At 38.0% G+C, this 72089-nt stretch overlaps 3 protein-coding genes and 2 long non-coding RNA genes across 5 annotated transcripts in view; 2 read left to right on the top strand and 3 right to left on the bottom strand.

The window, feature by feature from the left end:
* LOC133738464 (uncharacterized) overlaps nt 1-7947 on the bottom strand; it is a 10203-nt gene extending 2256 nt beyond the window's left edge. The window contains exon 1 of the long non-coding RNA XR_009860134.1: nt 7696-7947. This is a non-coding gene — a long non-coding RNA (uncharacterized LOC133738464). The remainder of the gene's footprint in view (nt 1-7695) is intronic.
* A 4900-nt stretch (nt 7948-12847) lies between these two features.
* LOC133724858 (uncharacterized) lies at nt 12848-13569 on the bottom strand. The gene is made up of 3 exons (XR_009854081.1): nt 13490-13569; nt 13349-13401; nt 12848-12907 (listed from the first exon to the last, which is right to left on the bottom strand). It is a non-coding gene; the product is annotated as an uncharacterized LOC133724858 (long non-coding RNA).
* Nucleotides 13570-30837: 17268 nt separating this feature from the next.
* LOC133725050 (uncharacterized) lies at nt 30838-38353 on the bottom strand. Its single transcript, XM_062152070.1, has 10 exons — nt 37917-38353; nt 37767-37832; nt 37494-37674; nt 37146-37342; nt 36690-36740; nt 36520-36611; nt 35644-35765; nt 31600-31694; nt 31296-31400; nt 30838-31098 (listed from the first exon to the last, which is right to left on the bottom strand). Exons 1-10 carry the CDS (start codon nt 38238-38240, stop codon nt 30961-30963), a joined length of 1371 nt encoding a protein of 456 aa, XP_062008054.1. The 5' UTR covers nt 38241-38353; the 3' UTR covers nt 30838-30960.
* Nucleotides 38354-47734: 9381 nt separating this feature from the next.
* Nucleotides 47735-57548, top strand: LOC133725049 (uncharacterized). The gene is made up of 16 exons (XM_062152069.1): nt 47735-47918; nt 48951-49251; nt 49334-49462; nt 49598-49805; nt 50308-50454; nt 51038-51112; nt 51491-51562; nt 52996-53067; nt 53655-53726; nt 53868-53939; nt 54421-54492; nt 55146-55217; nt 55495-55638; nt 55734-55805; nt 56473-56619; nt 56958-57548. Exons 2-16 carry the CDS (start codon nt 49054-49056, stop codon nt 57140-57142), a joined length of 1737 nt encoding a protein of 578 aa, XP_062008053.1. The 5' UTR covers nt 47735-47918; nt 48951-49053; the 3' UTR covers nt 57143-57548.
* A 10594-nt stretch (nt 57549-68142) lies between these two features.
* On the top strand, nt 68143-71839 carry LOC133738448 (putative disease resistance protein RGA3). The gene is made up of 2 exons (XM_062165999.1): nt 68143-71157; nt 71248-71839. Exons 1-2 carry the CDS (start codon nt 68207-68209, stop codon nt 71570-71572), a joined length of 3276 nt encoding a protein of 1091 aa, XP_062021983.1. The 5' UTR covers nt 68143-68206; the 3' UTR covers nt 71573-71839.
* Nucleotides 71840-72089: the final 250 nt, after the last annotated feature.

Below are 72089 nucleotides of genomic sequence, written 5' to 3'. Positions count from 1 at the left end.
TTGAAAAGCCTTGGGTACGGCTCCTACCATCTTTAATAAATTGCACGTAAATCAAATTAGCATCTAGAGCATTGAATTAGGGTTAGGAATCATCCCTAACTACCAATCCCATATTTATATCATTTCTTACTTTGCTTTCTTCATTTAATTTAGTTGTTAGTTAAAGTTTCTATTTAAATTCTTGCACATTAGTTGTTAGAAATGCAAATTACATTTTCGGTGACATTTCCTACTTCATTGTAAATAGTCATCACTAGGTCTTAGTTTTGATTAGGCTTCGGTGCAAACCAAAGCCGAGCATTGCTAAGGCTTGGTGCCTTAGAGTAGCATTTTTATTTATTTATTTATTTTTTTCTTCTTTTTCTTTTGTTTGCTAAGTGTCTTTATTTCCGATTACCCAAGGATTGTGGGTTAGCCACTAATCCCCGTGGTACGATAACTTTGGGCATAATATTTCCCTATCTTGACAATGATACGTACGCTTGCGTAAATGTGTATCCAAGTCATTGGCGCCGTTGCCGGGGATTAGGGTTTAATAGCCTTAATCCCTTGGTAAATCGGTTCTAGGTCACTTTGGCATATTTTTGTTTCTTTGTTATTAAAAAAAAAAAAAATTGTTATTTTTATTAGTTGTTATGTTTTGTGTGCTTAGATTTCTATTTTTTTTTTAATTGTTGGTTAATAATCTCACTCTTGGGAATCCATAGGTACTTATTTTTATTATCACTTTGAGCTATGGATGGGATGATCGTAGGGGATATGAGCAACAAAGTTATAATGGTGAAGGTTATCAAGAGCGGAATACCTATGCCGAGAGTCCTATGCCTTGTTACAACCAATCTTGTGCCTTGTGTAATTCTCCGTGGCACTCACCTTTGGAATGCTCTTTGAGATTTGAGTACCCGGATTTTATGCGAGAATATGAGTACAAGATGGGTATGTATCAAGAGACATTTGTACCCAAGGCATATCCACAAGAACAAGCTTTTGAGCCTAGGAAGCCATCACTTGAAGAACAACTTGCTCAATTGGAAGCCTCCAATGCTCAATTGCAAGCCTCCCAAGCTCAATGTCTTGCCTCCCAAGCTCGGTTTCATGCTAAATTGGAAGCCTTCAATGCTCAATTGCAAGCTTCTCAAGAAATGACTTCACATTCCAATGAGCAACTTGAGCCTAGTTTTGCACAAGAGCCACTATTCACCATTTGTCATGAGCAAGATTCTTTCTTTGATCAAGTGGAGCCTAATTCAAGAGAAGAAGTATATTTTGAGAATCATGAGCAAGAGTTGCCTCTTCAAGATCGAGAGGGTGATGTTCATATACAAGAAAGTGTGCTTGGTTATGGAAATTTTGAAGCAAGTGGGTTGAGAGACTACACTTCGGAGGAACCGGTGCAAGTTTGGAAATCTAATCTTCACAATGAAGAAGAGAATTATGAAGATGATTCCAAAGAAGAGGATAGCTTGTTTAGTGAGGAAGAGGCGGAGCTTGAAGAGCTAGACCATATTCCCTTAATTGTTGAGGCCGATATTCCCAAGGAGGAAGAGAGTCCTTCAATACCTTGTGATGATGAAGAAATTGAAGAGGCAAGGACTTTCTCTCCTCCCACATCCAAGGAGATTCATCATGTGCTTCCCAAGGTAGAGAGTAGAACATTGAGCACTTATGTTCTTAATGAGAAGATTGAGATTAAGGTATGTTTACCTCTCAATCCACCATTAAGTGGTCAATGTTTCTACAATGAGGTGATGGATTGGAAAGGAAGTGGAGCACTTGCACTCAACCTTTCCCATCACTCTCAAGAGTTTCTACCACCTATTGTTCCTAAGAGCCTTATTTCTACATCACTTGAGAAGGAGAATGCAAGGTTGGCTTCTAGAAGAAAAATAGAGAAGAGGAGGAAGATTAAGAAGCTACACTTTTGGTCACCCATTGGAATCTTCATGGATAGCTCTTGGTCTTGCCTCTATGACATGTCAAGGAGTCCCTTAGCCCCTAACAATAGGGTGGTCGCACATGAGAAGTATCCACCTTAACAAAGTTCACGTTTTATGGATCGGCAATGAAGTCCTTAAACAAAGCGCTCGCTAGGGAGGCAACCCTAGCACATCATCGGTATTATTTCTTCTTTAGTAGTTTGTTTTCGTAGTGAATAAAGCGTTTTGGTCATTTTGGGGAGGAATGGAGGTGTCCGGAGTTTGAAATGTGAAGGAGAATTAATTTGGTAGTGAGCAGTTTCTGTCCAGAAAATTCAGTTTACTTTGGGTGACTATAGCTTCCAGTATGCATGATATTTTGAGCTGAAATTTTCTGGGCCTATTTTCCTATATGTCTACTATTCTGTGCCAAAATTTCAGCCTCTTTGAGTCTCTGTAACTTCAGTTATTTGGTGGTCAATGTGTGAAGGTCAAAACAGAGAGAGCTACAGTAGAGTGACTTTGGGAAGCTACACATTCTACATCCCAAGCAATTTGGATCTAAAATTTTTCAGAGATGTGTCTTCACATGTCCTATATATACAGGAGAAACAGTTTTTGATTTAAACCTTCCTAGCTTCAGATATAGTGTTCCAAGTGACAGAGGTCAGAAACAGGGCACAGCAGAAACTGCAGAACACAACAGTGAGTTTGGAGGCCAACGATTTTTGACTCAGAATTTATTTTTCATTGAAATTTTAGTATAAGATATCTCGATGAGTTTACTTTCATTTTCAGTTGGTCTCACTCTCTTTGCACCTCTGGAGCCCAACTTATTGCAGTTTTGGTGACTGAGGGTCAGCAGCAGATTTCATTACAAGCTGGCAACTTTGACCATCTTTATTTTCCATCTCAGTTGGAGATAGGTGGCTCACTTTATATGGATAGAAAGCTCTCTGAGTCTACTTTCCAATTCAAGGGTCTCACTTACTTATCACTTTCTGATTTTGAGATATGGGCATTAAAAGACAGAAAGGTCATTGCTGGAATTTCGCTGCACTCACTAGTTTTTGTTCACTTGGGTGGTTGGACTTCTTGCACTCCTTCTTCAATGGAGGCCATTATAGGGCAGTTTTGGGTGTATTGGAGGTGGCAAAGCCTATGATCTTAATGGAGGACCTTTGTTCTTATTCTTTGATGGGCTATTTGTGACGCATTGCTCTTTGGACACTACATATTTCTCAATGGAGTCGATCTTTCATGAGCACCTAGAGCTAGCTTGGAGCATACTTTAAGGAAGTCAAGGCCTTGTGCCTTGAGGTTGGTGTCTCATATTTGTCTTCTCCGAAGGTCGTGAGCAATGGAAGTGTCTACAAAGGGGGTTTTTCGTAACTTTTCTCCGCATTTAGATTTTCATTTTCATAGTTAATTTTTATGTCTTCGCCCGAACTTCACTCTCATGCCTAAATCCAACACGGATTTTAGCTTTCGAGCTCACTTTACAACATTGAGGACAATGTTGGTTTTAAGTGTGGGGGTGAGGAATCGGGCGCCCTAAAAAAAAAATTAATTAGATAGCTTTTTGTAACTAGAATTTTAGTGGTTAATGCCTTTTCCAACCCCAATGACGAGACATGGACTTAACTTGTTATGATTGTGGATAGATTAAGCATGATCTAGGACTTTGAATTTGTTTTGTGATTGAGTGTATATGTGATCTATGCTTGATTATATGTGTGCACATAGCCTATGTTAGGTTCGTTCATCATAGTTAGAGAAGCATATAGATTATTCGATTAATTTGCATGCCTTGTTTGTGAGCTTTTGAGCCTAATATCCATAGTGTATGCATTGTTCATTCACTTTTTCTTCATGTGTTGACAATTTCATGACATTGCGTATCTAGAACTTGCTTGAGACCTCTCGAGGCTACTTTTAGCTTACGACTGGATAGAAAGGATTGAGGCAATTAGCTTAATACCATCATGGCCAAAGAAGCATGTGCCCAAAAATATTTACCACTAGATTGCCACTTTGAGCCTATTTATATTTTTAGCCTTTTTGTTCATTACCACCACAAATTCCTACCTAGCCTATACACTTTTATCCTACCCTTCCATGGTAGTTGGTGAAGCGATTCGAGAGAATGACTTTATGTTTGAGTGCTTCAAAAGAAAGAAAAAGTCAAAAGTGTGAGGTTACAAAAGAATAAGTGTGGGGGTGAGTGATTTGTATAGAAAAGAAAGTTCTCAAAAAAAAAAAAAAAAAGTTGTTTGAAAAGAAAAAAAAAAAAAAAAAGGTGAAAAAAAAAGAAAAAAAGAAAAAAAAAAGTCAAATAGAAGAAAAAAAAATAGAAAGAAAGTAAAGTATTGTATATAGTGTAGTGTGGGTTGTACATTGGGTTTAGAGTAAGTGAGTTAGCATTCGAAAGCAAAAGTCTTATATCTCTACAAGAGAGATTTGCTTCACCGATTTCTATGGACTTTGTATTTCCTTATCCTTCATTTCTTATAGCCACTTGCCCTTAGCCCCATTACAACCATATAAAAGACATCTTGATCTTGAATGTTGTGGGTTACCCAGCGGAGATGAGATCGAAGAGCAAGCACACGGCGGCGCGTGTTGTGGAATTGCTTTTGAGTGAAACACATATAGCCCCTAAACACTTGAGCGGTAATATGTAGTGAACCTATGTGAGTTTAGCGGGTTATATCGGGTCTTCTATGTGCCTATTTGATTGTGGTGGATTGATTTGACACATGGTAAACACATGCATATACTTGAGCATTTTTCACATGTGCTTCTTAATTGCCTCACAAATTCAAAAATCTTATGTTGTGCTTACATCTACTTCATGGTCATGTACATAATTAGTTCTCCGAGGGTTATGGTTGGAAAGGCTAATACCGCGCTTTCTTTATGTTTGAGCATTTATGTTTGTGAGTTATTAGACTTTCGGATTATATTTCAGTTAGTTTGCTTGAGGACAAGCAAAGTTTAAGTGTGGGGGTGTGATTACACGTATTTATAAGCGTGTAATTATATCTAAAACACTAAAATAAGTTAGTTCTCAAGTCAATTATTATGTAATTAATCTACTTTTATTATTTTGTAGAAAATAAGCGGAATTGCGGAAACCGAGGAAAAATGGTGCGAAATTGTGTAAATTGAAGTATTCCGACAAATAGGCTAAATTGTCGACACGGTCAACCATGATCAATGCAAGCTAGGGAGTATGATGATGTGTGTGAAAGTCCTAAGATCACTAAGGGAGAAAATATATATATATATTTATTTAATCAAACATTTATTTAATTAAACTGTTTGATTAAATATAGGAAGCACGAGGCAGCTTTGCAGCCTTTCTAAATTCTAATTATGCTTCCAATTATGCTTCTTGTTAGGTTGCACGTGTCGCAAACCAAGAAAGTCATCCACCCATTGATTGACACGTGCCTACCTCATCTCTTCCTTTATCAAACAGACCAGCCACTTCAATTATTAACCGATTCTCACCTCTCGCTTGAGTATATATAGAATATAGCCCACGACCTATTCTCCTCTAGGGAGAGACCTACAGCAGCCGCACCAAAACAGAGGCAGCCCTCTCTTTCCCTTCCTTCTCCCTCTTTTCTTCACCTCACCAAAATTCCTTCTCCTCACCAAGATCTACACTTCCTCACTAAAATCCACCTCACCAAAATTCCATCTTCTCATCAATTTCACAAGATTCAAAGGGGAAGCACTTCAAGCATAAGGGTTTAATCACCACTTGGGTAAAAGGGAGAATTATAATTCCAAGGCTTTTTATGTTTGCTTTTTAGCATTTGTAACTTGTCTTGGTTGTTCTCCCTCTTCTATACATTTTCCTCTTTTATTTATATGAAATTGATGGAATTGATGATGTATATATTTATGGATAGTGAGTAATTTCTTTATTGGGAGTTAGGGTTGTGTGCCCTAATTCAAATTTGATGTAATGGATGCTTAATTTAATTTATATATGGAATTTGTTAATTATTGGATGTTTGTGTTTTGTTATAATTGATTAGAATGCATGCTTAGGAATTGTCAACTCTTGGGTGTGTGTTTTAATATTTCTAGATTAAAATTTAGGGAATGACATCCTTAGATTTTAGAGCTAGAACCCCGATTTAATATTCGTGGGAAATACAAGCATGGTTCACTACATGATTAGCTTGATTGCAATTATGGTGAGCTTGGTTGCCTAATTCCTCGAACTCTAGGCCTCTTGATGTGAATTAGTGACCCTTGAACCGACTCTAATTCATGTCAAGTGAGTTCCTACGACCCTTGAACCGGAGTAGGATTACCATGAAAGGGAATATCAGCCCTTGAGCCTTGAAAAGCCTTGGGTACGGCTTCTACCATCTTTAATAAATTGCACGTAAATCAAATTAGCATCTAGAGCATTGAATTAGGGTTAGGAATCATCCCTAACTACCAATCCCATATTTATATCATTTCTTACTTTGCTTTCTTCATTTAATTTAGTTGTTAGTTAAAGTTTCTATTTAAATTCTTGCACTTTAGTTGTTAGAAATGCAAATTACATTTTCGGTGACATTTCCTACTTCATTGTAAATAGTCATCACTAGGTCTTAGTTTTGATTAGGCTTCGGTGCAAACCAAAGCCGAGCATTGCTAAGGCTTGGTGCCTTAGAGTAGCATTTTTATTTATTTTTTTTTTCTTCTTTTTCTTTTGTTTGCTAAGTGTCTTTATTTCCGATTACCCAAGGATTGTGGGTTAGCCACTAATCCCCGTGGTACGATAACTTTGGGCATAATATTTCCCTATCTTGACAATGATACGTACGCTTGCGTAAATGTGTATCCAAGTCAAAACCCAAACCTCATACTTAGATGATGGGAAACCTCACAATGACAAGACTAATTTCAGGAAGAACATAATGAAAACAGTTTAACATCAAGAGAAGCATAATATCAATAAAACAGAACTTCCGGTAGAAGTCTCTCAGAGCACAAAATTGAGTCCGTAAACCACTTAAACGTAGAACTCACGAATCAAATACATTGCAGGTTATCAGCACAATGATTAGATTCCAAACATATGACCAAAATATTAAAGAAAGATTAATCATGCATAATATATAACAAAATCCAATAATCTGAAACAACACAAGTGCAAAGGGAAGATCTGCATTCATCAACAAGCACTCAGGAATAAGAATCATATTTCCACATCAGATAGATCACAGTAAGCCGGAGAAAAGCAAAAACCAGAAGAAGAAAGAAGCGAGGAATTCAAAAAGGATTCCATTAGAAAAGAAATAAAAAGGTAAAACGTACTTTGGACCTTCTTCTAAAACTGAAATCGAAACATAAAGGCAGAAACACATTAACTCAAACATAAGCAAATCCTAAAGGATTAAAGAACATTTAAAAGCCAGGTAACAACCAACCCATCTCAGCTGTACACTTACCATCTCACGGAAACCGTTTCCTCAACTACTAGAACAATGAGAACCAGCTTCCAAGTACAAAATCATTTCCAAGCCAGGTAATAACCCAAACCAAAAGAATTTCAAAGTAAAACTGGAAAAAGATATAACAAAGCAAACTTCCAAGTACAAAGTCACTTACAGTAGCAAGGAAATCCAACAGTAAGATGGGAAACTAACTCAATTATTTGAAGGGTAACCTCACATTTGGAACAACATGCTATTGATCAAGAATGAACAACAAGAACATAAAATCAAGAAAAGAAACACAAATTCAGAAAATAGAAGTCACTCACCAAAAAGAAACCAATCCAAAACCAAGTTCTTGCCTATTAACTTCAAACAAACTCTCCTCTCTCCTCTCTCCTCTCTCTGACTCTCTCGTTTCTGATCTCTCCCTTAGAAAGCACCCATCCAGAAATAAAAACGTATTCTTCTTCCCTCTTCCTATTTCTTCTTCTTTTCTTTCTTTCTCCTATTCTCTCTGTCTAAGCAGGCACGGAACCAGGGGTGGGCTGAGGTATGCTGCAGCACACCTCAACCATTTAGAGAAAAAAAAAATGATTATATATATATATATGCTGCAACAAGCCAACAACTCTTTTTTTTTTTCTCCCCTTTTCTCCTCGTCTGTTGTCCCCTCCTCACCTTTTCTCCCCTTCTCTCCTCTTTTCTGTCTTTTCTCCCCTCTTATGTGACTCCCCTCCTCACCTTTTCTCCCATTTTGTCCTCCTTTCTGTCTGTTCTCCCCTTTTTCTCCTCTTTTTTGTCGTCCTCTCCTCACCTCTCTCTGCACATCAGCGTCAGTCTCTCACCTCTCTCTACCAAGTTACTCACTCCTCTCCTCAGCACTCTGCTCTCATTCTCTCCACTTTATTGAGGTATGAATTGATGAAATTAGAATGCGATTTAGGTCAGAATTTGGGTATTTCTAGTTTTGTTGATGTAAGGGATCATTAATATTGTTGACTCATCTTCTAAGCATGTTTCTGAGTTAAAATCTATTCAAGAAGTTGAAGTTGTGGAACAAATTGCTGTTGGGGAACTTGAAACTGGAAAGTGAGCTAACCAGACATGCAATTTGCAAAGAGCTGGAGCTACTCAGTGGAGTTCAAGGTATTATTCTATCAAGAACTTGATGAAATTGTACAACTCAACTAATTCAGTCTTGAAAAACATGATAGATAGTGGACTCAATGGAAAAAATACGTGGAGAGGTTTGGGTGCTTCTAAAGCTCTTAGATCATTTGACAAGTGTTATGCAATTGAGATATACCATCAAAACGAATTAGAATCTGCCAAATTTTTAAGCATAATTTAGCACACCTCAAATTTAATTCCTGGTTCCGTGCCTGTCTGTCATCTGTTTTTCCCGTCTCCTCCTCTCTTTCTTTCTGTCTTTTAAAGTGCAAACCCTCAAAACCCAAACTTTGTCTCTCCCTCCCTCTCCTCTCCTCTCTCTGTAATTTTCTTCTCAACATCTCTCTATTTCCCTTTCTTAATTCTCTCCCTCTATCTTCTTTTCCATTTCATTCTGTTCCTCTCTTCATCCCCTTGCTCTCTTCTTCCTTTTCTTTCTTTTCTTCTCTTCTCCTTTTTCTTTCTCGTCCTTTGTTCTCCTCTTTCTCTTTCTTTTCTCTCACCCACCGTCAACCACCCAAAACCAAAACCTTCTTTTCTCTTAACAAAAATTAAACAGAAACAAAAATAACAATAAATAAAGAATATATATATATATATATATATATATATATATATATATATATATATAACTAACAGAAAGGTTTAACTAAAGAAAAAAATTACAAAAGTAAGAAAGGAATAAGAAATTAAAAGAAAAACAACTAACTCAAAGTCAAAAACACAAATAAGCTTCAAAGTCGGGTGCAAGATATCACAATTTCACAAGGCTACACAGAATATAACTAGACCACAAGCAAGCAAAAAAAAAAAAAAAAAAAATTTTCTTGAGCAATAAAAACCTCTGAAACATTATTTCTAGAGCAGAAATATGCCAGAGCAGTATAGAACTCTCCTATGTACTAATTAAGGTACAAGCTGCACAATTCTGTGGATGGCTCTAGCCATAACAATTACAGCTATAGCAAAACCAGGATTGGTCAAGTTACAACTTAAATTCAACTATGTTAGATATATGAAATATCAGATAACTTGCCAAGATTTTCAGATAATATCAGATAACTTGCCAAGATTTTCAGATTTTTATAATGTTCATGTAGATTAATCATAACTAAATGCTACCATTGCAATAAGCACACAACTCAACAGTTTGAAGAGCAAATTCCAAATACAACAACATTTATAAGTTCAAGATACCAAGAGAGCCCCTAGTACATTGATATTGCACCAATCAGTTTTATAGTAACAGTAAGCACTAGGCAATATACAAAATAACTAATGAATTAGGGGTAAATTTTCAAAACCCTTTGTACTTCATATAGACATAAATATGACAAGACAGGAATCACAATCACCTTCATGTAAACGTAATCATTGGCCTTGATGAATTCATGGTCAGGCTTCCGCATTGTGAAACTCACAAAGAAAATTAGTTTGACTTGAAAGCAAGAAATAATGAAAGAAAATTGAAATAAAGACAAGAGGAAAAGACCTTCCTGTTAATTCTGCAACTGTCCTCTCCAGTTTTTGATAGAACACCTTCAGCAACAAGCCTGTCTATAATTTCTACTGTCCAGCCAAAGAGAATCCAGATTTATAAACCTCTAAATAAGTAAAAATCCCTGAACTTTAACACAATTTGCAATAACCACAACTAAACCCACATGTCTAGATAACAAAAATCCTATCTTTGATCGAGATATGCAGGAATTCAGAATTGTACACCATAATCATAATCAAATTCAAAGACCCAGATAAGAAAAAGCTTACAAATTCAAACAGCCACAACTACAGCTACATGCCTAAATAAGAAAGATCCAAACTTTGAACAAGAAAAGTAACAATTCAAAATTCTAAACAATAACCACAAATCAAATATTCAGGGCAATTGAAAATAAAAATAGATAGTAAGCTAACAAGGATATATAATCATATCTCTTTAGACATGGTTAGAAACAATACCCAGTTGAGCAAACTTCTTGTAAATGAACCTCTCGATTCAATGTCTGAGGGATCAAATCAAATCGACTCAAATTGAGAGGGAATATAACCAATTGAAAGTTAGGGTGTTCGTCGAAGTAGCTATTCTTAATGGAGAATGGCCAAAATTTAAGCAAACGTTGAACTAGTGACGACCCATTTATGGACGGGCAAGCTGCTGGAGAAACGGGTGCCGCCGGAGCAAGAGTTGTCGGTGAGAAGGTCGGTGCTGTCGGTGCTTTAAATCCCCAAATTGAATTCCAAATAAAGCCCTAAAACCCAAAACTAATCCAATTGAAACCCTAAATCAAATAATAGTGAATCGAATGGCTTAGCAACAATAGTGAAACAATAGGTTTGGTTGCTTTAGAGAGACCGATGAAATCGACACTTTGAATACCAACACGAGCGAATGAGTGAGAGGAAGAGGTTTCTCTGTGTTTGTTCAAAAAGTGATTGACATGGGGATGAATTTGTTTTGCGATTGTCGAAGAAAACTAGGGTTGACGAAGTCTGGGTTGAGTTTAGATGAGAAGAGAGCAAAGAGAGAAGACTGGGAGCAGTCAAAGAAAGCATAGCACAAAGAGAGACGGAGTGTTTTTCAAGTTTTTGGTTATAGTCTCAGTTTTGGACAGAGCTGCTGAGTGTGGGAACACGAAGTGTTTTGCAGTTTATGTCAAGAAAGACTAAAAAGAAAAGTCAAACTCACATTATTCAGACAACACAATTCTGTTGTCTGAATATCACCCCATTGACTTCTGAGCTAGGATTTGGGACCTTTGAGAGGGAAAGCACTTGATATAGTTGGAGGGAATTCCAAAATTTTTGCTATGGATAGATATGAAATATTTTCATCTTTTACAACGACATATAAGTGTTGTCAAGTATGGTTTCTTTGTGTATTCAGACAACACATTTAATTTATCTGTCGTCTGAGCATACTTTCTTTGTGTATTCAGACAACACATTTAATTTATCTGTCGTCTAAAAAACTCAGACGACAGAAAATCAGCCTTCTGTCGTCTGATGCGTGTCGTCTGATAGCTTTTTTGGCATAGTGTTTGACAGGACCCGCCCCGGATTTCACCCTGAAATCCGAGGTGGCCCTGTGGGGCCCACCTTAGAGATAACTCTACCGAGAATTGGCCGAGTCACCCCTAAAGTGAACTACCCAAAACTATTAACTCACAATATATCAGAGCCAAACGAAGAAGTGTGGAAGCTATTCGTCAATTATGCCTCGAACCACGTACGCCCGACCTCAACTAATAACTCCTGCAAACTGGGCATTAGAAACCGAAAGGCCCAGGGGAAAGTAGACGAAAAACGTTAGCGTGAGTGGACAAAAATAAACAATTTAAAAGAAAAAGGATTTCATACTTTCCCACATTTATTTCAATAAAAACCGATGCATGCAACAATTAGAAAAACACATTTAGCTTTAAATCCAAGAATTCCAAAACGATAAATCGACTAGCCTCGCTAGTCACGACATTCGAAAACTATATCGTAAAACCGAAATCTCGTTTCTCAAAAAGATAAGACCAGCCCCGCTGGCTACAGTGAAAATCGGACTAGCCCCGCTAGTTAAGCAACGATAAAATATGGGGAAGAAGTTTCACCATACGAAAGAAGGGAGCCTCCCAGGCTCGGGTCGGAGTGTCCCACACTCTGGAGCATCCCATGCTCTGCTCTTACTCACCCACAAACACATAGTAAGCAGGGAGGAGCACTAATAGGCTAGCTAGCAATAAATATGACGACCCAGGTATGGTGGGTAAAAACTATTCAAAACCAATAAATCCATAAGGCTTCCCCATGTCCCACGAATAAAGAAAAACGCGGGTACGATTCCCAACCGTACCCAGAAATTCTCGTAAAACGTCGTATAAATCAACAGCGTGTCCCACACGCTAAGAAAATAATTAGATCATCAACAAGGCATTCCCAATGCCAAAACCGAAAGTCGATAGATAAATAAGAAATAACTGCATCGAAATCCCATTTCGAAAAGCTTTCCAGAAATCTCAAAACAACGAATAGAAATATAATTAATTCCGGAAATCACCTCGGAAAAATAATTCGTCGAAATTCAACATCAATTATAAATTCGAATCCGAGCATAACAAATTAATAACCAAAATTCACAACCGGTATAAATCATAATTACTTCATGAAAATCATTATTGAAAGCAAATCCACGAGATAAATCGAAATCAAATTCCAAAATCAATTCATATGCTCGGAAAATAATATGTTAATTAAATAAAGCATACTTTAATAAATAAATGCATGCATCACTTATTTGAAAACAAAAGTCCACTCACTGTACTAATGGGCGACCACGCAAACGAGTTCCTTCATCTAGCCGTAGCTCGCAACATTGCCCTGTACACAATTATATTTCCGTAAACGGCAATCCGATAAAATAAATACGAACCTAAACGAAACCCGAAAATCCCTATCTCCATTACTTCTCAAATTCCACCCAAAACTCTTCCACAACACCAATTCCTCAATTTACGTATTCCACAATGAAAACGAGGGAAATCCGACGGCCGGATTTCCCACAATTCCATCACAAACAATTCCAAACTCCTCCAAAATTCACCAAACTTCACATACAAGCACTACAACATATATACAATTTAATGGGCTAAAAACTGAAATTAAAACACTGCCCTATATGCCTCCACGCGCCACCAACAGTGGCAGCGCGTGGGTCCCACGCACCGGCGGCCACCACCTCCGATGGCCACCAAATTTTGGCAACACCACCTACACAACAAACCCAACCTCTTTCTCAACTACAACAAGTTCCAATTTTACCTTGAAGGGCTCCAATTTGGCCGGTGAAAAATTTCCAGAAAACTCCAAGAACCCTAGAAATTGCAAATCGTTAATTCGACCTCTACACTGCAAATTGAAATGAAAGACCTTAGGGGAAATGATCTATGTCAAAAATCGAACCTTCGACGCCAATTTGGTGGCCGGAGACGGCCGGAATCGCCGGAAATCGACTGAAATCCCGATCTGCTACAGTAACCTTCACAGCTCCAAATCGAGCTCTTCCGGCCAAATCGCTGCAAAACATCACCACAGACGTGACAAGGGTGAAGAGGCGAGCCAGCTGATGCCCGGATTCCATCGTGGGGTGGCCGGAGGAGGAAGAATCGGGCCGAAGAGGAAGAAAAGGTCAGGGGAGAAGAGAGAGAAAAGGCCGGTAGGTTTCCAAAAATGGAAACTTACCACAGTAACATGGCTATTTATAGAAACTTACCACATGAACAGTAACTTTAGTATTTCGCTTATAACTTTTGCATACGAGCTCCGATTTTTACGTACCACATATCCACGCGCTTGGTTTAACGTCCCCTACAACTTTCATGAAGAACATTTTCTCAAATTTTGACCCGAATAAAAAGTCAACTTTTAGGGCCACTAAAAGTACGGAAACGAAAGTAAAAGTGAAAATAGTTGTCGTTTACCGTCCAAATGACTAGTAAACCGGTGGATTCAGGTTCGGGACGTTACAATCTCCACTCCTGATAAAATTTCGCCCTTGAAATTCACACGGACAAATAGTAACTACACACGTCCCCAAATGTCACTTACATAGCCGATCACGTCCTGTAACACATCTTTCGAAACTCGTCGTCAGAACCGATATCTCACAGCTTAACCCATTACCACCAATAATAGCACCAAAATAGTAAGACCACTCAATTCCTCCAAAGCAATCCCCTACACGTATTAAACTCAAACAACAACCAGTTTTTTTTTTAGGACGACAAAACACCATTCACCAGGTCTTCCTTAAATGGTATCCATGATAGAGAACAAATTGCACTCGTCCAATATCTTGTATCAAACCACACAACACACGGATCTGAAAGTGGTCCCACCACGTAACGATCCAATTTCTCGAATTTATCACCACTTGAATACTTCACCTTTATCAGTGACCAGAGTCACTAGGAAACACAACATCTAGCCATAAAAATTCAGAATATTTATTCAATTTCCTCTTGTAAATGGTTTCCCAACACTGAGGTTCCTAAACAATCACCAAAAACTTCCGATAATAATTCCAATGCTATTTAACAACCGATCACATCACAAAACACAATTTCTCGAAACTTGGTTCAAAGTCAAAACCACCTTTATTACCATTAGTTCCATTCCCACCAACGATCCTGATTCCGAAACAATTATATCATCCAGAGGCAGCCCAAAGCTATTGTCACTCGTCTCAGACACTCAAACACAAACTCGAACTCCGGTTTCCGCATCTTAATCTCTGCCCTAACAAACTTGTTGGCATCGAGGAAAAGACAACCACAACATTTTCCTCAAATCACATTTCGCAACACAACTCGAAACTGTAGAGTAGTTTTACTCTACCATCACCAGGGATAGGCGCAAGACACTTAATCAATCGAATACACAAAGGAAACCCTAGGAGGTCGGCGTACAAGAGGCATAGCACCAGAAGAAAACCAACTAGCTTTGTACCTTACACACTTGATGTATACCACAGTACCGAAGAGTACACGATGGGGAACCGCTGCAGTCGGGCCATCACTCGAGAGGTACTGGACAACACCAAGCATATAAGGTCGGTGCTGGAGAAACGGGTGCCGCCGGAGCAAGAGTTGTCGGTGAGAAGGTCGGTGCTGTCGGTGCTTTAAATCCCCAAATTGAATTCCAAATAAAGCCCTAAAACCCAAAACTAATCCAATTGAAACCCTAAATCAAATAATAGTGAATCGAATGGCTTAGCAACAATAGTGAAACAATAGGTTTGGTTGCTTTAGAGAGACCGATGAAATCGACACTTTGAATACCAACACGAGCGAATGAGTGAGAGGAAGAGGTTTCTCTGTGTTTGTTCAAAAAGTGATTGACATGGGGATGAATTTGTTTTGCGATTGTCGAAGAAAACTAGGGTTGACGAAGTCTGGGTTGAGTTTAGATGAGAAGAGAGCAAAGAGAGAAGACTGGGAGCAGTCAAAGAAAGCATAGCACAAAGAGAGACGGAGTGTTTTTCAAGTTTTTGGTTATAGTCTCAGTTTTGGACAGAGCTGCTGAGTGTGGGAACACGAAGTGTTTTGCAGTTTATGTCAAGAAAGACTAAAAAGAAAAGTCAAACTCACATTATTCAGACAACACAATTCTGTTGTCTGAATATCACCCCATTGACTTCTGAGCTAGGATTTGGGACCTTTGAGAGGGAAAGCACTTGATATAGTTGGAGGGAATTCCAAAATTTTTGCTATGGATAGATATGAAATATTTTCATCTTTTACAACGACATATAAGTGTTGTCAAGTATGGTTTCTTTGTGTATTCAGACAACACATTTAATTTATCTGTCGTCTGAGCATACTTTCTTTGTGTATTCAGACAACACATTTAATTTATCTGTCGTCTGAAAATCTCAGACGACAGAAAATCAGCCTTCTGTCGTCTGATGCGTGTCGTCTGATAGCTTTTTTGGCATAGTGTTTGACAGGACCCGCCCCGGATTTCACCCTGAAATCCGAGGTGGCCCTGTGGGGCCCACCTTAGAGATAACTCTACCGAGAATTGGCCGAGTCACCCCTAAAGTGAACTACCCAAAACTATTAACTCACAATATATCAGAGCCAAACGAAGAAGTGTGGAAGCTATTCGTCAATTATGCCTCGAACCACGTACGCCCGACCTCAACTAATAACTCCTGCAAACTGGGCATTAGAAACCGAAAGGCCCAGGGGAAAGTAGACGAAAAACGTTAGCGTGAGTGGACAAAAATAAACAATTTAAAAGAAAAAGGATTTCATACTTTCCCACATTTATTTCAATAAAAACCGATGCATGCAACAATTAGAAAAACACATTTAGCTTTAAATCCAAGAATTCCAAAACGATAAATCGACTAGCCTCGCTAGTCACGACATTCGAAAACTATATCGTAAAACCGAAATCTCGTTTCTCAAAAAGATAAGACCAGCCCCGCTGGCTACAGTGAAAATCGGACTAGCCCCGCTAGTTAAGCAACGATAAAATATGGGGAAGAAGTTTCACCATACGAAAGAAGGGAGCCTCCCAGGCTCGGGTCGGAGTGTCCCACACTCTGGAGCATCCCATGCTCTGCTCTTACTCACCCACAAACACATAGTAAGCAGGGAGGAGTACTAATAGGCTAGCTAGCAATAAATATGACGACCCAGGTATGGTGGGTAAAAACTATTCAAAACCAATAAATCCATAAGGCTTCCCCATGTCCCACGAATAAAGAAAAACGCGGGTACGATTCCCAACCGTACCCAGAAATTCTCGTAAAACGTCGTATAAATCAACAGCGTGTCCCACACGCTAAGAAAATAATTAGATCATCAACAAGGCATTCCCAATGCCAAAACCGAAAGTCGATAGATAAATAAGAAATAACTGCATCGAAATCCCATTTCGAAAAGCTTTCCAGAAATCTCAAAACAACGAATAGAAATATAATTAATTCCGGAAATCACCTCGGAAAAATAATTCGTCGAAATTCAACATCAATTATAAATTCGAATCCGAGCATAACAAATTAATAACCAAAATTCACAACCGGTATAAATCATAATTACTTCATGAAAATCATTATTGAAAGCAAATCCACGAGATAAATCGAAATCAAATTCCAAAATCAATTCATATGCTCGGAAAATAATATGTTAATTAAATAAAGCATACTTTAATAAATAAATGCATGCATCACTTATTTGAAAACAAAAGTCCACTCACTGTACTAATGGGCGACCACGCAAACGAGTTCCTTCATCTAGCCGTAGCTCGCAACATTGCCCTGTACACAATTATATTTCCGTAAACGGCAATCCGATAAAATAAATACGAACCTAAACGAAACCCGAAAATCCCTATCTCCATTACTTCTCAAATTCCACCCAAAACTCTTCCACAACACCAATTCCTCAATTTACGTATTCCACAATGAAAACGAGGGAAATCCGACGGCCGGATTTCCCACAATTCCATCACAAACAATTCCAAACTCCTCCAAAATTCACCAAACTTCACATACAAGCACTACAACATATATACAATTTAATGGGCTAAAAACTGAAATTAAAACACTGCCCTATATGCCTCCACGCGCCACCAACAGTGGCAGCGCGTGGGTCCCACGCACCGGCGGCCACCACCTCCGATGGCCACCAAATTTTGGCAACACCACCTACACAACAAACCCAACCTCTTTCTCAACTACAACAAGTTCCAATTTTACCTTGAAGGGCTCCAATTTGGCCGGTGAAAAATTTCCAGAAAACTCCAAGAACCCTAGAAATTGCAAATCGTTAATTCGACCTCTACACTGCAAATTGAAATGAAAGACCTTAGGGGAAATGATCTATGTCAAAAACCGAACTTTCGACGCCAATTTGGTGGCCGGAGACGGCCGGAATCGCCGGAAATCGACTGAAATCCCGATCTGCTACAGTAACCTTCACAGCTCCAAATCGAGCTCTTCCGGCCAAATCGCTGCAAAACATCACCACAGACGTGACAAGGGTGAAGAGGCGAGCCAGCTGATGCCCGGATTCCATCGTGGGGTGGCCGGAGGAGGAAGAATCGGGCCGAAGAGGAAGAAAAGGTCGGGGGAGAAGAGAGAGAAAAGGCCGGTAGGTTTCCAAAAATGGAAACTTACCACAGTAACTTGGCTATTTATAGAAACTTACCACATGAACAGTAACTTTAGTATTTCGCTTATAACTTTTGCATACGAGCTCCGATTTTTACGTACCACATATCCACGCGCTTGGTTTAACGTCCCCTACAACTTTCATGAAGAACATTTTCTCAAATTTTGACCCGAATAAAAAGTCAACTTTTAGAGCCACTAAAAGTACGGAAACGAAAGTAAAAGTGAAAATAGTTGTCGTTTACCGTCCAAATGACTAGTAAACCGGTGGATTCAGGTTCGGGACGTTACAGTGTTCCTTGGGTGTCTTCAACTGAAGGTACTCCCAGCGTAGGCTAGGATCAATATGTCGCCTTAGAAACATTAAGGCACTTACTTTCACCTTGTCAGACGGTCCATTGTCTTTGGGGTCGATGGGAGTTTTGATGGTGGCAGTGTAGTCTTTTGCCACAAAGGCAGTTTCTACATCGGAAACCCAACGATGGTACTCAAGTCCTTCTGAGTCCAAAATGTCAAATTCAGGTCGGGTTGGATCAGCCATCTACATAAACAAGAGAGAAGATATATAAATTACGCAGCTATAAAGACATCCATGTGAATTATTTTCCAAGAATATGAATTAGATTTCAAGACCAAGATTCGTAATGGTCACATTTTTTTTCGATGCTATGTGAAAATACTTTATCACTGTAATTATGTATTTATAATGCGCATGAATTTTCATTATCAGGGCAAAACTCAATTTATATAACATGCTAAATAAAACAATTATAGAAGATAGTAACGTAAATTACAGGACATGCTCAAAATTTCACAAATAATATATAACAAAATATATATGGCATGCTCAAAGTAAAATATAACCAATAGCATAATATAAAGGCATGCGTAGGCATAACTATATAAGCGTAAATAAAATTCACAAAACATGCTCAAAATTTCATAATAAAAACATAAACAATAAAATATTTAAAGCATGCTTAAACATAATTATGTAAAATTCACAAGACATGCTGATTCCATAATTTACCGGCGTATGAAAATTAAATAAATAAAAGAGAACATACTTAATTTCGAGAAAACAAAACGATCCTAGCTCACGCGCGTGTTGATGGAGGCGTGCGTAGCGATGTTTTTGGGCTTGAGAGAAACTGGGCCTTCTCCCTGTTTTTTTCTTTTCTTTTCTTTTCTGCAGTGGGCCGCAGGGCCTGCTTTCTCTTTTTTTTTTCTTTTTCTTGCTGGGCCACCTTTTTTTTTCCTCTGATTTTTTCTTTTCTCTCTTCTTTTTTCTATAGTCAGATTGGGTCAACAGCCCAACTGGAAAGGACCCAAATCGGGTCGAGTGTAGCAAACGGGTCGTCCAGCCGCGTCGGTCTCCCGAGCCGAGTTGTCGGTGCAAACGAGTGCAGCAACAAGCAAGTCTAGCCGGAGAGAGTTCCTGCTTCAAACTTTGAAGCTGAAATGATGTCGTCTGCGTCCAGTTCGTTGTCTGCGTCGAGCGTGACGTCGGAGTCCGAAGAGGAATTTGGTCCGAGAAGTTAGGTGTTCTGTAGTCCGATGATCTGATCTGGGTAATCGAAGATCGAGACGGTCGGATTTTGAAGAAGAAGCCGATGTCGTCCGCGTCGAGCGAAGCTCTGGTATGGGTTTTTCCGATCTGTAAAGCTCCAACAGGATGCTTCCGATGCTTAACGTCAAAACGAAACTCACTCCTCCTCCTCTTCCTCGCTGATCCAAGCTCTGGTTTTGGCCTTTACGGTGCTGACGTCAACAGTCTGATTCTGGATGGGAAGGCGCTGTGGGGCTTGGTGGCCGAAAAAAAAAAATTCTAGGGCTCGTGTGGGATGGCGGCAAAAAGAAGAAATTTTTTTTTTTCTTCTAGGGTTTTGTTTTTTTTTTTTCGAAGCTAGGGCTAGAGACTCGTGCTGATAACGTGTAAAAGTAAAATGGAAATTGGTCTACTCATTTCATTTGATAGTCTCTTTATATAGGGAGAGAATTACAATGGAAATATCAATTACAATAATGACAGTAAATGCTGATTGAACTGTAATCACTAATTCCTTAATTCTTTCTTCGTCAGTTACTTTGACGAATGCACATAATATGTTTTTCCTTTAACACATATCATTTTTTTGAAAGAGAGGGTTGTTAATAAATTAATAATTAAAAAAATATGAAATTGTTGTAGAGAAACAAATGCAGAGAGAAAGTAAAGAGAATGGATATTTCATTGAATGATTAGGGGTCCATATATATAAAGGATTACATGATACAATATGGTAAGTATCAAAATTCCTATTCTAAATCTAATACCATAATCTAGAAGGATTTACTTTCCTTATTCTAACTGCTCCTAGGTTAACTAGGCACACACAAACAGAGTTTCCTTAAACACTCCCCCTTGTGCCGTCAATAGTAGGTGGTACTTCTCTCGTTGCCACATTAAAAACCTTGTCAAGTAACAAAAACCTAGAGGGACAAAAATAACTTGGTCGAAGGAAAAGAGTGCAATACACCCTTCACATTTGGAAACTAGCATGTGGACGTCAGACTCCCCCTGATTCCTACAATCATGGGATCTCAAATAACTTAAGCAAACCAATGCTCTTTACATGCTTCTCAAATGTGGATTTAGGTAAAGACTTAGTAAATAAATATGTCACGTTATCCTCATATCTAACTGGATTCACTCTGATCTTGAGGAGTGCCTATTGTTGCTGATTATAAAAGAACTTAGGCAAAATATGTTTGGTGTTGTCGCCCTTAATGAAACCTTGCCTCATATATATGCACCTAGGTTCATCTGTGGTAGACCTTAAACCACATGTACTTCGAATATGCGTAACTATGGACCTTAACCATATACATTCACGAACAGATTCATGAAGAGCAATATTCTCTGCATGATTCAAAGAAGTAGCGACAATGGTCTATTTTGTAGACCTCTAAGATATCGTGGTGTTTCCCATGGTAAAGACATAATCAGTTTGAAAATGACCTTTGTGTGGGTCAGAGAGATACGGAGCATCAGCAAAACCAACCAAAAACATCACAAGGATTTTGGAGGTAGAAGAGGAAGGCGGTGACAGCATTATGGCTGGCGGTGGCGCCATGGCCGGGGGTGGCAGTCCGGCCTGCGGCAATGGCAAGGATGGGGTCCAAACCCATCTTTCCATATTTTCTTGCCTCTCTGTAGGGATAGAACAAGCCCATATCAATCGTACATTTTGAGTATCGAAAGATAGTCTTTAGGCCAATCCAATGGGGTTGCGTGGGCGCGGAGCTATATCTAGCTAACAAGTTCACAACAAAAGAGATATCGGGTCTTGTGCACTATGCCAAGGACAATAATACACCTACTGCACTTAGGTAAGGCACCTCACCCTCTAAAATGTCTTCGTCATCATCCTTAGGACAAAACGGATTCTTCCTTGGGTCTAGGCTGTGACCAATCATGGGAGTGCTAGCAGGGTGGACTTTATCCATATTAAAATGCATAAGCATCTTTTGGGTATAAGCTGATTGATGAATCAGGATCCCACTATATCACGGTGCTCCAGTTCCAATCTAAGGCAAAACCGTGTTTTCCCAAGATCTTTCCTCTCGAATTCGGATTTCAAGTATTCAGGGGTTTCTTTCAACTCATCAAGAGTTTTAATAATATTCATGTCATCGACATAAACCGCGACAATTGCAAATTCGAAACTTGTTTTCTTAATGAACACGTATGGGCATAATTCATTGTTGACATATCCCCTTCCAATCAAGTAGTCACTTCGCGGATTTTTTTAATCCATATAGTGAGCATCGCAATTTAATGGCGAACGCGCTCCGTGGTTTAGAGCCACTTGACTTGGGTAATTTAAGTCCATCCGGGACCTTATATTAATCTCTATATCTAAATCCCCATAGAGATACACAGTAACCACATCCATAAGCTGCATATTTAGTTTTTTGGAAACTACCAAATAGACAAGGTAGCGGAACGTGATAACGTCCATTACTGGATAATATGTCTCTTCGTCGTCGATTCCAGGACGTTGTCAGAAGCCTTACACCACTAGCCGAGCTTTGTATCTTACAACCTTATTTCTACCATTACACTTTCTAACAAAAACCCATTTATGTCAACAGGTTTTATATTATGAGGTGTTGGCATCTCATGCCCGAAATCCTTCATCTTCGTTAGTGAATTCAATTCAACCTAGATCGCATCTTTCCATTTAGGCCAATCAACTCTACGTTGGCATTCCTCAACGGAGCGAGGTTTGATATCATCGGTCTCAATTAACTTCCGTGCAATAGAATATGCAAACACATCATCTACTATGATGAAGCTTCTATCCCACGTCCCATGTACACTAGTATAATTTACAAAGATCTCTATATTCTCAGGAATAGGTTTCAATGATGGAGCGTCCTCTAAAGATGTCTCTTGGACATAACCATAATCCGGAACCTTCTTATGAGACGAATTTTGAGTATACATAGATTTATGTATATCTAATCATTTTGCATATATAAACATTGGTCTAGAATGATTGCATTGGGTTTAGATGAAAATCTGTTGCTATTTTGAATGTCACCATGTGCAATTAGAATACCAAGAAGATCAAGGATGATCATGTTATATATGCACAGTAGTTCAAAATTTGGACTTGGCCAAATATGCAAAGTTGATCTTTAAAGCTAGTTCACATGTAGGCATGCTCTGCTAACCAAATTGAATCATGCATACTAATTATCATATGCAATTGTGGTACTATATAGGACAAGAACAGTCATGAAATTTGGACTTATGACACAATTAATAGTTATCAAGTGGTGGCATATATGCACGGTTCATACGTAGGCATAATTGGCAAAGGAATTAGACATGTGCCTTCATTGATAATTAGCTCAATACTAGATGAGTATGTGTCTATAGCTGATGCAGCCAATATAGATACCCAACGTTAGGTGTAATCATGTATATCACAGCTAGCATGCATGAGCGGTCAGCTGAACATATACGTACATAGCATTAATTAGACATGAGTGTATATGATGAAAATCACGTTTAGTTCTGACACGATTCTTGATCACTGAAGAAACAGGTAAAGAGTACAGAAAGCTTAGCTTATTGCCCAGTCTAGGATCCAGAGGTACTGGAGTCTTTGGTCAGCGGAGTGGAACCTTGGCCGGCCAGCGGAGCGGAATCTTGGGTGTGACAAGTGACCGGAGGCGTGAGGATGTGCTATCAGTTGGGTGTCCAAATAAAATTTGGATGGTGGAGCAGATAGAAGATTACTGGGAGTCCGCTACGGGGTATGTTCGGCGAAGAATCGACTCGAAGAGAGTCTTCATTGTTGGGTTGCAGCGGGCAATATCCGCTGTTGATGATCAATGGTTTCTCGGAAAACAGGAATTGGCCGGTCTCGCTGAAGAGATTGGTCACCGGACGAATAAATGCCCGGAGCGGGTTGCGGGTGTATTTGGTGTCTGTGCTTGCATTAAGCCCGGAGATCGATGGGCTTGTTTCGGCTGAGAAGAAAGAGAAAGGATGTTGGTGTTAGTGTTCAGCGGAGTTTTTGCCAGCGGAGTTAGTGGTGGCGAAGGTTTGGGCCAGCGGAGCTTTAGTGCTCAAGATGGTTCTTTGGCGGAGAGCTCTTGGCGTTGGCTCCTTGGCAGAGATGGGATGATGAGTAGTAGTGTACTGTCCTGCCGGCGGTGGTGCGCAGCGGAGGTTGCTGGAGCGTTGGCACTTGCTAGAGGTGTGCACTGGGCTGCCGGAGGTGGTTCCCAGAGGCGAATGGCCGGTGGTGTGTGGCCGGCGGAGGTTGCTGACGGAAGTGATGCCGAGTCGGTTGATGCTCAGCGGTGATATTCAGCGGTGACGCTCAGCGGAGCTTGTCTTGGAAGCATTGGTCAGCGGTGCTTTTGGTTAGCGGAGCTTGGCGATGCCACTAGGATCTTAGCGGAGGGAATTCGCCGCTGAAGGTGCTTAGCGGAAGAAATTTGCCGCTGATGGTTGGGTCGTGCAATGGAGGTTGCCTGTAAAGCTTGGCGTTGACGTTGAAGCTTGGTGTTGACGGAGGGAGTATCTTATGTAGAGGAATATAAGCTGGGTGTCCAGAGTAAATGGGCAAAAAAATTTTTTTTTTTTTTTTTAAGTTACCGCTGAAGATGGGTAACATTTGCCGCTGAGGGGTAGTGTGTCGCTTGATCTTGGCATAGGGGCTGGCCCCAGTTGCTCAAAACCTTTTTTTTTTTTTTTGTGTTACCGCCAGGGATTGGGCAAATATACTTGTGTTGCCGCCACATATGTTACCGCTAATTATGGGATTATATTGTTTGACAGAACCAAAAAATAAAAGTCATTGGGAGCAGATGATAATCCAAGAGAAGAGAAGAGTGATGATCAAAGAAGGTGATGCCTAGTGAGCAACTTTGATAATTCAAAGGAAGAGAAGAAAAATTCTTTGAGCTCGTTAAAGCTGACTTAACGCATGGTAAGTGACGAAGCCATTGTGTTGGCTTCCCACAGACGGCGCCAATGTTAACGTTAGAACCGAAGGCTCTTAGGCTCTTAGTTAACGTTTAGAGAGAGAGAGACACACAAAAAGTATAGTGGTTCGTCTCCCGCCTTAGCGGGAAACTACGTCCACTTGAAAGCTTAACTAGTGTGTTTGGGCCGCAAGGCCCAAAAGGATTACAAGAGATGTAATGGGATGATGTTTAAGTGGGAGGAGGGGTCCCTTTTATAGGTAAGGGAACCCCTCTCCTTTACATTTTCTTCCATGTGGGATGCTAAAACCACTATTCTAGTCTTAGAAAGCAACATTATGAAGACAACTTGGCAAGGCCGGAAAGGTGGCTTCCCGGCAAGGTATTGGCCGCTTCCGACTACCGTGGCGTAGCTTGGACATCGGGCTACGGGATGCATGTCGCGGTTGGGTCCCACCATGGCTTGTGGGCCCCCCAAAGAGGGTGTTACTTATGCTTGGTGAGATAGCAAACTAGCTTGCTAGTAGAGGTATCTACACATGCACTGAGAACATAAAATACAATTGCATATCATATGTGTTTCTACTCGAACAGTCCAATTAGTCTTTGGACCTCCCATAATCATTTAGTATGGTGACACAATAACTCTTATGAATGATCATTTTTCTTATGAATGTCTTTTCGTTGAGATATTAACTTTTAGAAAAATAACAAATACTTCATTGGAGAATGACAGAGACTTAATAGAAGAATGACAATAGCTTTCTAAAGAATGACAATAATATTTTTATTTGTCAACAGTATTATTTTGGAGAATAACAATAACTTTGTTGTAGGAAACCCAAATTATGTGTGCATGGCCCAAACATGATTACTTGTTCTAGTTGTAATAGGGTAGAATATTCTAGATCTTCTAATTCATATTTGATTAGGATTCCTTGTACTCCAAGATATTGTATTTCTAATCCTCTATATATAGAGGCCCCTATTATCAATGAAAGCATTCAAGTATATCCCAAATTATCTTAAACATGTTATCAACACGAAGTCCTAACCCTGAATCAATAGCCAAAAACCTAGAAAAGTTCCAAAACTCTTCAGATTAGCCTCGCTGCCGGCTAGCCTTCGACCAACCTTGGCCAGCCTTCGACCAAACTCTGCCAACCAACACCGACCAGCATTGGCCAGCCTCAGCCAGCATCCAGCAGCCATAGGTCAACATCGGCCAACCCCCGCGCAACCTGCTCAGCCTGCTAACCTCTCTAGCACTAGCGTGCACCCTGCTCCCCACTCATCCCCCACACAAGTTTCCCTCGCAAGCAACTTTTCATTGAATGGATTCCAGAGAACTTCATTGTCTCGCGGATAATGCGACTACACACACAATTCTTCGCCATAGGCAACTATTTTTGGAGATGTTGCCTACACATTCCTCTATGACTAAGATGGCAGGACCATCGAGTTTGGTTCAAGGACGTGGAATGCGCAATTCCTCTTGCCTAATAGCTCCTTGATCAATGTCGTAGAAGCTCTCAACGCTCCTAGGGCAAATCGGACCCTATTGAGCTTTGAAGATATTTGAGCCAACGGATTTCATGTGGAAACGCATAGTGAGAACGAAAATGAGTTCCTTTGCATCACTTATAATAATTGCGGACGAAAGCGCATCTTAAAGAAACTTATGTGCTCTCTAGAGGACTTTATGTCACCACTATTCGTGCCATTGAATCCAATAATGTTATAAGAGAAGATCTCTTGGATTCATATTGGCTTTGGCCCGATAGGTTAGGTCATCCTAGTCGTGATATGAAGATCCGTATACTACTTCACACGTACATCCTTTGTTTTGAGCGACAAGTAGCAAGAACCAAAAATTGATTCCGGGGCAGCGTGGGATCGCCGTTGTCGGGTACCTAGATGACGCCAATAGTGGAGTCATCCTCTTCCATTTTACTTCCAACGCCACTTCTATCGACCCGACCCATCCAAAATCCTTATTGGTTGTTCTATGACCCCTCGCTCATTTTGCAAAGCTTATTCCTTAGGGAAATTAGAACCTAGACTGTCCTATGCAAAAGATATAAAAGTTCTTATTCCGTTCTTACATAGAATCCAAGGGGATATCTGTGGACCAATTCAACCAACTTGCGGACCTTTTTAGATACTCTATGGTGTCGGTTGACGCGTCAACACGCTGGTCAAATGTCGTGCTATTGTTCACCTATAATGTTGCTTATGCTAAACTCCTAGAATAGATCATTTGTCCACGGGCTCACTACCCAGATCATCCTATTAAGTCAATACAACTTGACAATGTTGGAGAGTTTGCATCAAAAACTTTTTATGATTATTGCACGTCCTTGGGGATTGATGTTGAGCATCCTGTTCCTTATGTGCACACACAAAATGGTCTTGCGGAAGCCACCATTAAATGATTACAAATGGTAGCCCAGACATTGGTAATGCGCACCAATCTCCCTATTTTCGCTTGGGGTTATGCAATATTGCATGTAGCCATACTTATTCGTCTACGACACTGCTACTCAATCTTTTTCTGCGTTACATCTAGTAACTGGGTACGAGCCTGAAATCTCGCACTTACGCATATTTGGGTGGGCGGTTTATGTGCCAAACCGCCACAGCGCACCAAGATGGGTCCTCAGAGACGAATGGGCATATATGTTGGATTTGAAACTCCAACAATCGTCCTCTAATTAGAACCCTTGACAGACGATCTCTTTACCGCTCGGTTTGAGGATTGTAAATTGATGAGACAATCTTCCCATTGTTAGGGAGAGATAAGAACGTCAACGTTCAACAGGAACGATAGGAATTGTCGTTATTTGTCCCCACTTTGTCTTATCTTGATCCCCGTACCTTAGAGTCTGAACTTGAAGTGCGAAGGATTATCGAGCTTCAAAACGTAGCAAATGCTTTACCTGATGTGTTTTTTGAGATTGCAAAAGTGACAAGATCACATATACCTGCTGTAAACGTGTCTGCAAGGATAAACGTCTCTAATACAAGATGTAGCGCCACCCCTGAGGCATTATGGGACAGCGCCGCTGCCCCCCATGGTAGTGAAGTGGCGCACTCCCCCGAGGAAGCACGGGAGGCCGCCAGGTTTAAAGGATACTCGCCCTAGAAAAAGAGCGACTTTGCTACAACTCGATCATTTGATCATCGACACTCAAAGTCCATCTCATGAGAATGCTCCAGATTATGGTTAAATCCAAGAGACATCGTTAGGGGTCGCCTCAACGTTAGAACCAACTCCTGAGAATATAGAGATCTCAGTAAACTACACTAGTGTACATGGGACGTGGGATACAAACTTCATCATCATTGATGATGTATTCGTGTATTATGTTATGCGTGAGATTATTCAGTCCGATGACATCGAACCTCACTCTTTTGATGAATGTCAACGTAGAGCGGATTGACCAAAATGGAAAGATGCAATCCAGGCTGAATTTGATTCACTAACGAAAAGGAGGTATTTGGGCCCATTGCGCCAATACCGCCTAACACAAAACATGTTGGACATAAATAGGTCTTCTTTAGAAAGCGTAATGAGAAAAACGAGATTGTATATATAAAACTCGCCTTGTGGCGCAAGGCTTCTCACAACGTCATGGAATCAATTACGATGAGACGTATTCTCCTATAATGGACACCATTACGTTCTGCTACCTTGTCAGTTTGGTAGTTTCCGAAAAACTAAATGTTAACGTTAGGATCTGCGGGGGTCTAGTTAACGTTATAGAAAGAGAGAGAGAGAGACGAGAAGTATAGTGGTTCGTCTCCCGCCTTAGCAGGAAACTACGTCCACTTGAAGTGTTGCACTATATGTGTTTGGGCCTTGCGGCCCAACATGATTACAAAGGAAAGTTGTAATGGGATGGCTATCTAAGTGGGTGGAGGTCCCTTTTATAAGTAAGGGAGCCTCCCCTCTTACACTTGTTTTCCAATGTGGGACTCAAAGTCCCCTTTTCTAGTCTACAAAGGCTAATTGTGAGGCATCTTGGCAAGGTTGGGAAGTTGGCTTCCCAGCAAGCTCTTGAGCACTTCCGACTATCACGGCGTAGCTTGGACAGCGGGCTACGGGATGCATATCGCGGTTGGGTCCCACCATGGCTTGTGGGCCTCCCAAATAGGGTGTTACATATGCTTGGTGACATAGTTATTTCTCCATACTAATGGAGGTATGTACACTGAACATGCAACTTATGAATGTGGTCACAGCGTATCTTTATGGAGATATAAATACGGAAATATATATATGAAGGTTCCTGATGGACTTTAGTTATCCAAGTCAAGTAGCTCTAGACTACGGAGCGTGTTTGAAATAAGGTTGAAACGCTTACTATATGGATTGAAACAATAAGGACGGATGTGGTATAACTGACTAAGTGACTACTTGATTGGGAAGAGATATGTCAATAATGAACTACACCTATGCGTTTTCATTAAGAAGATAAGTTTCGGATTTACTATTGTCGCAGTTTATGTTGATGACATGAACATAATTGGTAACCAAGTTAAGTTAAGGGAAACCGCTGAACATTTGAAATCCGAGTTTGAGATAAAAGATTTTGGGAGAACACAGTTTTGTCTCGGTTTAAAACTTGAGCACCATGCCGATGGAATTCTGATTCACCAATCGGCTTATACTCAGAAGATGCTTAGGCGCTTTAATGAAGATAAAATTAAGCATGTTAGCACTCTCATGGTCGTCCGTAGTCTTGACCCTAAAAATGATCCATTTCGTCACAAAGATGATGACAAAGACGTGTTAGAGGCCGAAATTCCCTACCTATGTGCAATAGACACATTATTGTACTTAGCACAATGCACAAGACCGGACATCTCATTTGTTGTGAACTTGTTAGCTAGATATAGCTATGCGCCAACGCGACGCTATTGGACTGGTGTAAAGAATATATTTTGATACTTAAAGAGTACGATAGATATGGGCTTGTTCAATCCCTATAAAGAGAAAACAAATGATGACATGATGGATTCGGACCGGTCATGCGTCGAGAGCGTCGCCGACAGCCGGCGTCCTCCTATTCCTCACCAAAAAACGAACGATGTTTGGATAGGTTTTGCTGATGCTGGGTACCTCTCTGACCCATATAAAGGTTGTTCCCAAACTGGCTATGTTTACCATGGGAAACACCACGGTATCTTAGAGTTCTACAAAACAGATGTAGAGATTATTGCTCTTCACGAAGTTGTTCGTGAATGTATATGGTTAAGATCCGTAATTACGCATATTCGAAGTACTTGTGGTTTGAAGTCTGCACAAATGAGCCTACGAGCATTTATGAGGATAATGCTGCTTGCATTGAGCAAATGAAGCAATGATACATCAAAGGCGACAACACCAAGCATATATTGCCTAAGTTCTTCTACAATCAGCAACAACAAACTCTCCTCAAGATCAAAGTGAATCAAGTTCGATCTAAGGACAATGTGGCAGATTTATTTACCAAGTCTTTGCCCAAATCCATTTTCGAGAAACATGTGAATAGTATTGGTCTATAGAAACTATCTGAACTCCCATGATCGTAGTTATCAGGGGAAGACGCAGACATCAGTGGGAAATGTCTACATATTTTGATCTCGAAATGTGAATAGTGTGTTGTACTTTTTTCCCTTTCGACCGAAGTTATTTTTATGCCACTCAGTTTTTGTTACTCAACAAGATTTTTAACAATGCAACGTGAGAAGCACTACTGGTTAGACGGCACAAGAGGGAATGTTGTAGGAAACCTGAATTAGGTATGCTTAGGCGAAACAAGATTACTTGTTCTAACTGTAATATGGTCGAACATTTTAGATCTTCTAATCCGTATTCGATTAGGATACCTTGTACTCCAAAATATATACATGTAATCCTCTATATAAAGATATCCATATTCTCAATGAAAACATCCAAATATTCTCCAAATTCTTTTGTCCTTAAACAAACTTATCAAATCTTGTGACATTTTTGTAGATAATGAAAAAAACAAATGAAAGAAAAAGAAAAGAAAAACAATGACATTTTTGTTTATAAGACAAACATATGAATGGCTTTAGAGGAACAAGCTCACAAAAGTAATCTTTTAAGTAATTAGCTCTTAATTCAATTGATCAAATTAATTCTCATTCACTTTTATCGCGGACACTACATGTACAGTAATAATGTTCTTTATCCCTTATTCAGTGTTCAATAGACAAGAGAGAGAAACAATTAAGAGAATTTTGTTGGCACTCATAGTAAACAGCCTCTAAAACCCTTTTCCAACTCCTGTGCATCCAAGTTTTTCCCTATAAAAACAATCTTATTTGTCCTTGGCTCGTTGGGGCCCCACAACCGATCCGGAGAACCTTGGAATATATCATGAACTCCCTGTTTCACAACCAAACGATATATATATATATATATATATATATATATATATATATATATATATATATATAAAGAGACATGAACAAAAGTTAGCAGGGATTTATATATTTTAACTGCTCCATTAGCAGCATCACCTACTCAGAAAACTAACGAAAGAAACTCGCTTTCGCTGAACTTGAAATGCAAGAACATCTCACCTGGAAGACAAATCTCTCATCCATACCCCGAACAGATAGAAGACCTTTCATCCGATATATGTCCTCACTCCGGTCCAACAACAGTGTGCCAAGCCACATGTTGGCCTAAAAATATCAAAGTCCATCAGTACAATCTTTGCCAAAAAAAAAATATATATATAAATACATAGCCACTGCAACTACCCATAGAATGTGTATTTGCTCAGTAACAGAAAATTCAGTACGAAAATCCACGTTTTACAAGAATCATAAAGGCAGTTGTCATATACAACGCACGATAAGCTAAACTATATAAAGAACAGACCTTCTCAAGATCCAAGTTCCCTTCACAAACAATACTGACAGAAGAAACACCAGGATCATGAACATGATCATGGGAGTGGTGACCATCATGATGTTCTGCATGTAAGTTCCAAATGCATGAATATCAGTTCATAACTATACACAAAGTGCAGTAGCAAGATCAAAGTATGATGTTAATGGATGATCAGAACTCATAAAACAATCAAGTAACTATAAAATCCGTAAAGTACATATAATAAAATGAAGCAGCTGCATGAGTAAACCACATGAAAAGATTGATGTCTTGATATTTTCCGTCTTAAGATACTGACTCGATTTCCAAGAATAATTAGACTCGTGTTAATGTCTCTTTGCATATGATCCTGTAGATAAAGTTTATAATTTTCATATCCAGCTGGTTCCTATCTTCCAAAAATTCTTCCTTTTAGGCTATCAACAAAAGGGATTCTCCGTTTAAACATTTATCTGAGAGGCTGGCATTCCATCTAAGGTGAAAATCTTTTCCTGGTAGGTGGCTCATGAGAGATTGAATACCTGTCAAAGGCCTCGTGCTTAGTTATCTCTTTGTTGGTGTGTGTTGTGTAAGGAGGTAAAGGGTTGTTGTAGATCTATCTTTTTCTTTTTCTTTTTTTTTTGGCATTGCAGGTAACAAATGAAATGTGGTCCTGCTTGCTGGTGATGTTTGGCTTCGTGCGTGTTCTGGTAGCATGTATGTTGCTCGGGAAGATTTTCAGTAGGGCAGTTACACTTGAGATATGCTATTTTCGCTCTCTTCTGGTGTATGTAGCTGGAGTCGAAAGAGAGAATTTTTGAAGACAAGGTAGACAGTGTGGAAGTGTAATAGGATAACATTGGATAGTTGGCTTCTCTACAAACTTATGTAACAAAGAATGACTAAATTCAGTTTAGTCCCTCAAACTTTAGGGCTAAAATCAGTTTGGTCCCTAACTTTTTTTTTAATCACGATGGTCCCTGCACTTCCAAATTACATCAACCTAGTCCAAAATTTGACTTTAACTCGAAACATGACGTCATACGCTGATGTGGAACCGACATGGGATCCCACTTTTCAGACTCTGACCCTCAGTTTGGATGAAAGTCCAAACTGCCCCTACTTCTTCAGATTTTTTTTTTCTTTTTCTTTCTTCCTTTCCCCGATTCTATTCCCTTTCGTCTTCTTCCTTTCTTCCGACCCTCTTCCTACTCCGATTTCTTCTTCTCAATTCAAAATTCTTCTCCAGAACCCTAATCTCCAATCCAGATCCTATGTTTCCTCTCATTCCGCCGCCAGTTACACCACCGCCGCGCTGGAGAAAAGACCAGCCCCACCTAGAAGGTCTCAGTGATCACGGACAAGATCGGGGCTTACTCTGCTCGAGGTCTCAGACCTGACGGAGGTCTTGAGAGTGGAATTGGGGATGAAGCCGACAATGATGATGATGATGCCGGGGATGGGAATCGACGGGCTCCGGGGCGCCGATAAGGGCAGCGATGCGGCATTGGGAAGGCGGAGGAGAAGAAAGAGAAGACGGCGTTTGATGTGAAGCTTGATTCTTGGTGGGCATTCATAGGAGGCGCTGTAGCATCTGAGACCCTATGCCCAGACCACTCCGCTTCTTACCCCCCTCACAAATTCACATTTCCTCCTATTCTCAAAGCCTGTGCCAAGCTCCGATCAGCCCCTCAAGTCCAAATGGTCCACACCATCTCCTCAAAACCGGGTTCTTCTCCGACGTCTACGCAGCCACCGCTCTCACGAACGCTTCCATGAAGCTCAACCTCATGGACGATGCACTCAAGGTGTTCGACGAAATGCCTCACCGAAACTTGGCTCCCGTAAACACTGTGATTTCCGGGTTGTTGCATAATGGACATCGCAGAGAGGCTTTAAAGGTGTTCAAGAGCGTTGGTTTTGGAGGGCTCGGGTTGAATTCGGTTGCTATAGCTAGTGTACTTTCGGCGTGTGACAATGCGAAGCAAGGGATGGGAATGGATTGCGTGGTGGTGAAGCTCGGGGTTGAGAGTGATGTTTATGTTGCTACCTCAGCTGTTAGTATGTATTCGAGCTGTGGGGAGTTGGTTTCTACTACAAAGTTGTTTGAACATATGCCTGTCAAGAATGTGGTGAGCTATAATGCTTTTATAACAGGGCTTTTGCAGAATGGGGTTCCAAGGGTGGTGTTGGATGTGTTTAAGAAAATGAGAGCATGTAGAGGTGAAAATCCGAATTCAGTGACATTGGTTTCGGTTCTTTCTGCTTGTGCTAGTGTTTTGTATCTCCGATTTGGCAGGCAGGTGCATGGTTTGATCATGAAAGATGATGGTATCGGCGTTGGAGTTCGGATGCGGTGGAGGAGGTGATGGAGGAGAGCGTGTGTTGGATCGATTTAGCTTTTAGGCTTGGGAGATCTGAGAGAGAGGTAAAGTTAGAAGGGGAAAAAGGGAAGAAAATTAGAAATTAGAATAAATTTTGGTAAAAAGAAAAAAATTAGATTAAATTGGAAATGTCTATTTTACCCTTCGTGGGAGTTTAAAATTTGCAAAGTGGGACCCATGTCGGTTCCACATCAGCGTATGACGTCATGTTTCGAGTCAAAGTCAAATTTTGGACTAAGTTGATGTAATTTGGAAGTGCAGGGACCATCGTGATTAAAAAAAAAAGTCAGGACCCAAACTAATTTTAGCCCTAAAGTTCGAGGGACTAAACTGAATTTAGTCCAACAAAGAATGTTAAACACTCCCTTTTAAGCTTGATTCTTCTTTTTCCTTTTTTCTTTTCTCTTTTTTGAGAAAAACAAATATTTAGTTACTGAAAAGAAGAGAAAAGTACAGACCAGGTAAAGAATCCAAGCCTAGGGCAAACATAAAACAAAGAGACGAGTGACCAAAAACCAAAAACCAACCTCACTTCACAATTAGCTACCATATTCATCATAATAGAAGAGGAACAGTGCCTAAAAGCGTCAGCAACAGAAGCCCATAAAGTAGACCAATAGTGCGCTCGCTCCCACAGCTCATTCATTCCCACCCCCTCATAAACCTGAAAAATCTTATGTGCTGCTCCATCCATAAAAAACAAAAGCACTGCTAGCAGCCAAAACCCCCCCAAAGAATTTTAGCTTTCTGTGGCGCTCACTTGATTTTCTTAACCAGAAAGGTGTGATTTGTTCTGCTATGGTGGTAGGTGCTGACTTGTGTTTTAACTGACCTCTTGTTACTATATATCTATTCATTTTCAATGAAGTTAATAAACAAATTTTCCACGATTCTACAAATAAACCATACCTAAGAATGATATGTTTATAAACTTCAAGAACCTCATCCACTGGATGCCTAACTTCCACAAATGCATTTATATATTCAACCCAACAAATTTTTTAGCTTAATTGGTTTTGAAAAGAAACAATCTAATAATAATAATAATAATAATAATAATAATCTATACTATATTTAAGAGAAGAGGGGGCTTGCTCACCAAAACTGAAGTTTTTTACTTCTATACCCTCAAAATATTTTTTTTTTTTTCAAAAAAAAAAAATTTAAATAACTTTATATATCTTTCAAATTGCCAGGGATAAAAAAGTCAAAACTTAAATAAACAATTATAAATGAAAATTCATTATTTTTTTTTTTTCAAAAAAAAAAATTTAAATAACTTTATATATCTTTCAAATTGCCAGGGATAAAAAAGTCAAAACTTAAATAAACAATTATAAATGAAAATTCATTATTTTCAGAAACTAACTATACCCACTTCTCTACACACATGGGTATGAGCAGTTTCTAGTAATAGTAATAGTACTAAACTTAAAATTCGTTAAGAAAAAAGTAGAAAATACAAGAAAAAATAGACAACCATATAATTTTAATATGAAAAGATAAACGGCAGACCGCATAGCCACCATGTACATGTTCGATCTATAGTCAGAAAACATATGCTACAATAGCAATCAAAAATAAAATAAATAAACATTGTTATAGGTAAGATAAATTAAACAAAGTGTAGTCAAAATGAGCATCTGCTTAAATGATAAAATAGAATTACCATGTTTGTGATCATGTTCTTCATCATGATGGTGGTGATGATCGTGGTGATGGTCATCATGGTCATGGTGATCGTGGTCATGATCTTCCTTCTCACCTTCCGCATCAATAGCACTCTCTATCCTGGCAAGATTAGAGCAAAGATTAGCATGCAACATTCCAAGCACAATCTCTGGTGTGATAATGAAGAACAGCAACATGTTTGAGCATTATACGTTTATACATCAAATTGGCAGTAACTCAATGACGAAGAAAACAAAGAAGACAAAGGAGTGTATATACCCCGAGAATCATTATCTCTTTTATATGAATGACAGTTTCAACAAGGTTAACATTTAACATTTATTAATCAGAACAAAGGTGTTCAAAAGAAATTACAAAAATACAATATAAAGAAAGAAAAAAATACTCCAAGATCAATTTGAGAGTGACAGTACCAACAAAATATTAGTATTCTAATTGGATGTTGTTCTTAACACCCCAAAAAGTCGATCTACAATCCAAGAGTCCAGAGTCAATTCTTCTATCATTTTCACTGACAAAATAATAGTTATATACCCTTTCTGGGAGTGCTATCAATTCCATCCTAATTACGTTACTTTGTGACCCTAAAGAATCATGTATCCCCATCAACCATGTTACTTGAAGGGCTCATGTTAGATTGAAGGAAAGATTCAACTATAATTCTCCAGAAACTTCTGTTAGATAAATATACTGTCGACCTTTTCTCAACATGCAACTTGCATAAAACATTATAACCATTATTCATCATTGAAGAGTGGGTAATGCCAAATGACCAGCAACAGGAAGTCAGGCAACATCATCAAAGAACATAACTGTCTAAACCCAACACCAAAGAAATGGGAAGGAAGATAACCTCTCCAAATCAAATCCTCCAATGCCAAGCACATAATCCAGGTTAACTTTTCCAAACTCTGTACGCTTCAGTTGAGCCATGCCATTGATGTTCTGTTTCACAGCATACATTTGTTCAATAGAATAATCATTAATGGGCATGTTAAAACAAAAAAGAAGCAGGATACATACCCTTATTCGCTGCACCAAAGAAGCAATATCTGGCTCGCCAACAAGATCAGTCTAGATCAAAAATGGACATATAGTTCAGTCAAGCATCAGAACAACAAAAAACTATCTAAATGAATTTATTGTCCTATATCCTAGAATATTCTTCTAGTGAACAAAGTTCATGTTTAATTAAATGAGGCCCTGGAGAAAAAGAGGAAAAACAGCAAGCACAACATCATAAATGTAGATGAAACCATTATGCTGTGAAACAAGCTAGCAAAACTATCTTTTTCATGCAACATAACCTAGGGAACTGCAAGAGCTGAGACCATGTTGCATATGGAGCAGCACCGAGTAGCCTACAAGGCACTCAGGCTAATATCCAAACAGAAAGTGGTTGAAGAGTTTTAAAGACTAAATTCGAGTGAAGCAAGGTCTAAATCAGACACAAAGAGACGACATGGTAATCATTCCTACCTTATTTACAATGATACGATCAGCATAAGCAATCTGCTCTACTGCCTCATTAACAACTCCTTCTGGCTTGACTTCATCCAGATGAAGTCGAGCATGTTTAGCATCAACTAACGTGACAACACCGTCCAATTTGACATCATTAAAAACCTGATCTTCCGCATAAAATGTTTGAATTATCGGCGCTGGATTTGCCAATCCTGCAAAGAGAAGTAACCCACGAAGTTCAACCCTCACCCCCAATCCAAACCAAATTCAGTTTATTAATGATTTCGTACGCCCTACAACTCTACAATCTGCGAACAAATGATTATCAAAACTTAGTACACTAAAGCCAAACAAACTTCATACCTGTAGTCTCTATCACAATATGATCAAACCTCCCTTTCTTCTTATTAACCAAGTCTGAAATCATCCGCACAAGATCACCCCTCACAGTGCAGCAAAGGCACCCATTATTCAGCATAACAATATCTTCGGCCCCAGCGGATTTCGCAGCCACCAAAGAACCATCAATGTCTACTTCACCATACTGCAAATACAACACAAGCTCACACCTTCAATACACAACACAAATTGGCCAAAAATAACAATAATTTAGTAAATAAAAAATCATCGTCATACCTCATTTTCAATCACTGCAATTCGCTTCCCGTGGTCGGCAGTCAATATATGATTAAGCAATGTAGTCTGCCATTAAACTCATTTCAGTAACTAAAGATGAACACGATGGTCTCAAATTCACTGAATTCAATCGGAAATGAAATACCGAACCTTTCCGGAGCCCAAGAAGCCGGTAATAATCGTCGCCGGGATACGATTATCCGGAGGAATCTGGGTCAAAACGTCGGAGCTGTCACTCTGCGGCGGCGTGGCAGTTGTGGCGGCCACAGTGAACCTCCTCGAGCCCCGCTTAGGGCTGGAGACGAGTCTCTGGCGAAACGAGGAAGTTGAAGTGGAGTAGCAGAGGGTATGAGACAGTGGGGAAGTGCGGGGTCTCCATGTGAGAGGGAATAGGGCCGGGGCTCCGACCCGGGTGGAGTGACGGGAAGTTAGGGAGAGAAGGGTGGCGGCTAGGTCGGCCGATATGGAAGCCATTGGAGTTTGGGTTTTGGGTTTAGAGAGAGAAATGGAGAAGGTTTATCATCTGGGCTAATAGGAGTGAGACACTGATACGGCGGCAAGTTCTAGCTCTGGATTGTTCTGCTCACACGTATCTGCCTATCACCACCGCATGCGCTAGATTTTTTTTTTTTTTCCTTTTCTTTTGTATTTAAATTTTCCATCGGGCAATGTATGCATTTGGATTTTTTATAAAATTGAGAAATTAAAATTTTGCATTGAATGCTTTTTTCTGAAACTCTCACTATGAATTCTCATTAAACTCACGCTGAGATAGTCATTACATACCCTCCTGCTGTTTTATAGACAGATCAAGAAGTTATGATGAAAATCAATGTTGTACATAGGGATAGACTAACTGTATTTGAATAAATCACTCACTTATTAAAAGTAAGTCTATAACTATAAAAATTCTAAGACATAGCATGTAGGCATAACACAACAAAATAAACTACATTTTCTCTTTGCCCTTCAAGTTAGGGCTAGGAGGTTTGTCTTAGTAAAACATGATCAAGACTTTATCAACATGCACCTTTTTTAATTTTGGAGGATTTTTATTCTTTAAGCCCAAAGGCCTACCTCTATTCTTCTTTGTACTTGGCTGCTCAACCTTCACAATTCTTGGTGTTTGGCTCCAATTTTGCTGCAGCTGGTCAACAGTCTCTTTTCTTGCGCGGGCGTGCCAGCACCGTTTGGGTGCGGTCGTCGGGGGTGTCCCTTGACCTGACTTCTATCAAGCGATTGTAGACGAGGAGAGCACCAACCTCGTCGTGGGATTCTTTATGCCTCGTGGTGAGGACTTTGCTGAAGTTTCTTCTTGTTCACAAGTCGATACTCAATATTGCAGATTGAGCAGAGCGAAATCACCGGGAAGTATTGAGATCTTGCTAAAGCGTGACTTTAGCTTGGCTGGGTTGCTAGGGCGTTACCCTTGCTTGGCTGGTTCTGTAACCGTTGTGGTCGCGGCACTACCGTCGGCTCCCGAGGAGACTAGGACCGAAGCACTTTGACAGAGGGTTTGGTGGCACTGAAAGTCGGCTTCTGAGAAGACTAGGACTAGGAGTGTGATCACCTATAAGAGAAAGAGAAGGAAAGGAGTTGCTCTTAGAGAGGTTTGCTCTAGAGAGAACTTAGATCATCTTAGAGATGTTTTGATGTATGAATGTGTGCATTGTTCTATGTTGTAGCCTCTATTTATAGGCTACCAAGCAACACTATTTGGCATTTAAACAAATCATAATGGAGCACTTATGAGTTTATGGAGCACTTATGAGTTTATGGAATTGTTAGGTTCAAGCACTTAAACACTAATGGAATGTTAGGTTTAAGCACTTACTGCACCAATTTTGCTGCAGCTATATCTCCACCAAGCATTCAGATTTTGACCATGACTTCTTCATATGAAATGATCCACCATGAATGTAGATTGTTGTGGTAAAATTTCAGAATTTATTTCCATGTGGTTGGGCCGGAAATGCTGCTGGACCTCTTACAAGTCCAGTTTTCCAGTTTTGCTTCTGCAGAAAATTGGACTGATTATTTGAAGGCCTTCCACTCAAAGCTAGCTCTGGCACTCTTCATAAGAAATGATTCTTGGGCTGTCTAGAATGGATCTGCAGAGTTTCAGCTCATTTCGAATTCATTTGGTCAGTCTGCCACCCCTCCTTCCTTGTTTAGCTCGGTTTCTCCTAACCGAAGTAGGAAAATGTGCTATAGTTGACTTTTCATGATTCCATAGTAGGCTTTATTTAGCCTCTAAATATATATATTTCGAACTTATCGAAAATATATATGTGAGCCACTGATATTGGCTCAATTTCTCCAAGACACGCTTTGTCAAACCAAAATGCTCATTTTGGGTCCAAACACTTGGCAGCATCACTTCAGCTGGCACCAACATGCCTCCTAGTGTTTCCACAAGCCCCTGAGATTTGGTTGTGATTTTTTAAGTGGATTCGGGTATTTTCACCTTCTTTGTGGGAGCCGCTGCACTTGTCTTTCCTTTTAGCAAGTCAGGCGATAGAAACTTCAATTTTTTTGGGGTAAGAGAAGAGAGATGTAGGGCTTCCCCTCTTCACAATTTGTTGCTCAGCTTCCACATGCACTATAGCCAAAGAGTCTTCTTCACTGGTGGATCTCAAGTCGACACTTCTAATGACAACATGCTTTCTGATTTTGCTTCAAAGACTCAGGTCTACCAAACAACATTCTTCCCACTAGTGGCATAATGAGAGTTGTAATTGAAAATGGTTACCCGTCAAGCCTTAGAAAAGACTAGTTAATTTTAGTCTTCTTGCCACCGGTTTGTATTACACCTCGTACCTCAATTTATTGGTTTACTGGTCACGCAGATGGTAAACAACAACTAATTTCACTTTTAACTTCATTTTGATACTTTTAGGGGCTCCCAATATTTGACTTTCATTCCGTGTACATTTTGAGGAAACTTCCTTCATCAAAGTTGTAGAGGACGTTAGACCGAGTTCGTAGGCACGTGGCATGCTAAATCTGAGTTCGTATGAAAAAGTTACGATCTAAAAAACTGAAGTTATATTCACTATTGAAAGTTCATAAATAATATATTCTCATATTGGATTTTTTATGTGACTACTTTAAGTTATAAAAGTCTTTCTTTTCCAAACCACCATACAACACAAGCGATCATTTGACATTTAACCTTCTTCTAATGATGCTAGTCTAGGTGTTGCAATTTAACCATCTCCTCCACCATCACAATTTTTGTTGTCTCAATCTCCACCTCTCAGATTCTTCATCTACGTCTTCTACTCATATCATATTACATATACTACACATTATTACCATTTTTAAGCTTTGAAAAATGAGAAGAAAAAAGCTAACACATAAGAGTTGTCGCGATATCACCACCTTGACAACCACTCATGCCAAGTGAGTCCTAATTACCATATCATGGCCTCCATAAACTCCTCTATTTCACCATCCTTCATTTACGATCATCACTAGTCATTTCTAAACTCTACTTCTATTTAGCTTAATGTTCTTCATTATGTTGATATTAGTTCATGTAGATATATATGAGTGGTTCATTGTCAGGGCTACTTGAAATGGATTGATGCTATTGTATATATTTGATACAAAGTTCTTCATCACTTTCACATGTTATTTTAAAAATTGAATGATAATGCTTGAGCCTAACTGACTTTGGACATTGTGTTTTCATTGGATTAAAGGTGTTTGGAGAGAAATTAGATTGGAAATTGAAAGCATGAATGTGTACACCATGTGTGCAAGTGAAGGTAGTGAGTTAAAATCACCTATAACTATGATTGATTTGCTTGCTTGATTATCTGACTCTAGACTTTATGCATTTAGGAGCAATGAATTAAGATTTAACCAGTAATATGACTTGTTTCTAGGTAGCTAATTTTAGACTTAACCAGTTGGAGTTAATAAAATTAAAGGAGTTTTGACCTTAGTAATCTTAATCAGATGCTAATTAAGTAAGTAATTAGACATTAAATAATAATTTGTTAGTTGATCACCAATTTATACAAGGGAAACTAATGGTGGACAACCTGAGCCCCAATTCTCATTCATTTCATCACAACTAGTTAAACTTAGTCTAGTTTCTATTGAGACCTCCAAATCTGCTCACTTAACCTCACTCTATTATGAATTATTAAATGACATATATATATAACCTACTATAAAATGACTATTAAAGACAATAATTATACCAAAAAAATATTATATTTATTTTATGGAGATTTTCCAATTCAATAATATTAGATTGTATTCCTTATTATTTTCCTTATCTATTTTCATTTTCCAATTTCACTACATACTCATTAAAGCATTCATATATATTTAATAAGAATTAAAAATATGATTAAGATCATGTGACATAAAAATGTATAATATATATGTTGAACGCATATTGGTGAGGGAAAACAAAATAAATCCTCTTATGATTTATGTCTTCTCTTTTGATCGTCGTAAGGATCGGAACAAGGTACTCAGAGGGGGGCCTTGGTATTTCAACAAAGCTCCAGTGGTCATCCAAGCCTATGATGGTTTTCTTGCTCCTCAATCGGTACCACTGGAAACCCTATTCTTCTAGGTGAGAATCAGTAATATTCCACCAGCACTGGAAGAATTACCAATGATTATGAATGTCGCCTCTATCGCTGGGACGTATCAGGGGATCGACCAAAAGCTGTTTGCCACTTCTGGCAAAATTAGGGTTCATGTTACACATGACATCTCCAAACCATTCTTTCAGAAAAAAAACCCTAAAGCTTGCTCCTGGCGTGGTGGCTGAGATCGAGTTTTTCTTTGAAAACTTGATTGGTAAATGCAAAAGATGCAATCTCATATATCATGACAAAGGAGTTTGTCAGATGGTTTCACCGGACAAGGCTGCTGGGGAGAAGGAGCAACACCGCCTCCCATTACCAAACCCTTTCCTGGGCTTTGCGAATAACAGGTTCGTTAATGGTGCTTTTAAATTTCAGGGTATACAAACCCCAATACTACCGCCTGTTGCGCGTAATCTGTTTGGATCTTTTGATGGCCTTAAGCCTCGCAAGCCAGTTGTTATTCGGCAAACAGGTTTGAAGATTCGAAGTGCTGAGGCTTGTACTGATGGTACTAGCAAAGAAGCCCTAGCGCTAGTTCCATTTGAAGGGATGCAATCAGAATTGAAACGCAGCAGGCCAGCTTCCCCTTTCTCTTCCCCTAAGAAGATTAAGTTTCTACTTGGTGAGGCATCAGAGAGCAAATCTATACTCCCCAAGAAGCTGAAAATCCCTGAGTTTCATACTAAATTCATCGCTAAATCACTTGGCTTGGTCGAAGCTCCAGGAGGCATCCTAATTTCTAAGGATAGTTCAACTCCACAAGTGAACACACCGCCAACCAAAAAGAAGCGGGGAAGGCCTTTGGGATCAAAGAACAAGATCCCCTCCGAGACCAAGAAGGTGACTGCTGAAGATGGGCTCAGTGTTCTGTGTCCTGGGAAACCTCCGAGCCCTAGTGTTAAGGGCAAGGAGACTATTTAGTTTTTATGTTTTTGAACTAGCCTATTTACTTGTCATTGTTACATAGTTCATAGGCTTTCTTGAATAAGTGAGCATGGGTACCGTCAAATGATCGGATCTAATCTATGTATCAATGTGGTATACCACAAACTCTTTATCTACCCAATGATGGTAGAGGGAGGATATGTAATGGTCCTTTCTGGCCTGAGTTAATATATATCGACATGATATTCTTCAAAAAAAAAAAAAAAATACAAGGGAAACTAATGGTGGACAACCTGAGCCCCAATTCTCATTCATTTCATCACAACTAGTTAAACTTAGCCTAGTTTCTATTGAGACCTCCAAATCTGCTCACTTAACCTCACTCTATTATGAATTATTAAATGACATATATATATAACCTACTATAAAATGACTATTAAAGACAATAATTATACCAAAAAAATATTATATTTATTTTATGGAGATTTTCCAATTCAATAATATTAGATTGTATTCCTTATTATTTTCCTTATCTATTTTCATTTTCCAATTTCACTACATACTCATTAAAGCATTCATATATATTTAATAAGAATTAAAAATATGATTAAGATCATGTGACATAAAAATGTATAATATATATGTTGAACGCATATTGGTGAGGGAAAACAAAATAAATCCTCTTATGATTTATGACCTAAATCTAAGTCAATCCATTATATTTGCAAAAAAAAAAAATGGATAGAGCCTGGGAGGCTCTGACCAGAGTCTGGGAGACTCCTTTGTTGTATGGTGATATTCATCTTCCCCTTACTTTATGTTTATTCTTAACCAACGGGGCCGGTATGATTTCATGAGATTTCGTGAATAAAGAAACATGTTTTCTAAACGTTGCATGCATCGAGATTTTATAAGTTTAACTACGTGAGAAAGTATTAAAGTTTTGCTTCATTTAAATTATCTTGATTATTATTTCTGTCCACTCACACTAACTTGTTTTTCAATTACTTTCCCTTGGGCCATTCGGTTTCAAATGCCCAGTTTGCAGGCTAGGTTAGTTGAGGTTGGGCGTACATGGATTCGATGCATAGTCAACAGCATAGCTTATGTGTATTCATTCTATTTCTGTTTTCCTTGTTATCTAGTAGATTAGAATTGCTTTGATAACCTGTAGGATTAATGCTATCAAGTTTAGACTTGTACTTGTGAAATGGGAGATGTTGTGACTTGGGGGATCAAGGTGGCTCTAGGAGAATAAGGTTAGTTTGTTAGAAGTGCTTTTGTGTGGTTTGCATGTTTTGGGTAGTCTATTTTTAGGGGAAGTTCCAATTTGGTAGAATTTCTTCTAAGGTGGGCCCCGCAGGGCCAACTCGGATTTCAAGGTATGCCCCGGGCATGTCCTGTCAATTTGGTATTTGAAAATTAGAAGGATAAAATTTGAACGCGTTGACTTTGTTTTGTTTAGATACGAAACTTCTATATCTGATTACATGAATTTTTGTAACTAATTCTATTAGTGATAGAGTATCTTTATTAGACTCTCTATCTTGGCTACTTAGCTATTTTGGAGAGCATGATTAGTTTTTTTTATCAATTTTAGTAGCTGCACTAGACTCCTAAGAGCATCTTTAGCAAACTCTCTATCTTGACTTCTTAATTAATTTTGGAGAACATGTTTAGCTTTTTATCAATTTTAGCAGCTACACCAGACTCCCAAGTGGCTCTTCATTTTAACTTTTAGTTATCTCGCTCCTAAATATAGAGAGTAAAGGTGAAGATCTCTATTATTTTTGTTAATTTAAAACATTTCTTTTAAGTTATTCTATGTAATTATAAAACATTTCTTTTAAGTTATTCTATCTCTATTATTCAAGTTGCTATTGTATTCTAGTTTTTTTCTCGAACGCGCCTCCACGCGCTTGGTGCCCCGTAGTTATTCTGCTTCTCCGTCCGGCGGCACGTCCTAGCGGCGTCGTCGTCAGACGGGACCTCGTGTTCTAGCGCCGCTTTGGTTGCTTGATTGGTTGGTGGTAGGATTTGTGTCTGGAATCCGGGTCAAGGATGGGGAAAAGAGATTGGGATGACCAGAAGAGTACTCGGGTTCGATGGTGGCTGTCGGGGTTGAGAGGGAGGTGCAGGCGACATTCACTGCTACGGAGTGCTAAGGCTCAACGAAGTTGGGGGCTACGCGGTGGAGGGAAGCTGGGATCGGAGATCTTTCTGCCATGGGGAGATCGATCCGATCTGTTTCGATCGGTGGTGCCTTACCCTTTCCAGATCTGGTATCTGGCCAACGGGAGTAGTCATCTCCAGTCTTGCGAGTGGCAGCGTATGAACGGCGGTGCTGCGGTGGCGGTGAAGGCTCGATCGGCGGATGGTGGTGGACATGCGACGGTGGGAATGCGGCTGGAACTCTTCTGGGCCTGGTGGGGCTTTCCCACTTTTTTGGTCGGGTCTTGGGCCTAATCTGGGCTCTATTGCTTTTATTTTTCAGCTTGTTTGGTTCTTTAGTTGTAACTTTTTTTATGCTTTCAATAAGCCCTGACCGCGTTTTGGTTTGGAGATGTGGGCTTTGTCCCGGCCTGTGCACCTTGAGTGCCATGTTTGCTCTAGGTAAGAGGCGAGTTTCTTGCTTTGTCAAATGGTCGCAGTCTCCTAGTGGCAGAATGAAACTAAGTGTCACCGGATTATATTTCCGGTGGCAGCATGCTGGGAAAGCTGATAGTATTGGTAACTCACGGCTCCGCGTGAGCATTGTCTTTTCGGTTTGTCACCACAATTGTAAAGCGAATGGAGTAGCCTGTAGAGCACTCTTCGCTAAAGGGTGCATGTTAGAATGCATATTCTTAGATGAGACGCCTGTTATTCTCTCGGGTGGTTCTCTTGTGGCTTATTGTAATTTGAGATTAAGGCACTATGTCGCCCCCATGTATCCTATGGTTTCATTATGGTTAAGGCGTGAGGGCCGCTGCACCAGTCCTTTCTTAAAATATATATATATATATATATATATATATATATATATATATATATAATTAAACTATTTTATCTTTATTCAATAAATAATATAAATTTAAAAATAACTAAAATAGAGAGAACTGATGCAGATATATTTTAAAAGTGGCTAGCCAAAATGACTTTCTAGCTATTTTGACTAAAATGTAACTAAAAAATAGATAGCATTGCTAAAGATGCTCATAAAATTTGTTTGTAAGAACAATTATGCTTATTAAGAATTTCTTCTTTCTATGAATTTAACTTTGTTAAGTACATAACCGTTAGTTTATGTTGATATGGAAGATACATATCAATATATTAGTTGGTGGTCATCTTAAAATTTCTACACTCGATTACATAAGTTTAAGAAAAATTTATGATTATAATAACCATTTATGATTATAATAAATGAAGAAACTAATAAAATGAGTGTATGAGAGACACTTTGGATGCAGAGCCGGTCCTAAGTCTTTCAAGGCCCTGGGCCAGAATTATTCTTAGACCTTGTATTTGTATATTGATAAACTCAGATATAAGTCATCGTTGTTAAATTTGTCAAGAGTGCAACAAAGTCTATATAAATTCCAATTTCATAATTTTTTGAAGATCAACACAACTACACAAATCAAATGAAATTTCTTTCTTAACTGAAATGAAATTAAAAAATTAAAAAACAAATTATCTTTTAATGAACATGTCAAACTCTATTGCAAAATTCCAACAACAAAAAAAACCCTACTACAAAACTCAACAAAATCATAAACAAAACATGCATTAGTATTGAGGGTTAGCCAAATTCATTAAAAAAAAAGAAAGCATAATCTCTTTTTCATTCTCTATTGAAGTCTAGAAAAGTAGAAGACATACCTCTTTTTATTATTTCGAAAACCCTACTTTCTGGAGATGCAACAAAAAAGAAAAGAAAAAAAAAAACAGAGAAGAGAAAACCATAGAAAAGAAATATCATATGCGGCAATGACTCGATGAGCCTATGAGAGAAGATGGATGAGAGAGATGTGGAGGGAAAAGTTGAGAAAAGAGAGCGTCTTCTCGTTTTATAAAAGAAGAGAGAAAGACGTTGGTCATGTTGCAAAGAAAGAGAAGAATTACTTGGGAGAGAGATCCCAACTTTTATTCTAATTAAATAAAAAAGAGAGTGATCCCGACCTTAAATAAAAGAGCTTTAGACGCTTACATTTTCCCATATGTTTTTTAATATGATGTTCAAAATTAGTTTAAGCATAAGCGACGAGCTTGCTTCTCAAAGTGAAACTAATTACCTAATTTAAGGTTTTAAACAGATAACGTGCACGAACTTCCAAGTATTATCAAAGTGGGCCCCCTGATCAGCCCAATGGATAATGCTAGAGGTAACAACTCCTTTCCTCTTATCCCGCGCTCCCAGCCATCTCCAGCTGACTAAACCGCCCCACGTGTCGACCATCCCTTGCTTCGGACTTTGGTTCCCCCCTACTCCACCACGCACCTACTTTCAGTCTCCGTCACTCTCTCCTTAGCTCTCTCTCTCTCTCTCTGTAGAAATCACTCGTCGGAGACTTTTTGGAGTTTTGATCCCTCTCTATCTCAATCTTCTCTTCTGCCAAAAAATAATAATAATAATTTAATCACAGCACGATTCTTTGATCATGTGAAGGTATAATTTCGCTTTTTATTTTCCTTTTGATTACGAATTCATTGCCTGTTTCTTTCAGAAATATCTAAATCCGTCGGAAGTTATTTTTTGTTTTTCCGGCGAAATTAATCGTATTTCTTTCTTTCAAGCGTCTTGTTCGATTTATTTACACAGCAAGCGAATTTTATTTTTGGTATTTCTTAATTTCTATGACTCTTTTCGTGGAAATGGCTTCCTGTAACTCAAATGTTTTTTTTTTTTTTTTTAAATTTCTGGATGATTTGTTTTAATTGTGGTTCGTATAGTTGATTTTTGTAACTCAAATGGCTTCCTGTAACTCAAATCGTATATCTAAAATGTTTTTTTTTTTTTTTTTAAATTTCTGGATGATTTGTTTTAATTGTGGTTCGTATAGTTGATTTTTGTATGGGCTGGACGAATACTTGACACTGTTTTGAAATAGGCGAAGAAGGAAATGAACATCTTTATGGCAATCAACCACATAATCCAAAAAAAAAAAAAAAAAAAACTTCCTTATACAATCGGTAACTCACTTACATAGGACAGCCAATGTAGTAAAACTTGTAATACAATATTTTTGCTCTGCTTCAATTCTTTGATTTGATAGTGTTTGTAAAATGTGTTTTACCACCTAGCAACCGAGTATCGATTAAAAAGAAAAAGAAAAAAGAGCAGCTCAGTAAATAGGTGCTTGATGATTTGTATGCCGGAGTGATTCATAGAATCAATGGCTACCGTATTTAATTCTTCTGCCGGGGTGGATGTATTCATTGTTCAGCTATAATCCTGTTTGACTGTGGTTATTATTTTCATTATTCCTGGTTGATTACTTAAATGGTGGGAATATATTTTGCTTGGAGTTGTTCAAAGGAATTTGGGATCTTGGAGGATTGACATTGGCTGTCAATGTCAATTCATATTGTCAATCACACTTCTGTAGTGTTGATCATAATGAATGTGATTATAATAGTGTTTTGGGCGAATTGATTGTACGGGATACTTACTTATTTTCTGTACTCTCTACTTCTACAGGGCAGGGTGTGTATTTTCAAGTTTTGGTAATTGAATGGATAGAGTAGTGTTCTGCTGCAGTTTCTAGGTATATCTTGAGTCATTTGATTACCAGATTTTCACCATGGGGGGAGCTTGTTCTAGGAAGAGAAACCATAGAGATGATGAAGATAATTTTCCTAGAGGGATTTCCAGAAGATATTCCAAAAGTGGGAGTTCAAAGTGGTTGGCAACCTCCTTCTCTCGACCTGCTATAGATATTCGACATGACAAAGGGCAATGTCCATCCCTCATGGACTTGTGCGTACGGAAAATACGTGAGGTAATTTTTTTTTGAACGTTTCTGGGATAGAGACTGGGATCAGTATATCTTTGCTCATGCCAATTGCTTCTTTGATTGACAGGACATTAATAAATATAGCACATTCTCTATGCTCCCAAGAGATATTAGTCAACAGATCATTAATGAGTTGGTGTACTCCGGATGCCTAACTGATGTTTCTTTTGAAGCTTTCCGGGATTGTGCTTTGCAGGTACCTCATAGTATTAGTTTGGCAACTACTGTTTCTAGTTGATACAAAAGAAATTCTGTCAAAGTAACTTGTCCTGTCTCTCTTAATTGTCAGTTTGCCAGGCTGACCTTGAAGTTTCTTTTCTTTGTTTCGCAGGATCTTTACTTGGGAGAATACCCTAATGTAAATGATACTTGGATGGATGTCATATCCTCACAAGGGTCATCTTTACTCTCTCTAGATCTCTCTGGTTCCGATGTTACTGACAGCGGGTTAATTTATCTCAAAGATTGCACAAATCTCCAAGCGTTAAATTTTAATGATTGTGATGAGATATCAGATCATGGGCTGGAACACATAAGTGGTATATATGTTTCTTCTTTTGCAATCTATTGACAGTAATGTTTGATGAATAATCTACTTTTGAGTAAGTGTAATTCACCCGGACTTTTGGCTAGTCATATGTGGCCAGCCAAAAATAGCTGTTGGAATAGCACATATCTTTTAATTGTAAGCTAAAACTATTTAAGCAGCTCTGTGATGACATAACAAAAGAAAAGAAAAGAAAAGAAAAGAAAGAGAAGAATGAGGGCATAGTTAGGGAGGATGATTTATTGCGATCTTATATTCTATTTGACATGCTACATTTCAAAATGCACAGTTTTCACAACTCGACAGGGTTATAACTCAAACTATACTACCTTTTTTCTTTTTCTTTGTTATTTTTTTTTCTTTTGTTTATCCTATCTCTTTGTGCTCAACATTGTTGTTAAATTTTTTATGCCTGAATTTGGAAGAACATTCATGTTATTGACCATGGCCATCTTCTTCGTTCAGCATATGACACTTATGTTATCTTCCTTCAGGTCTATCTAACTTGACAAATTTGAGTTTTAGAAGAAATGGTGCAATTACTTCTCATGGAATGAGTGCCTTTGCAAATTTATTTGGCTTGATCAAGTTGGACTTGGAGAGATGCCCAGGGATCCATGGTGGACTTGTTCATCTTCAAGGTACGTCTGCCTCTATGCACTCATCTGAAAACTGAACTATGTTTCTTCCCTCTGAACATTGATTTTGGTTATCTGGAAAAGAAAAATTTTATGATATTGAACATGAGGAGAAAACAGTAAGAAGGGAATTTATATTACAATGCATTGATTTGTCCTGCAGCACAGTTAGACCTGGTCCTATTGTCTATACAATTTAACATCCATATATCAGATGAATGTTTTTGATCAAATGAATGGGTTAATGTATGAGTTGGGCATTCATTTCAGTACACATACGGAATTCACGTATTCATGTGTACATACAGAATTCACGTATTCATGTGTGACCCAATAATGAAATACTTGGGGCTGTATGAACAGCAGTATAATCATGGTGGAAAAACTAGACTATGGGTTATTTTGAACATGTGTTTATAGTGTCTGGGTCACTAAGTTGTTAAATCATATATCTCATATCATGCACATTAGGATGCTATCTTGAACCTTGCATGACACTTTCTTGGTTTCACTTTAGCATGGCACTGTTCTCACTATTGGTGACTATATTAATCATGTCTCATATTTCATTTAAATCTTTCAACAGGTTTAACAAAATTAGAGTCTCTTAATATCAAATGGTGCAACTCCATAGCAGATGCTGACATGAAGCCTCTCTCAGGTACGTTACAAATTGGCCAGCCTTTCTCTGTTGTTTAAAACTTAAAAACTTTTTAAGGGAAAAAAAAAATGCGACTTAGAGACCTACAGTTCCAGGGCCTGGCTTTTATTGGAAGCTTCCCACGACACAGATTCTGTTGAGACTTGAGACTCAGATTCTGATATGTTAGACTGTCTTATACGTGCATATAATATCAGAATTGCTATTCATTTTCATCTATCTTTGGTGATACAGTATGCTCCTCCTTGCAACATATTAGATGCAGAGATCTCTCTTGCTTCATATAAATTATGTACATGTTTATAGTGATTTCATGTTCAATTTGAATTAAATTGCTGTTTTTCTCATACTGGAATTACTTGTTCCGTTGTATTTCAGGACTTACAAATTTGAAAAGCTTACAAATTTCCTGCAGTAAGGTTACTGATTCTGGCATTACTTATATGAAAGGTATTTGCTTTCGTAATTCTTTATATTCAGAATCTACATCTCTACACGTAAGGATGAAATCATTTGTAATTCTTTATATTCATAGTTGTCAGGTACTATGTGATTGTACAGCATACTCCTGATTTATAGAAAGAAAAAGAAACAGTCATGAAGATCCTGGGAGGCTGCGGGGATATTATTTATTTTATTTTTATTATTTTTTAAAGAAACTGTATGTATTAAATATAATGAATGAGACAATAGATGTGGACAGGATGTCCACAACAGAAAAGGTATCAGGAGAAACAGAATATAAGAAAGGCTATAGCATTTGAAAGCCACCAAAACAGGTGCCCAGAGAGCTGACTGAATTCCTTTCCGTCTCCCACAAATCCTCTAGCCTCCCACCTATGTGGTTTTCAAATATTCATCTATATCTTTCCTCCATAGCACCGAAATGATAGCCAGCATACTGCAATTAGCCCTTTTCTCTTGCAATCAAATTTCTTTTGACAAAAATGAGCAGGACTGGGATATTCTATAGCTTTGACAGACTTTTGATCTATACCTAATACATAAACATAGCAGTTCCTTTGAAGATTTTGATTCACCAGTAACCACTTCATAATATAATTGAAAAAAAAAAAAAAAAGAATTTCAGCTGTACCTAGAAGGAGGAGTTTGATTTTTGATTTTTTGGTGATTGATATTGAAAATTTTCTCATTTTTATTGCATAACCATGTCATCAGTCTTAGAAAATATTATAATGTCGACAAGTAGAAATAACTGGCAGAACCTTGCACAGTTTCAAATTCAATTGTTCTTGAAAAGAAATATAAACCAGTAAAAAGGGCTTGCTGGAATGGACCCCTTTAAACCCATTTATAGTTGAGAAAATGAAACTAACAGATATTTTCTTGTACTAAAACTCGATTGTTTTTTTCTTGTACTAGAACTCAGTTGTTGGAAAAAAAAAAAATTATAAAGGATTGCTGAACAGAACTCTTCCAAGTCTTCTCCTTGTCTGAGGGAAAATGTTGTAGCAACCCACATGTATAGCATTATAGTTCTGAAGGTGCAGGACTAGACCATTATCTTTAACAGAGAAGATTTTTTTAGTGTGCTACATGCATGCTTCTTTGTGCATGAGAGTGTGGGTCTGAATGCATGTTTCGGAACCCAATGCTTTTAAATGAGGGTGCTAACTAAGGTAGTTCTGGAGTGTAATACAAGTGAATAAAGTAAGGTTTTTGAAAGGAATAGCAGCATAAAACTGTTAACTGTTTCATTGGTATAGGACTCACGTAGAAAATTTAAGGGTCCTATTGTTTAAAATTGTTGTCTCTGTGAATAGATAACATAACTGTCCAGATATGACATATATGGGGTAACTAGCTTGGACCTATGTGATTGTTCCTTTTGTGTAACTATCTATATCATCTCTATGTTGCAGGTCTTCACAATCTTTCTCTTCTGAACTTGGAGGGATGCCTGGTAACTGCTGCATGTTTGGACTCTCTTTCAGGTTTACATACCAGAGTATTTGCAATTTGTTCTTGGCCATTATGATATTCTTTTAAAATTTTTATCTTTATCTTCCATGTAACCCCAAATTCATTCATGAGGTAGATAATTTACTATGAATTATAGTTATGAATGTTTTTGTGCTATGCATATAAAATACATGGACTTCTATTTTGTGTGTATATGTGATTTTGAAATTTATGAATCATTTCTATCATGTCTGGTAGGCGTACTTGAAATGTGAGTGGAAAGAAGTAGCTTAGATTTGGTATTTATCTGAACTTACTGACCAAGCTTTATAAATTCTTTGAAAATGTTTTGTCCTGGGGGTTACTAGAGGGCTCCTTAATCTGGAAGGGTATTCTGTTTGAAAATCATCCATAACATGCAATAACAGTTTAGGATCTTATTATGTTTGTAATGATCTATTATTCATAAGTGAAGATGTATGAATTCATATAGTCATTTATTGAAAGAAAACTTGGTGTAATAAAGAATTTCGACTTTTTTTCCCTACCTGCTAATGTCCTTAAACCCTTTCTTCTAGTTTTGGTTGGGCCTGATATTTTACCTGGGCTTACCTTTCAGCTCTTGATGCCCTGCTATATCTGAATCTGAGCCGATGTCATCTGACTGATGAAGGATGTGAGAAGTTTTCTCGTAAGTATTTTTCAAATGATATGATGACATGGTTCTATGCTGTTTAAGTTGGGGAATATAGTTTCCTAGATGCTTGTTGGGTTTAATTTATTTTTATTAGTCGAGTGTGCTTGAACTTCTAGCAACCATTGTGCTCTGCAGGATTTGGAAACTTAAAAGTACTGAACTTGGGGTTCAATGACATCACGGATGCCTGTCTAGTGCACTTAAAAGGTGGTATTTGTTGGTTAAGCTCTTGTGGTTTTGAATTTGAAACTGTGATTTTAGAATTTGTTTTGACATTTACTTTTAATTGGTAGAAATTAATGGTTTAGGAATAAACATATAAGAGAGGCATGATTTTGATCAGACACATGATACATGCAATTTTCATAATTAATCAATGGAATTAGAATCTACCTTTCTTCTTCTGTAACACACGCGCACGCGTCAATTGGCCTATAAAATAAAATTATAATATGCTATTAGTTTTTTTTTTCTTATTCTTTTTTTCTTTTAACTGATTGTTATCCTCATCGCCTACTTTTGAGGGCGGGTGGTTATCTGTCTATTTTTTTATTTTTTATTCAAAAGTTTGTCTGAATATAATTATCATTCTACTTTGCAGGGTTATTGAAAATTTAACCATTAGCCTTATTTGCTTAATTAATACTGATATAATATAGCATTGAAATTCTTGCCTTTCTTCGAATAGGTTTGACAAATTTGGAGAGTCTGAACCTGGATTCATGTAGAATTGGTGATGAAGGGCTCGTTAACTTGACAGGTCAGTGTTTAAAGATGCATGATAGCTTCTGCTTTTTAAGTTTATCTTCATAAGAATCATGGAATTGAAGCATGCTTTTGTACATCTTTTATTATATCAGAACTCTCATGACTCCGGAATGTTTACATTTCAAAGGTTGAAGTTTTCATGGTTGTGTAGTTAATTTTTCCCTCTGCAATTTTGAACTTCCACATGTCTTTATATATCAATTCCGATGGTGTATTATAGACGAATTTGAGTTCAAGCTAAGAGTTTCACAGTGATGTCATTATGTGAAAAATTCCCTAATTAGAAATGTTTTGAAAAATTCTTGTTAAAAAAAAAAATAATAATAATAAAAACGTTACACTTAGAAAGCAGATCAGTTTTGTGAAATCTCTTAACTTTACGAGTTTGCTTGCATTATGGTCTCAGTTTATTTCCATTTTATTTTTTGAAGAAGTATATCCTTTATTAATCAAAAAGCAAGATACAAGAAAGTGGATAAGGATTTCAAGTACAATTTACTCATGACTATGTTGGTGATTCTGAATAGCTTCGACTGCTCTGGATGTGGTTACAAAGTAAAAAGTAATTTAGAGGGTGCCTCTTCTTCTCTTCTATTTCTAGACACTTGATTTTGATGAAGGTGATATTTGTGCATATTCTTTCAGGCCTTAAGCATCTGAAATGCCTGGAATTGTCAGATACTGAAGTTGGAAGCAATGGGCTCCGCCATTTGTCAGGTTATATGCTTAACTTTCACTCATGGTTCACAACCATACATAATTGATTTCAACCCCCCTGCCTCCTTTATCTATTGATCTTTGAATGTTTAGAGGAATGTAAAGAAAATTATGCTTTATTCTATAGAAAGATAGGTGGCCAGCTTTCTAATGCCACAGATCCAGGAGATGCAAATACTGAAGATCTACCTCTGTTGCCCATGTTCTTAAATGAAATTTGTTGTCACTTGTCTGTTTTTATTTCTGAGCCTAATTATTGTCTCCTTGCTTCCTGTAGGATTGGTTAAACTAGAAAGTATAAATCTGTCTTTCACTGTGGTTACTGACAGTGGTTTAAGAAAGCTGTCCGGGCTCTCATCTCTTAAATCGCTTAATTTGGATGCCCGGCAAATAACAGATACCGGACTTGCAGCTCTTACAAGTAAGTAGCCTTACATGAAAACTGCATTCTGATGTACAGTGTGTTTACATGTTGCCTGTATATCAATACATTTTTACACGTCATCATTAATGCAGGTTTGACCGGATTGACACACTTGGATCTGTTTGGAGCCCGAATTACAGATTCTGGAACAAACTATCTACGAAGTACGTTATGCAAACTTTGTCAATTACTTACATTTAGTCCTTGGAAAGACTTAACTGATATAAAGTAGAATATAATAAAGAATCCAAGTGGTAGTTTGAATATTCCAGTTGAACTTTTACCTGTGCATATTATGTTATTCCAGTTGAACTTCTACCTGTGCATATTATGTTTTTCTGTTTTGAATAATGTGGTGTTCAAAACAATTGCCCTAACACAAGGCAGATGAGTCATTTGGTTGGATTACCTCGGTTATAAGATGGACCAGGAAATTGTTTTTGCTTAACAGCAGGCTTACCATTTGTATGCTAGAGTTGTATTTGTCTTACTTCCATGATTTTGAATATTTGGTATTGTGGTTTTGCAAAACTACATATGCAGAATACCAGAGAATTTGATTATGAAACACTAGTCAAGATAATTAGATAATAATAGCTTCCACTATTTATGTGTATGATGATAGTATTTCTTCTCTAAGTTCCATTCTGATGCCTGGTTGGTACATAAATCATTCCAGGGTAGGAATTGTTTTAAATGTGAATAGAAATTGTTCTTTAGGTCATAGTATAGCTGATTGTATGATTTCGTTGTATCAGAAATGTTTGCAGTTTGGTTTTACCAAGATTTAAACTAGTTCATTTCTCACCATTGTATTTGTCTATGATTCAGGCTTTAAAAACTTGAGGTCCCTAGAAATATGCGGTGGAGGATTGACAGATGCTGGAGTAAAGAATATTAAAGATCTTTCATCCTTGACCCTATTGAATCTATCACAAAACTGCAACCTAACAGATAAAACCTTGGAGTTGATTTCTGGTAATCCCTTCGACTTTGTTATAATATATATATATATATATATATATATATATATATATATATATATATATATATATATATATATGCCAGCTTAATCTGCTTATGCTGTTGAATGAAATTTGACATATAAGCTCCTGAGGTTAAAGAATGCCAAACATGGGAATTTCAAGAGCACATGGGAGAAAGGGATGGGGGTTGCCTTTTGAAATATTGCGAGGCAGGCCAATGCTTTTATTAGCAATAATTTGTCTGAAAGCTGGTTGGATCTTGGTTGTGTAACCATATTGGCTACTGTCATCAATGTCTATTAATTGTTACGCCCTTTTATGTGAATGCAGGGCTCACAGGATTGGTCTCTTTAAACGTTTCAAATTCTCGCATCACCCACTCAGGACTGCGTCATTTGAAACTACTTAAGAATTTGAAGTCTCTGACTTTGGAAGCCTGCAAGGTGACTGCAAATGACATTAGGAAGCTTCAATTGACTGACCTTCCAAATCTGGTAAGCTTCCGGCCTGAATAGTTGTGGAGGTAATTGAATCTGTAACTTTAAGCTTCTGGCAGCTTGGACAGACAGATATGTACATATAAAAGGGGAGAGTTTGGGTAAATTGTAGATATGGTTGGATGTGGATGTGGATTTCCAAATGTCTCTTGAACTAAAAGATTGGAAGTTCTCTCTGTGCTTCATGTGAAGCTTTCTTCCATGGTTGATTTTTGGCATGGGAGAAAATGTAGATAAGCTTCCTAGGCATGAGTCTTCTATTTCTTTTTTAGGGGTTTGGTATTCTATTAAAATAATTATTGTATATACATGCTGGAAGTTAGTGCTTCCCATTTGCTTTTTTGTACAGAATGTAAAAAACATGGATACTTTGTTCGTAGTTAATATTCAGTGATCTGGATGCATATTATTTGCAGAAAAACAATGGTCTGCTCTGGAGTGTGGTCTACTGAAATAGTTATTTGTGTTTCTCTATTCTTTATTATTATTATTATTTTTTTTTAAATTTATTTATTTATGTTTTAATAAGTGAAGTACTTGTTATTTGTTGATAGTTCAATTGATCCTTGGACATGCTTGTTGAAAACTTCTCGATGACCCTACCCTCTTCTTTGACAATTGATCCTTGGACATGCTTGTTGAAAACTTCTCGATGACCCTACCCTCTTCTTTGACAATTAACTGAGCTAATTTGAGTTTTTCAATTAGATTCTTCTTCTTTTTATCTATTAGATAAACTGGTATAGCAAACTCACTTTTACATATATATGGTTATAATAGGCTATAAGAAATTTCAATAATCCAGTTACGCAATCATATATATATATATATCCATCCTTCTCAGGTAAGGATATCCTTACCTTAGCCTTAGGAACAAATTTTCAATTTTTAACCACTCTTCGATTACATATTCACATCTTAACCGTTCAGTTTTTAGGTCCTAATGTATAGATCATTTCTGCAAATTTTCAACTAAATTGATGATCGTTAAGGTATCAAACTCGATTAAACCAATGAACGAATCAAATCTGTCGAACAGGAAGCGTTCGTGTTCATTATTGTAAATTGCAGTTTTGAATGCCTTAACGATAATCAATTTAGCTGAAATTTTGCAGAGATGATCTATACATTAGGACTTAAAAACTGAACGGTTAAAATGTGAATATGTAATTGAAAAGTGGTCAAAAACTTGAAATCCGTTCTTAAGTTAAGGTAAGGACATCCTTAGCCAAGAAGGATTATATATATATATATATATATATATAAAACTCACTTAAACCAATGGACAAACTGAATCTGTCTACTCTGAACCGTACTAGCTTTAAGTCAGTTATCAATGCTTTAGACCAACAATTTTGCTGAAATTTTGCAGAGATGATCTATACATTAGTACCTAAAAATTGAACAGTCGAGATGTGGATATGAGACCGAAAAACGACCCTAAACTCCAACCTCACACGTTAATTTCAGAGTGAAGGCTCACTCTAGATAGGATATATATATATATGATCGGTGCATATTTCAGTCTTTCAATTGAAAGAATTTTAGGTATATATTTATTTATTTTGACCATTTGATTCACCTTCTTCTTTCATTCAATTTGGAAAACTGATATGGTGGTGAACTATCTATTTTTGTAATCAAAATAGATCGAGACTTGAAGTCTCTTGATCCGATTACAGAGGGCCTGAAGTTCCTCGAGACTTGCATAATGATGAAATTGCAACATGAAATTTTCTCAGAGCTTATACAGTTCACGAGGGCCAGCAGTTCCTCAAAGTTATGATCAAAATTGTACGATCCTTAATTTGTGATCCTATGGGGCCTGAAGTTCCTTGTCTTCTTTTGATATGATCATCGGCCTAAACCACACATATATTTTTATTCCCAATTATAAGAGGGTCGTAAGTTCCTCAACTAGTTTTTTGATATTGGGGTTTCCTTCCTCCGTATGAAAATGTGAATTTGAAGTTCAATGCTGGCAATGCTACATTTAGCTTAAGGCTGTACATAAGATTAAATTATCTTCTTATGCGATTGGAGGAGTACAAAAAAAAAAAAAAAGGAATTGTCATATTTTGTGAAGTTAACCAGACCAGAAGTTCTGTGTACTTTCTTCATTCATGGAACCAGAAGTTTCTATTGTTAATTTATTTATTATTTTTTCTTCCGTGCAATTCTACTATTTTGTTATGTACCTTCATTACAGTACTTATCTTTTAAAATCCTTTGTTATTCATACAGGCAAGCAGCTCTACATCTCATACATACAAATTTTGAGTGTAGAATTTTTTAGGGCTAAATACAAATTACTACCCTGTGGTTTAGGTCCAAAATCAGTTCAGTCCCTGAACTTCTAATTTCATCAAAAACACCCCTGCACTTTCAATTTTGATCTAATAGGTCCAATTTGTTAGTTTTCCGAAAATTTAGTTATTTAACTTGTTAATGTGGATCATATATGGCCTATGTTTTATGATGTGGCGTCAAGGGGGTCTGCATTGTCAATTTAGGAGTGAGTCTTACTATTAAAAATAAATAGTTTTTCAACAAATAATCCAACTATTTGAAAGAATATTAACGAATTGGACCTATTAGATCAAAATTGAAAGTGCAGGGGTGTTTTTGATGAAATTAGAAGTCCAGGGACTGAATTGATTTTGGACCTAAACCACAGGGTACTAACTAGTATTTAGCCCAATTTTTTAACCAGAAGTTCAAAATACTATAGAGTAGAACCCGAAGTTCTAACAGTAAAAACTCGAACCCAAAACTTCGAGTACAAAATAAAAACTAGTCAAAAATTGAACTTGAAACTTCATTTTAGTCACCTTGAGCCTGAAGATTCAAGCGCCAAATTAATTTGAACCTGAAGTTCAACATATGAAATCTTAGAACCTGGAGTTCTAATTGTGCAGACTCGAGCCTTAAGTTTCGAGTGGATAATGGACAATTTATGATTAAGTTTTAATCTGGGTCAACCTCAAACCTGAAGCTTTGAGGGGATTATTTTGACACTAATTTCTAAGTAAGCAGACAATCAACTGTTGGTTATTCATTTAACTAACGAGTACAACAAGATATCCTTTGAATTCAGGTATGTCATTTTTTTATTAATATATTTTTTTTCTCATCATAAGTTTTGAGAAAGTGATCCACTAAACCCAAATTCGTGATCGTGAATTTTGTAATTAATAGAGATCGGAACCTGCAGTTTCTAAATCCTTAATTACATGTAGATATGAACTTCCTCAATGATCATACTGACTAGATGAGCACCTGAAGTTTCTCACTTAAAAGTTATGATCATGAAGTTTAAACTCGACATTTCGAGTACATCTTTTTCTTTGGCCAGAAGCTCAAAATGAATTTGAAATGAACCTAAAGTTCATTATAAATTGGTCCTCCCAAGACTAGTTAAAATGCCAAACTAAAAGTTTTGGATATATATAAATTGCTCAAGACCCTGAAGTGTCACATATAATTGAGTAAAATTCAAGGCTTGGATGTGACCAAATAAATGTTCATGATTCGTTGAAATTATTGATATTTCTCACAATTAAGCTTGTAACAAGCTTCTCAGATCCTAAAGATCTTAACAAATGTCTCTGGAAGAGCTTTATGTTACCAGTTTGTGAAATATCCATTGTGCATTTTTTCAACAATCAAACATATATATCATGAGCTAGCGGATCATTGAGCCAAATGCATCACTTTAGCATGACCAGTTGAGTCATTTTCTTTGGATATACCATGTTGTGTGAAATCACATGCTAAATCTAATGGCTGTCATAGTTGAGCCAGAATATTGTGTCAACTGCCAAACAATTATGAGAGGAACTTGCTTTCTAATTTGGATTGTCTCATACAACCACAAGATCATTGAAATTTGGCTAAACCTCAATGAAGTTTCTCAATTATTGTAGTAGTCGAATGAGCATGAAGTTTGCTATTCCAATATTAAAGCTCATGTACCAAAAGTCCATTGATGTGTAAATTAGTTTGGACTCAAAATTCACCAATAGATGTCTTAAACCCATGATTAGTGATATCTTTATCACATTATTATTGAATCTGAGTCATGTTATTGACAGTCTTCCCGCTATTAGGAGGAGAGTAGATTGATGTCTTTAAATAAAGGATTAAAATTTGTTTAGTCCCTGTACTCTGCCTCCAACATCGTTTTAGTCCCTGACATTTTAATTTCATCCAAAAAGTCCTTGAGATCACAATTTCCGTCTGATTGGTACACTCCGTCCAATTGCTCAGTTAATTGGCTGACATGGCATAAATTTAAATGCCAACTCAGCGCCACGTAAGCACAGTGGATGGTAAAATGTCAAGAATAGCCCTACCCTTTTAACTTTTAATTTTTTTTTATTCTACTCTATTTTTCTTCTTGCTGGAACATGTTCTTCCTCACACCGAATCCAACTTCCTCACATCGAATCCAAGGGAGCTTTCTGAGCTTAGAGAGAGGAGGAGCGCTGTCACCATGGTCAAATTTTTGAATCCAAACAAGGTCGTGATCCTCCTTTAGGGTCCCTACGGAGGTCGCAAGGGTAGTGTTCCTCCTTTAGGATCCTCTGCCACGCTATACACTCTCGACATCGATCTCGAGGTCGTCACCCGGACGTGATCACCAGCAAGGAAAAGAAAGTCACCGCCTTGAAGGAGACCAAGAAGAGGTTTGAGGAGAGGTTCAAGATTGGAAAGAACAGTGGTCTGAATGTGGATTTGACCGGAAGGAGGTCTGAGGTGACCTTGCAATTGAGGATAGAGATTCCGGTGTTTTGGTTGGGGTCCTCGTGGCCATCAAAGATTTCAGTTTTCGAATCAATTTTACATTCGGAGGTCAATTTCTCCATCAATTTTACATTTGGTTTGGCTTTGGTTCCCAATTTCTTCGATTTCTCGAAAATAGGGGCGTTTCATTGCTCTAATTCGTCCGATTCTACTCCAAATCTTCATAAAGCTTGGGTTTTTCAACTACAATTCAGCTTCTGTAGGTAAAATTCCCGATAAATTTCGAACCTTTTAGTTGTTTTTCGTATTTCTGTGAGTGAAATAAGCATTCCATTTGTTGTTGTGGTGTGATTTTGGGTCAGTTTCTGTGATTGTTAGTGTAGTTTGGTTTTGTTTGTTTGTTTTATGAAGATGATGAAAGTATTGTAAAGAGTGATGGATGATTCATGTGAACATAATTCAAGAACAGTCGCTTCTGGGTATTCAATTTTCAGTCTTCAATCGCCTCGAACTCAAGCAGGTGAAGCAGCAAAGCATAGACGTCCTCAAGGCTTATGAAGATTTCTAGGTTCGATTCCGGCTTTCGACTTTTCGATTTCAGATTCTTCTAGCTTGGTCAGTTGCTGCCTTGCGCCCTTGGTTCGATTTCTAGGTTCGACTTTCTTCAAGCTTGGTTCGAATTGCATCTGTTTTGCCTTGTATATGAGATGAAAATTGTATATGAAATTTGTTTTGCCTTTGTCTTATATCTTTTCTACAAAGTGTATGTGTTAATTTGCATCTATTTTGCTGAGTGTGTTAATTTGCATATGTTTTGCAAAGTGTGTTAATTTGTTCAGTCTTGTCTTGTTATTACTATATGTGTGTTTGTATCAGTTGGCTTCAGTAATTGCTTTGAAATGATGAAATCATAGTTGCATTCAAGCATCTGTTTTGGTATGCTAGACTGCAGTTGGGGGTTTGGAGTGAAAAATTGAATCACTTTGGAGTTATTTTTTGGTGAAGAATGGGGAAAAATGCATGGGGGATATATTGGACAATTTACAGGTCAAGTTGCATGCAAACTGCTGAGGTGGTGTGGCTTCGAGTGCCACATCAGCAAGTTAACGGCCCGAATTGACGGAGTGTACCGATCAGATGAAAATTGTAACGTTAGGGACTTTTCAGATTAATTGAGAATGTCAGGGACTTAAAAGAAAAAATGGTCATAGTACAGGGACTAAACATAATTTAATCCTTAAATAAACATCATAAATTGGTGTTAGACTTATCCACCATGTCTCATCTTGAGCTTTGTACCTAAAGTGATAATGATATTACTTGCAAAAGAATTTGCTTGGATTGAAGTCCTTAATATGATTGCATAGACAATCTAGACCAGCTATGCATGGTAGCAGACATGTTGGTCCAAATGATATGGTTGTTTGAAAAGAATGACATAGACCAATGTTGGTCCCTTGCAAAATCGTTGATGTCATGGTGAGAACATTGATCAATAGAGTTTATGCTCATGAACTAAATGTTTTGACATAAAACTTGGTATAAATTCGCCACTAACCAATAGATTTCTTCACTCTAAGGAAGTGATATTATCAAAAACATGTTCACAAGTGGTCACAATAAGACTGTATCCCCGCCATTAGGGGGAGAGAAAACTAATGTTATTAAAAGAATGGCATGAATTTATGTGGATTATATCCACCAGGTCTAAAGTTTTTTAGCTCTCGAAAAGGGAAGATCATACAAGCCCTATAGTGCTACTCTACATGAGATTATACGTAAACAGATCCACATTCTACATATTTCATCTATGAGAGATGATTGTCATAGAAGTGACAATGTATACCCCAGAAGTGGCATGGTACCTAATACCAATAAGCTTATTACAACTAATGCATGCATATAAGAATGTGTGGAATCTATGATTAATGATCATTGATGATAATTTACAGATGATAGCTACCAAAAATCATTAAGGGCTGTATTAATGGTATACCACGTTTCATTATGAATGTCGACAAAGTATATTATTGGTCAAATTGGAAAGAGGCAATTCCAATGAAATTGAATATTTGAAATGTGATGAAATACTTGGACCTTTAAACCTACGTGGTACAAAAAGGTATTTATCAAAAGTGAAGATAAATCACTATGACACAATGTCTATTTATAAAGACACAAGATTATGAATATCTTCCCTTATACCGAATGACAATTTTCTGTAAATATAGTGTTACATATAGCTGTTATATTGATGAGAGATTTATGGCATGTTGTCATTGTATATTATGAAGATCTTAAAGACACATTGCTAAAAGCAAAGTCTTAAAAGTAAAGTGTCATCATAAGCGTATTGCTTATCAAATCCTTGAGGGATTCGAATAAATAAGGATTCAAATGCAAGTCCATGAATGGTTGAAGCTCACTCATGGAATCAAAGAGTCTAAAACTAGCTCATATATACTCATTCCGTTATAGTCAACGTGACCTAAATTGCCTCAATGAGTACTATGACAAGACAACGAAATCTAATTCAAATTATGATTATAATGTGCAACATATTCTAACTTTCGCAAAGTTATGAATTATTTAGAGCTATTGAAGAGCTTAGATGAGATGTATCAATACACAAAGATATTGATGTGTATGGCTAGGTATGCCATGATGATTTTTTAATGTTTTAAACTATACAAAGTTAAATGTGTCAATTTCTTTATATTGTTTAGCTATTACTTGGTGTATGAATTTGAGCATATGAGATTTTTCTAACCTTATTATATGAGGTAAGGCTTATTGAAAATTGTCTAGCTTTGTTGGTACATGCTTTAACTTTGTAGTTACAACAATTTGTGATGAGCCCCTATATGCAAAGCACACATATGGTCTCACTTCATTGATAGACACATCAAACCACCATACATGGTGTTTGGACCCAAAATGAACATTTTGGCCTGACAAGGCACGTCTTGGAGAAATTGAGCCAATATCAGTGGCTCAAGCTATATATTGTCGACAAGCTCGAAATATATATTTAGAGGCTAAATAAAGCCTACTATGGAAGTATGACAAGTCAACTTTAGCATATTTTCCTACTTCGGCTAGGAAAAACCGAGCTAGACAAGGAAGGAGGGGTGGCAGACTAACCAAATGAAATCTAAATGTGCTGAAACTTTCCAGATCCATTCTAGACAGCCCAAGGATCATTTCTTATGAAGAGTGCAAGAGTTTTTTTTTTGAGTGGAAGGCCTTCAAACAATCAGCCCAATTTTCTACAGAAGAAAAACTGGAAATCTGGACCTGTAAGAGGTCCAGCAGCATTTTCGGCCCAACCACATGGAATAAAAATCTGAAAATTTGTCAGGATGATCTACACTCATAGTGGAACATTTCATATGAAGAAGTCGAAGGAATATAATGAAGTCTTGTTGGAGAAATAATTGAAGGAATAAAGGGGCAGAAACTGACCTAAAACCAGCTCAATATTCACATGTTCATGTTTCCTACCCACATGAAGAAAGCTAGATGCTTTTCTCTTTTTCCTTGGATATATTTTTCTTCTACAATCTCTTTAATAGATCATCACCACTTCCATGTTGCTGCACCTTCATGCTTTGCTTTCATTTCATCTTTTCTCTATCTTTTCCATATTTTACAAGTGAACTTAGATCTACTTTCATTATTTTTCTTCCACTCATCATTTCACTCTTCTTTTTCTTCCCTATATAAACACCTTCTCCTCTCATTCTAAAAACACACATTCACATTCAACAACAACATCTCTAAGATGATCTAAGTTCTCTCTAGAGCAAACCTCTCTAAGAGCAACTCCTCTCCTTCTCTTTCTCTTAGCGGTGATCACACTCCTAGTCCTAGTCTTCTCAGAAGCCGACCTTCAGTGCCACCAAACCCTCTGTCAACGTGCTTCGGTCCTAGTCTCCTCGGGAGCCGACGGTAGTGCCATGACCACAACGGTTACAGAACCAGCCAAGCAAGGGTAACGCCCTAGCAACCCAGCCAAGCTAAAGTCACGCTTTAGCAAGATCTCAACAATTCCCGGTGATGTCGCTCTGCTCGATCTACAATATTGAGTATCGATTGTGATTTTCAAGAAGCTCAGCAAAAGTCCTCGCCACGAGGCACAAAGAATCCCACGACGAGGTTGGTGCTCTCCTCGTCCACAATTGCTTGAAAGAAGTCAGGTCAAGGGACACCCCCGACGACCGCACCCGAACGGTGCTGGCACGCCCGCGCAGAAAAGAGACTGTTGACCAGCTGCAGCAAAATTGGAGCCAAACACATGGTACATATAGCTTATTGCATACATAATTGAGGCTTGCAACAATCAGGGGGAAACTCTCATCAGAGAGAGCATCCGGAAGTATGCTACCTAGGACATATGCGCGTTGTGCTTTTTTTGTCCTTAGACTAGGGTTATTTTTGTCCCACTGGGTTTTTGTTACCTGGCAAGGTTTTTAATGAGGCAACAATAAGCGCGTCTAATACCATCATTCATTGGTGGACATCCAAGGGGGAGTGTTGTAAATATTATTATCTATGTGGCTGTCCACGTAAATACTCATTAGTTATGTACTTTAATGTAAACCCTACCTCTATATAAAGGAGACTAATGAGACTGAATGAGCACACTTCTACTTTCTCCCAACTATTCTCTCTTCATTTTCTCTCTATTTTATAACAGAAATTTTTTTTTTGTTTTTTAACTAACATAGTAAGGAAAAAATATAACGTTAGTTTGAATTGTGAAATAAGAGATCTCTTGCTGAAAGAACTCTATACATTTATAGAGTGCGGTCTTACAATTCTTAGCCAGTTTGAAACTTTGAATGAACTTCAAAGGAAAATCTTTGGGGACCTCAACATTTTGTTGAAGGGATAGGATATAATTTTGAAATTTAACTTTTATTGAGTAGCTAAATGATAATGAAGAATGGATAACTTTTCACTCTCTTATGTTTAGATGAGATTTTTAGTTTTTAATTTTTATTTTTTTTATTGATTCAAATATTATTCATCATAAATAGGAAAAAGGGCCCATTACCATTTGGTCTAGTGGCATAAGTCTCCCCTTTGTAAGTGGGAGGTTGTGAGTTCGACTCACAAAAGACTAGTTGTTGATCTGATCAAAAAAATAAATAAATAGGAAAACGGGTAAAATAGTTTCAAAGCCAGAACTACCTCTTACATCAACAAGATTAAGACGTATCATTCAACGCATGTAACCATGGAGGTCCAATCTCCTTACGGTACCAAGATTGTACTATCTTCAAGGCTGGCCTAGATAAACCATGAGCAACCTGGTTTCCTTTCTCTCGTCTAACACACTAATTCAAAACTTTTCATCAATAACCTCCTCACTTCTTCCATTACAGCACCAATGCAACGGTGATAAAACATTTAGTGCATCACCTTCAATTTCCACCTTTTCTAGCTGCAGCTCCTTGCAATATTTCAGCCCACATGCAATAGCGCCGGTGCTTCTTTGACCAGTGGACTGAGCATACCAACCATAGGTGTTGCCAACGCACCACAAGCTCCCCTCCATCATTCCTAATCACTAGTCCAAAACCTACCTTACCACCTTGCATGTCACAAGCACCATCAAAATTCATTAATTTTAAACCAAGACAATGCTGGACACTTCCACACATTTTCTCCCACATCCCTGCAATTAAGGCTGCTGCTACTCTGCTTTCTATTCTCCCTGCTGCACACACATTCTTCTAGCCAATCATGTGCCTTTCAAATGAGTTCATGAGGATCAAAGGTAATGTTTGCCATGACAACCATTATTTAGGGCTGGAAGAGAATTAAGCAAGTATATCTTTTTGATGTTTTTTTTAGATTAAACAACAATTCTTTTTCCCAGCTCACCCACTCTATGATGTCAGTAAGATTTGAACTTGTGATAGTGCTGGTTATGATGTCACATCAGTATATTTTTTAAAGGTTTTTTTAGCTTAAAATTTGATTATTACAATTGGCTGTACAAGCATAAAAACCGGATCTCAGCAATAAACATTAGGGTTTAAATTAATTCCACTATTCCAGAGACTTGGCGGTACCAACGGTCCCCATATTTGACCGATGGGTTCTACAACGGGCAAATTCATTAGAAAAAAGAAAAAGAGTAGCCATCTACAAAGCTCGCGTCATTATATATAGAGGCCATGAGGGGAATACAACACCAATTAATCTTTCAAGTCTCGTCATTAGCTTGCCATAAATTACTTCCATTAATTACCATCTTACCCGATTGTGTCATTTGTTTTTCATTTACTTTGTCACTTGTTCACTACCTTCTAGCTAACACCAGAAATGGCTGAAGCTCTCGTTTCCAACCTATTAGCAAAGCTGGCTTTCATCTCTTTTACACAGATGGAACAAGAGGTGAGACTGATCGTGGGCGTTGACAAAGAAGTTAAAAATCTGACCCTCCATCTCGAAGCTCTTCAAGCTGTGCTCCTGAATGCAGAGGAGAGACAAATCAAGGAGCCGGATGTCCGGAGTTGGCTGAACAACCTCAAAGACGTGTCCTTTGACATAACCGACGTATTGGACGAGTGGAACACAGAGATTCTCAAACACCGAATTGAGAAGCAAGAAAAGCATGGTGAGGAAGCTGTAGTTGCTCCAAGGAAGGTACGTTTCTTCATTTCATGTCCTAGCTGTCCCTGCAATTGTTTTGGTCAAGTTGGTAGTGTAAGTGTGCGTCATGACATTGCTAAGAAGATAAAAGAAATGAATGAAAGATTAACTTTGATAAGTAGTATAAGACAGAATTATCGTTTTGAGAGAACAATAAGAGGCAATGAACAACTTGAACATCCCAAAACGTCTTCTTTTGTTGATATATCTAGAATAATTGGTAGAGAAGATGAAAAAAATAGTTTAGTTAGTAAATTATTACCAAGCCAGAGTAGTCAAGAAGGGAGGAGTCATCCTGTCGTCCTTATTGTAGGGATGGGAGGAATGGGCAAGACTGCTCTTGCCCAATTGATCTATAACAATGAAAACATTAAAACTCATTTTGATAAGAGAATTTGGGTTTGTGTGTCTGATCCTTTTGAAGAAATTAAGATTGCCAAAGCCATCATTGAGGCTCTCAATATATACGACAACCGAGTTAATTCAAATGAGTTACAGACTTTATTGCTGTGTGTATCTGAATGTATTGAGCATAAGAGGTTTCTTCTTGTTTTAGATGATGTGTGGAACCTAAACAATACTAAGTGGGAACAATTAAAGGAAGCTTTACTGAATGGTGCTTCCGGTAGTAGAATTTTAGTGACCACACGTAAAGAAATAGTCTCAATTACAATGCAAGTAACTACCGATCATGTGATCTATCTGAACAAGTTGAGTGATGAAGATTGTTTGTTATTGTTTAATCAAACTGCATTTTTAGACGACAACGAAACAGACTTTAAATTGTTTGCAGATATTGGAAAGGAGATTGCAAAAAAGTGTCATGGTTTGCCTCTTGCTGCGAAAGCTTTAGGTAGTCTTATGCAGTATAAGAAAACAAGAACTGAATGGCAAAATGTTTTAGATAGTAAGATATGGAATGTAGAGGAGGTTGAACAAGTTTTCCAATCATTGTTACTAAGCTTTTATGATTTGAATCCAGCGGTCAAAACTTGTCTTTTATATTGTGCCACTTTTCAAAAAGAATATGAGTTTGACAAAAATATTTTGATTGAGTTGTGGATGTCACAAGAATATCTTAGTTTAAACCAAGATAAAGAAATAATAATAGGTCAGAATTATTTCAATAGTTTAGTAATGAGATCTTTCTTTCAAGATTTTAAAAAAGATAATGACGGGAATATTACAAAGTGTAAAATGCATAATATTGTGCATGATTTCGTACAGTTTTTCACAGAAAATGAATACTTTATCATGGAGGCTGACAATGCTAATGAGATAAATATCGCACTAGCTAATAAGGTTCGACATTTGACATTGATGTTTTCCCCCGATGGTTCATTTCCTATTTCAATTTACCATTTTAAGAGATTGAGTACTCTCATAGCTTCTTTTTTAAAAATTACTACAATAAACTCAAATTTATTTTTTGAACTGAGATGTCTTAGGACATTAGATTTGAGTCATAACGACATTAAAGAACTTCCACAACAGATTGGCGAACTAAAACTTTTGCGTCATCTTGACTTGTCTTACAATTTTGATTTGGAAGAATTGCCCAATACTGTGGGTGATTTATGTAATCTGCAAACTCTTCGAATCAATAACTGCTGGAAGCTTGAAAAACTACCTGACACTGTGAGAAAATTGATCAACTTAAAGCATCTTCATATTGAGGAATCCAATAAAGTAAAGTTACCAAAAGACATTGGAAAATTGACAAGTCTGCAAACACTACATGGGTTTACTGTCCAGCATTTCAACTTCGATCACTACAAAATATTCACCTTAGAAGATCTGGAGAAGTTGGACCAACTTCAGGGTAGTCTACGCATAAGTGATTTAGAAGGGGATGTAGATATGGCTGAAAAGGCGCAATTGGTGAAGAAGAAACATCTACTTCATTTGTCTTTAGAATTTGGGGTTGCGGATAGTAAACATCAGGAACTATTGCTGAATGCGTTGCAACCACATACCAATTTAGAAGTATTAATGATCCAAGGTTACCGGGGAATGGTACATCCAAATTGGATGATGTCTTTACACAATTTGAGAAGCCTTACTCTTAAAGGCAACGAAAATTGCGAGTTTTTGCCTCCTCTGGGGAAACTGCCATCCCTTGAAGTTTTGAGAATATCATGGTTGGAAAGGGTGAAAAAGCTCGGAGTTGAGTTCTTGGGAATAGAAGAATTACCAAACAGGCAAACATCATCCATTACCATTGGCAATGCCGTTGCTTTCCCCAAATTGAAACAACTCGAGCTGCATTCACTAGATAGCTTGGAAGAGTGGGAAGGAGTCACAGCTGGGTGGAGCGAAGAAGAAGATGATTCAGAACTTACAATAATGCCATCTCTTTCTTCCTTACAAATTGGGTACTGCAATAAGCTGAAAAAACTGCCGGACTTGGTGTGGAAGACACCGCTGCAGAGACTGAGCATTAAATTTTGTTCAATACTCACAGGAACAGGTAGACAGTGGGCCGAGATGTCTCACATCCCAAACATCGAAATCAATAATGTGTTTGTACAGAAAGGAGGAGTTCAGCTTGTGTCGGCAACTGACGAGGACGATGAACACGATGATGAGAGCGAGATCTGCCGTACTGATTCACTTTACTGGTAAATTATTTATTTACTTTCTCTCTGATAATTTGTTGCTTGAATTTCGTCTAGTATCTTCATCTAAATTTTATTTCTTTGAATCTCTAGGATTTCAACAATGCCTGAGGATATATCGACACGGCAGGTGTCTGAGGAGAGATTGACGGGGAAGGTGAAGTGGTTCAACGACTCTAAAGGTTTCGGCTTCATCACCCCGGACGACGACGACAGAGAAGATTTGTTCGTTCACTTCTCGGCGATCAAATGCGACGGCTACCGCACTATCATGGATGGCCTGGCCGTCGAATTCCAAATCGGGGTAGGCCCTCGCGGCTCGACCCAGGCCATCAACGTCACTGGCCTCAATGGCGCTGCTATGCAGGGGCAACGGAAGGAGAGAGTGGAACGGTTCGGTTGGACGAGGCGGCGGTGATGGCTGCTTTACTTGCGGAGGGTTCCGATCCATGGCGCTTCGGGGAACAACGATGGCGGTGGTGCATGTGTTTTTGGATTTATGCATGCAGCTCAGTTAATTAAGAAAAAAGTGCATGATTCAAGTGGAGTTTATTTGCTGACTTTGCTGAAGGGTGTCCAGGGGCTTCATTGGCTAAAGAAAAGCCTGTGGGTAAACATTCTGCAGAAACTCCAATTGGGCAACGAGAGAGTTGAGGGTTTGGGTTGAGAGCTTTTTCTTTTTTCTCTTTTGAGATGGGAAGTTCTTCGGTACACCATCAATTAGATACACTATAGTAGACTCAGTTCGATACAAATTAGTTTATTTATTTGTATAATGAGTTTTTCTATTTGAACCTCCAAATTTACTCACTTGACATCTATGCTCTTTACACCTCTTATCAAATTTTCAAATACTAAATTTACTCACTAAACTTCCTCAAATAACCTCACTCATATAATTTGCAAACAAATTATTATCTTTAAAATAAAAAATT

The sequence above is a fragment of the Rosa rugosa genome, chromosome 1, assembly GCF_958449725.1.
Source record: "Rosa rugosa chromosome 1, drRosRugo1.1, whole genome shotgun sequence".
Lineage (NCBI taxonomy): Eukaryota > Viridiplantae > Streptophyta > Magnoliopsida > Rosales > Rosaceae > Rosa > Rosa rugosa.
Note: the sequence above shows the minus strand (reverse complement) of the source record. Positions and strands in the feature narration are given on the sequence as shown.

Excerpts from the sequence above, each read along its gene's own strand:
- LOC133725050 (XM_062152070.1), bottom strand. The coding sequence starts at position 38,240 with ATGGCTTCCATATCGGCCGACCTAGCCGCCACCCTTCTCTCCCTAACT. Across the intron at positions 35,766-36,519 it reads GGAGGATTTGATTTGGAGAG|GATAGAGAGTGCTATTGATG; the intron begins GTTATCTTCCTT and ends TAATCTTGCCAG. Across the intron at positions 31,695-35,643 it reads AGAACATGATCACAAACATG|AACATCATGATGGTCACCAC; the intron begins GTAATTCTATTT and ends ACTTACATGCAG.
- LOC133725049 (XM_062152069.1), top strand. The coding sequence starts at position 49,054 with ATGGGGGGAGCTTGTTCTAGGAAGAGAAACCATAGAGATGATGAAGAT. Across the intron at positions 49,252-49,333 it reads GCGTACGGAAAATACGTGAG|GACATTAATAAATATAGCAC; the intron begins GTAATTTTTTTT and ends TTTGATTGACAG. Across the intron at positions 55,218-55,494 it reads TGGGCTCCGCCATTTGTCAG|GATTGGTTAAACTAGAAAGT; the intron begins GTTATATGCTTA and ends TGCTTCCTGTAG.
- LOC133738448 (XM_062165999.1), top strand. The coding sequence starts at position 68,207 with ATGGCTGAAGCTCTCGTTTCCAACCTATTAGCAAAGCTGGCTTTCATC. Across the intron at positions 71,158-71,247 it reads CGTACTGATTCACTTTACTG|GATTTCAACAATGCCTGAGG; the intron begins GTAAATTATTTA and ends TTGAATCTCTAG.